Below are 71,272 nucleotides of genomic sequence, written 5' to 3' on the forward strand. Positions count from 1 at the left end.
AAATCATTTGCTTATGTCCTTTATGAATGTTTTGCTTTTATTGAAAAGGTCCATATCCGATTCTGTCGCGGCTGTTAGTTTTGAATTGACATTTTCCGCTTTGCTGAGCTGCTCATCCCCGGTTTTCTCCTTAATTTGCAAACTACAGAGGACACTGGTTATCCAGCTCAGACTAATGCATGAGAAATAGGTGATAAAAACAAAACATTGCAAAGAGAAGTCCACTTGGGGCATTTTATTTGTCCAGTTTCTTCTTTTTTTAATCGCACAAAAGCAGAAACAAAATGTGTTTGCCCTCTGTGCGGCTAACACACGCACCCATTTTAAAACAAAACAGAAAATAATTTATTCATCCTTTTATTAAAATCATGTCTACAAAAATAAAATCAAATACAAGGACTAAGGCTTTACAGAAAAAAAAACATAAAACAAGTGGGTTGGATTTCTCTATATTACACATGACTGAGACCAAATAAAAAGACAATGAGATGAAAATCAAATATGTATTTATGCATACAGTAGCTTGCACTGTGCAGGGAAATGTATTTGTGCAACATACATTTATTTTTTAATGTTATCAGTTTGAGCTGTTTTTAATTCAGCCAGTTAGGGTCAAAACATTGATGTCAATGTACAAGTTAATGCAAGAAAAGAAAGATACAACAAAGTGCAGAGGTAGAAACAGGAAATACAACCACTGTAGTGAAGTGGAAGAGAAGGAGAGGATTAGAGAAGAGATAGAAGGAGAGAGATTTATATAGAAACAGATCCTTGTTCTGCTGATTCAGACCAGTGAGGATCATGTTTTTTGTGCTGAGTTTTCCAAATGGATGACTAAAGACATCACTCTGCTGGTCTGTGGTGCTGGAAAAATCAGCAGCCAACATGGTAAATAAAACAAAAAAAAGTGTTCCCTTCAACGCCTCACTTTAGTAGATCACTTTCCAACTTTACGATTCCTTTTGCAAGTTTATTCAGGATCAGCTGCAGTAAAAGTCAGTCTTTTTTTAGCTGTATTTCATAAATTTGTACATATGCTACTGTCTTCCTGTTCCTCCTTCAGAGAGTGTAAACAACGCTTTAGTATTTTTGTTTTTTAACCCAGACAGGAAACAGTTTTCTAACAGCACAGGGAGAGACAGATGTAAATCACTTCCAATGAAAAAAAAAAAAATAGCCCAGAATAAATCCCTCCTGTGTGTTTCGGATAAGATTCTGTGAGAAATGAAGTAACTTAAAAAGAAATATAGATTAGTACAAAAAACCCTATTTGCTGAGTTCAGATTGATGGAACACACATTTTTCATTTTATGCCAGAACTACAAAGATCAAGGTCAAATTTAAGCTAGCTCACGACAAAAAACCATTAACTTGACTCTACATCCTATGCTAACATGGGACCTGGATTACTTGACCTTTGGTGACTCAAAAGAAGCCCAGAGGTCACTGCAGTAACCGATACATACATTTTGGCTCATCATTTTGCCTCTTCGCCACTTCGTTCTTTTGCGCTCTACTGTTTTGGAACCATTTTGTACAGACTGTATCAATTGGTACCTTCTTCAAGAACCGATTCTTTACAGCTATTTTCTGCAATCCACTCATAATCTACTGTAAGAAAATTGGGTTATATGACTCCAGGCCTGGCAGGAGGTCCCTCAGGTGTTTTGGTTCGATCAGGGAGTCAACTGGTCCAAATAGACATCAGAACCAAAGTTAATGGAAATAGGGTGGAAATAATATACTTTTACTTGAAAATATATTAGATTTGAGCATCTTATTATTTATAAATAAACTAATAATTTTAATTGTATGCATATAAAATGGTTTCTTTAGAGGCGTGAAATGGAAGTAGGAGAGATTTGAATGAGTACAAAATGGGGTTATGAATTGGCGAAGGCGCAAACTGACTTGGAGCCGATATTTGGAAATGCTAACGAGACATGACTTTTACAAAGTTTATTGGCATAATGCCAAACCTTGATCAAACGTTGGTTACACAGCCGCAAACAAAAAATAAAAAGGATAGCTGGGGATCTTCACTGCTTTTGACATTTATGACTGCATACGTCGATGACGCAGAGGAGTTGGTCCGCTAACAATGATGTTCCATCCGAAGCGTTTCTGTTTTAACCATGTGTTACTGACAACTCCAGAGAAACATTACTACAAATAATCAAGCTTTAATAAAAAAGAATGGAACGGGTTCTGCAGAATTTTGACTTTCTGGGTTGTGATCTGTATAAATAGGTGAGTTTGATGAGGAGCTTGTGGGTGATTTCATTATTTTTTACATGTGACTTGTTCCAGTTTTATGCTAAGCTAACAGGCTAACATGCTTGTATTTGTATTTACCAAAGATAAAAAGAACTTTATCCAAATATAATTTTTCTCCCAAATCTTTTCTGAACTTCTTCCTGAAACTTTAAGCTTGACTCTGTCGGCACAAAATGAACAGCTCACAGTATTCATCTTCTAGTTCTCTACACATTTATACCAAACACTGGATGAGGGCTGAGGGTTGTAGGATCTGTTGGTGCCAACGTTTGGTTGTGACTTGTGAATCTAAACCTCCCATGTGACCAAACCTCACATGATCTGAGCAGCTGTGTAGATCTGCACAGATCCCTCCACACCACGGAAGCAGAAAATAAAACCTACCTGCTTTTTCAGTAGTAAACAGAGCAGTAGTGTTTCATAAAGCATAGCCTTGGTAATGTTGATGAACAGCCTTCCTGTAGCTTCAATGAAAGAGAGTTTTCCACAGTGATTTAGTGAGTTTAGTGGTGCTTGTGTTCGTGTGATGATGGTTTCCTTACGCAGTGCAAATGACCTGAAATAATCAGACACAGTCCTTCGGCCGAGGTGGAAGTTAAACGTCGTGTCCTTTTCTCCCTGGTCGGTCCGAACACGACGTGAGAGAGATGCATTGTGGGTAAAGTGCTGGGGCGGCGGGTCCCTAGGAAATTTTCCTTAACATTTCAACACTTCTCTGCTCCGTTCCTTCAAAAAGCTCTACAGAACCAAACAAACAAGTTCATTTGTCTTTTTTTTTTTTTCCTTCACAAGAATCCAACTTGGTCATTTTGTTCCCCAACTTCAGTTCTTCAAACCCCCTTCCTTCTCTTTACCAGCAAACGTCTCTTCATTTCTTCCTTGTTTTTCCTAGCTCTCTCCAAACTTCCATTCCTTCTCCTTAAAAACAAAAATCAATCACCATCATGCTATCTCCCATGAATTCTGGACTAGGGGCACATGGATGTGCATTTTTAGATCCCCCAGACGTATTAGTGTTCAACTTATATGCATGTGGAGATTAGCTGACAAAATCACAAAATGACAAATCAACTCAGAATCCAGTTGACAGGATTTTGGGCTCTGCTGTGTTTCCCACTTTTCCTGTTGGGAGTTCAAAAATAACCAGAAAATTGTATGTTTAACATCCAAAAACTGAAACTTTACAGGGGTCAATATTCCAAATACAGTGTTTACAAACCATCTCCTGAGCTGCGATCCATAGAGGGCGTCCTGGAGACGGCCGCGGAGCAACACGGTTGGTCCTCTGATTCCTGACTGAAGGAGGGATCTCTGAGAGATTCTAGCAGCTTGTGATGGGCCTTCTCAATTTCCTGCAAAGGCATCAAACGTCAACACTCAACGTAGAACTGTTCTAAATGTCCCTCTGACAATGAATCCAAAACCTGAAGTGGATTTAAAAAGCGCTTTTTCAGTCATATTGATCACTCAAAGAGCTTTCCACTGGAGCCACATTCACCCAGACACACTCACATTCACACACCGATACACAGAGCAGTAGGCAACTTGAAGTTAACTGCCTTGCCCAGGGGCACATTGACATGTGGCAGGAGGAAGCTGGAATTCAACCCACAGCTTTTAGATTGCATGACAAGTAATGTACGTGTAATAAAGCAACATTTAAAAAATATTTCAAGTAAATTTTGAACTTAACTGTTATGTGTTACTGGTATTTATTAGAAATAAATTATTTTATTGCTGAGATCTGGGTCAATAGTTTGGGCAAATACTTTTATTATAAACAACAACTGAATTTACGTGGAGATTTATTTAACTGTTGACATTATGAGCCCAAGGTTTTCCATCTATTATTTTGCCGACTAAAATCCTCCCGGGGTCGTTAGCGTTTCACTGAGGCCATTACTTTGAGCCTGATCACAACCGAAGAGGAAAGGTGGTAAAAGATTATGACTGTACGTCCTTTAAAAGCACAGGTCCAGTTTAAAACTCTGATCTAAGAGGTTTTAGAAGCATAAAGCAGGAAAATGTTCATTTTTGATTTCTGAATGAGCATGAATTATCAACAAGTGGACAAAAAAACTCAAGTTATGTGACAAAACACAAGTAAAGTATTTAATCTGAACAGAAATGAACAAAAAAGCAGAAAAGCTCATTTTTATCTTTCAAGTCTGGAAACTCAAAAATGTTTGCCTCAAGTTTCTTTTGCTCCTGCATTAATCCAGCATAGGAACCTGGTTACTTGCTTGTCATTTACTTATTTTTATTTCCATCATCATTTCCATCTATCTGGTCCCACCCACATCTTCTTAAACATTTCATGTCAACCTAAAATTTAGGATGTAAAAGAATTCATGAATGACAAAGATGAGACAAAACATGAAATATGTCAGGTTCATATTGTCTGCAACAACATTTAACACAAACTAAATGTGAGAAAAGTTCAGTTATTTTTCTAGATACTGTAGTACTACTGTACTAAAAACATTATATATTGTTTCTGGGATTACAGAGTGTCCTGAAATCCTGGACATCATACTTCATAGCCCTCTAACTTTTCTACATTTTTTTGCAAGTTCCAACCATAAACGTCAAATAATTTTATAGGGTTTTTTGAAAGGCTGATGCGGTAGAGGCAGAAAAACGCTTGTTTCACAAATAAAAGTATAAATGCATTCAACCCTTTTACTGGGGAAATAAAATCCACTCCAACAACTGAATTCTTAATGTTTTGGTTGTAAACTGACAAGAAGTGAAAAATGTAAACAGGTATGAATGTTTTTGCAGGGCACTGCTCCTCAAGGGACACGCTTGTAAAAAAAAAAATAAAACAAAAAAAACTCACCTTCAACTTGTGCAACTTGCTTATCAAACCCTCGATGGTGAGAAATATCTCATCCACGTTTTTGATCATGTGACTTTGTTGTGCAGCTTGTGCTGGGCCCATTTCTTCTTCTTCTACATCTACTTCCATTTGCATAGTTTCTGTCTCTGATTGGCTGAACTCTGGGCAGCAGTCTGCTGCCTCCTCCTCTGGCTGAGTCTGTGCTGACGCCACTTCCTCTAGAGGCTGAGGGAAGTGGCTGGCGGTGGGTGTAGGAGGGTCACGGAGGTCATCAGTGGCGCTCTCTCCCTGCTCTGAGGGCAACACCAGGTAGAACATGTTCCCTAGAGACCACAATTATGACTTTAGTTTAACATGATCGTCCAAATTGTAGGTTATATTTGTTTACCTGAGTAATTCAGTTTGTGTTTGTCTTCTAAAACTGAAGCAGGCAACTTATTTAGTCTCCATTACCCTGCATGTTGGCCTCGCCTCTAGACTGGGACGACAGATCGGAGGGGAGGCTAACATCATCAGTGATGCCATCAGGGGCAGAAGAAGAAGGAGGAGCACCCGCAACCACAGCTACGCATAGAGGATAGGTGTGTGTGAAGAAAAGTAGGTGAACGAAGGTGGAGGGGCGAAGAACAAAGCATGTTTTGTGTTTTTGTGCAGGCAAATTAAATAAAAAGAGAAAAATATAATCACAGGTTGAAAAGAAACATGCAACGACACCCAGAATTCAAAGACAAATCATAGCAAGATGTCACCTTTAATTCAGTCATCAAACAAGTGAGGATTAATAGAATAACACTAAGAACTGAGGAGACTAAAGTTCATCTTCCCTGCAATCCGTTACCTTTCCTCACAACCTTAACGCTGGGCAGTCTGCCCTCTGGGGGCGGAGCCTCCAGCTGCTCGGGCTCCAGTTCATTAATGCAGAGGTGGAGAACGGTCTCCGAGGACTTCTGTTGTTGTCTCTTAGTGTTTCTGTTGCTCATGGTGTTGGTGGGTGTATCGTCTGTATCGTGGCTCCACCTGTCCTCCTCCACATCTGGTAATAAGAGGTTCCGTAGTGTTTCGACTGAGGAGGAACAAAGCAGAAGAAAACAAGGTTTTTAAAACTCGAACATGTGCAATCATCCAAAACTTTGCTTTTGAGTGGTTCTGCGGTAGGTTCTGATTTCTTCTCACCGTCGTGTAGAGCGGCTTCGGCCACACAGACCGCCTGGTCCTCATCACAGCTATCAGTTTCAGGTCGGTCGGTGGGAAGGTGGTCAACGTTGGAGGGATGGCTCTCCATGACATCTGCATGTTCCTCCGCAGGGTTGACTGGTGGATTTAAAATAAATAAAAACATTCTAACATTTGCCGACTGCTGCTGTGTTTCAGATGTAAGAAATCAAAGGTTTTATTCATCAAGCCATAATAAAGTTCTCAATGGTGGGAAAACAATCCTTACATTAACAGCACATTATAAGAACTGAAAAATGAAGTAAAGCAAAATGCAGAATCAGCGTGTAAAACAAAAACGAGGTGTGCATTTAGTGCTTCTTTTTTAAACACCCCCAAAATGTAATTTCTATTTGATCAGAATATTTAAGACTCAAATAGTTTTACAAATCTGAGATGTGTAAAGTGAAAAAAAAAAAAAAAAAACGTGAATATATACTTTTCAAACGTTTTTGGTTATTACAGAGAAAATGATCGGATTTTAAAAGACCTGTTAAGGGTTAAATAAGAAGCCCAGGAGCAGCCAGATGCTGCTGATTAAAAACAAAAGAAATAATCAGCAAATGTGAACACCTCTACAAAATCATGGGTTAAAGCCGTAATCTGATCTGGAGCAAACATGTGGGCGTTAACACGAAGCTAACAGGGAAAGAGATGCAAAGACCTTGATCCAGCAGCCATTCAATGGGAAATGGGTCAGAAAAAAGGCTACTTGAGACTGTACAAGAATCACTTAGTGGTTGTATGTTACTTATGACATGTCCCTCGTTTTCTGTAGAGTCTGAGCATTGAGATAAAGGTTATAAAATGTACATAGTCCTCCAAGGTCAGGTCTTGGTAACATTTGCTGTGGTGTCACCATTTATTTAACCCCTTCATACTTAATGATCAACTGCCCATCTTGGATCTCAGTGACCCCAGAAAATAGGTCAGACCGTCCTCCTGTTGCAGCTTAGTTTTTAATAAATCAACAGTGACACTGCAGTATTTTATGTGCTGTAGTTTATCTGGGCTTTTATAGATCGTAAGAAACTCTATTTTTATAGTTTCTTTTTTCTCGACCAAGACAGAACAGGGTTTTTACCTTCAGTTAAGACTGGCGAAGTGCTGCGTCGACTGGGAGAACTGGAAAAATCCAAGCAACACAATGAATGAATACATACATATGTGCTTTAACTATGCTACTATCACAAAAATAAGTGCATACCAGGTACATGCAGGTATTTAAGGCTGTTGTTTTCAATGAATGCAAACTTTTGTTTCTTATTCTACACATGATATATACTCACGACACAGGAAGTGATCTGTGATTGCGCATTGGAGATGAAGCTGCGGTGTTCTTTTCAAGTAAATCTATCCAGCTGTGAAGCAAATATCAAACAGTCAACTAACCTTCCAGACAAAATACATTTCTAAAGCCTGTTTATGGTGTCTTAAATAGGCTTACGTGTCTTTCTCAGATGGCGAGCCCGCCACCAGCTCATAAATCTGTGTCTCCGTGGTGCTGATGATGTACAGCGCTTTCTTGTCTGGAAAAAAAACAAAAAAGGTGGCATTTAATTCAAAACTGAAAAACACACACACACATTCAAACGGTAGTTAGCACTTCCTGAATGACTTATGTGCACCTGTAGCTACGGAGCGGACAAGCAAGGAGTCCAGCTTCACCAGAGGGCTGAAGGTGGTCTTGTTGTCTACGCTGACCCCTCCTCCTCCTCCCAACCAGCGGGATGGATAACGCAGCTGCAGCCGATCGTCGGGGCCTTTCTGCAGAAGGACCAGGCAGTCTGACAGCAGCAGCGCTTGGATTTCTGAAGGAGGAGCACAGACACAACATGAAACGGGTATGAGACCAAACATGGGAAGCTGTGTTGACCACCGTCAGGAAAACCGACCTATCTGCTTGTCTTTGTTAACCTTCCAGATGAGAGGACCTTCGTGAATCATTCTCTTTGTGGTGAGGTCCAGACTCTGTGAGGCAGAGGAGAAAAAAGGACTTTTTAAAATATTTGATGAAAAAAAACAAGATGTTACCAGACTGGTAAATTTAACCGTTCCGTCCCACCTTGAACTGAGGTGCAGCATCCAGCCTGCGCTGGTACTGACTGAGGCGTTGCCGGTGTTCTGTTTCCCTCACATCCTCGTTGACCGCCTTGAGGATCCCTCGGCAACAAGCTTGGGCGCAATGAAGCGACGGGAGGTCCGATGACCCGTCTATAGAAAAACAGCGACAGGTTTCTTTTTAATGTCACAGATCGTTTTCATTTAAACTGTATTGTTTAGACTCCTGCTTCCTCACCCTCTGTGTATTTGATGATCTTGTCGAGTAGCAGAGGGTACTTGGTGAGTCTCTGCATCTCAGACACCAGCAGATCCTTGAGCTGCAGCCTCCGACACTGAGGACTCGCCTCACACTCCTGAGGCAGAGACAGGCAGGGTCAGTGGGTCAACAAACCCGAAGCTTTGTATTTTCCATGTTTTTAATATCAACTCATAAGATGTTCAGGTAGTAATAGTAATTTGTTCATTTTTGATTGAAGACAGGTTTAATAAAAGAATATGTGTAAAACATAAAGAACTGCAGCAACACGTACAGTGAAATAAAAAATATAAAGATACTGAGTTAATTATTCAGTTTTTTATTAAGAAACGTTCTCGTAAAGACGTCTAACCCTGGTCTTATTCATCTCTGGAAAAGAAAGGATTTAAATCCAGTTAAACCACAAAGACATCAGCAGAAACGGGCTTTCTAGCTGCTAAAGGATTTGGACACCCTACCCCCGTATTGTTTCCCCCTTCAGTTAAAAAAGTCGTCAGTAAGACAGTTCTAACAGCCATCTACCTGAGATTGATTTAACAAAAGTTGGCCCAACTTCTCACTTTCAGCTCTGAGATGTTTGAGGGGTTTCTGGCTTGTTCAGCCTGTTTTGAGTCACCCGACAGCACCCATCAGGGCTTTGGTCCGGGATATTCCATTTTACGTTTTTCATCCAGTTCTTAATGCAGTTACACATTGGATCATTGTCATGTTGGTCCAGCTCTGCTTCTGCTTTAACAGTTTGACAGATTTTACTCAAACATCCCCTGATACACTGTAAAGTGATTCGTGGATTCACTGCTTACAGTGAACATGTCCCTCTGTTCTGGAGCCCAAATAATTACATTTTAGAATCCAGAACATGGATTGAATCCTGGTCTTCAACCATGTTCTTTCTTCGAGAGGAAGGGTTTCCTACTTGCACACCGGCCATGAAGGTTAGACTTGTGCAGTCTCTTTCTAAATGTACAGACCAGAGCCTCCTGTAGGTCCTTCTAACATGCTGAGTAAGGATGTTCTAATCATGTGCACCTGTGTGACGTCAGCCATTTTTTAAGTATGAATAAAAGGGGTGTCTAAATGTATTTCTCAACAGGAATAATATTTTAAACTGCAATTTATAGAAAGGTTATTTTTTCAGTTTTAATATATTAGTTACATGACTTAAATCTGTTCATTAAACATCAATATGTTCAAATATGTCATAAAGACCGTCATAAAGTATTATTTTTTCCCATGACTCTAGTTGTGTTCTGTCGGCACTGACTTTGTGAGTGTGCTGACCTGGATAATCTGGGCGAAGCGGGGATCTTTCCGTTTTTTGTTCTTGATGAGCTCCAGGGCCTGAGTCTGCTGACAGCACAGCTGCGACGCCTGCTCCTGAAACTCGTTTCCAGCTGCACCTTCAAACTGAAAACAAAACACACCACACAGTCCCGTCAACATCTGTTGTCACTTTTAGTAAAGAGGGGTAAAAGTTTTGTTTATTATTTCCTCGCATATTAAAGAGTTCATGATGGCTGAAAGCCTAAAAAAGAGAAAAAGGCCCAATGAATCATTTATCACCCACTGTACCTAACAGTAAGCATGAGGTGCTTTTCCACATAATCATCCTTTGTTGCACGCTAAACCTACCTGGAGCGTTCAATCTTAGTCCTGTTTAGTAAACACAACAAGAGTGGCTCACCTTGGCCAGCATGACGTCTCCGATGTTTTGAACGATGGGACTTTCTCTTTGCTTCTTCATCTCCTCACAAAGACTTGCTACAAAGAAGAAGAAATAACATCAGGGCGGAAATACAATGAATTCGGACGAATGAACAGCATAGAAACGTTCACAGTGAAAGACAAACGAATGGCTGTTGCAGTTCCCTGTCAGTCGGTGCAATGTGACCTCCTCTGTGTGATGTGCTCAGATCTCCACAGACATCTCTAGGTGTAGTGAAGAGCAGATGAAACACTAGTAATTAAATCTTACACGACGTTCACTGGAAACGGAATAATTATCAATGAGTCATATTAAAACAGAAAGTAGACATGCTGATGTTAGCCTAGCACTGAAAACTCTGTCAGAAGAAGCAAAATGTGAGTTAACTGCAGACTGTTGCTGTATATGTGTAACTTTCATTATTTAACCCCGTGTTGGAGCAGCTGATTATAGCCCTGCAGAAACGGTCTGGAAAAACGCTTAATACTGCAGCACCTGGACATCCTGGACAAAACAATAGGTGTATCGCTGATGAAACATAATGTGCTTTTTAACTTCACTTCCTAGCGGTCTAATTTTCAAACATGTACTTGGCATTGATTTGTAAACTTTAATCTAGTCTGAAACTCTGTGTTGGTAAATTCTTACACGGCTTTGATCGGTACCGCGGACATCCCTCGTTTTATCCCTTAACCAGCTGCAGCTGCCACTTTTTCCACAGCATTTAAGACGAGATTTACTTTGCAAAATCATGCAGTTATAAAACTGTGACAGTATGAGAGCCTCAGTGATAGTTCTCAACTAACGTACAGTAAACCCCTCTATGAAAGGCATCTACCAAACTCTAACCTTTCAGTTTGACCCTGAGTGACATAACAACACGCTAACAGCCAGACTGACCGTGGAGTTCGTAGACCTGCGGCAGGTTTGGGAAGATGCAGGCCAGCTCCTCGGAGTTCAGCACAGATCTCATCTTCCGGTAAAAAACCTTGTCCAGGACCCGTAAGGTCCGCAGGTGGGAAACCTCGGTGGTGAAGAGCTCTGAATGAAACAGAGGGAGGTCATCAATGACAGTGCAAGACAAAAGAAATGCCTCATGGTATATCTTTGGTCTTAAATCTCAGTAAAGGCGAACCATATACCGTATATGACAGCTTGACGCTCCACCTCCTTAGAGCTGAGAGTGGCCAGGAGCTCAGGAGAAACCGTGTCCCGCCAGTTCTGACTGTCACACACCTCGTCCTCCAGCACCGCAGCGTCTGGCAGCAGGGCTAGCTGTGAGTCCACACTCCTGTATGATAATGAAGAAGACGGAGGTGGAACCCAAGAAGGGGGAGACGTAAACAAGACAGTGGTGGAAAAACAAGAAAAGAAGCAGGGATGAAAAGAAGAACAGGAAAAAAAACAACAAATTATTCATATTTTCAGATCCAGTTTAAACCGATTTGACATAAACAAAACAAATGTTCTGGGGAGCTTTAACATTTGAAGCTGCTCAAATATAAAACATTTAAATAAATTCTCCATTTCAGCCTCTTGGCTCCTATTCCCTTCAGCCTCTTCCTTCATTCCTAGTGATCTTTCATTTTTCCTGTGTTGGGACGAGAGGGCGACTCACCTGCGTCTGGACCGGGGGGTGTATGGGGGTGTAGGGTTCTCAAGAGACCTGAGTGTGGGAGAGTGCAAATAGAGATGGCGTGAGGAGAGAACCTACCCTGATCAGAGTAATGTGAGCGGCTGTAAAGCTGCTTTAACTGATGTGGGACGAGAATTGAACTGTTCACAGAAAATAAAACCCTAGGAGTCCGACTCTGAAACTTTTTACCGAGCAGAGCTGCTGGACGCGGATGACGAGGCACTGTGCTGGAGCTGCCGGAGGCCTGGTGGCTCCCTCTCGTCGCAGTCTTCCATGTCCACGTCGCTTCGAGAGCGGGGCACGGAGTCCCCACTGGGGATGGTGCCCCGCCGGCGATCCTCCCCCTGAGCCTTCAACGACCCACTGCGTCCCAGAGCCACCGAGACCGTCGGACTGTGAGAGAAAAGCAAGAAACGTTAATGTTCTGCTTGAGGGATAGAAAGGGCATGACTGCAGTGCGGGATTCACCTGTCCATGCCTTCTTCTCCAAAGCTGCTCAAGGAGAGCGTCTGGGGGTCCGCAACATCCCCCTCCTCCTCTCCTGGAAGTTCTGTGTGATTCTCAAACTGCTGAATGATGTTCTGCACGTTGCCAGGACGCACTGCAACCACATCTTAGTTCAGCAGGATAGCAACAACAATAACACGGTAAACTAAATATAGAAAGGAGGACGGGACTAGAAAGTGTCGACCTACAATTAACTGCTGCAAAATTTAAATAGAAGGAAAATAATAATGTACCTTCTGTGGGTGACAACGCAACGTGGAATGCTATAAAACCAAAAACGAGCCAAAAAAAACAAAACAAATAAGTGACAAGACAAGAAAAAAAAAAAATCAATAATAAATCAATAATTGTTAATAAAACCTAGAAAACAACAAAATGGCAAACAAAATCCAAAATGAAATGAATATGATTGACACGTAGTGACAGGGAGAGTTTCAGGGTGTATCTACTGGACCGTTAGGCTAACCAGCATTAAGGTACAACAAGTTTTTACTTAGTTGCAATTTTAAACAATCTCACAACTTAATGCAACACCGATCAACTCAGTGCTACCCAGTATAGACCTGTGACTGCACACTGCCAGGTGAGCTGGCTGAAAGAAGGCTACTGCACTTTGTCCTCGCTCACAAGAAAGGATTATGTGAAACATTTTTATCCAATGTTTTGTTGCAAATACAGTGAAACTGTGGACTTTTTACTCATGAGAATCTCATACCAGCTCATGTCTGTCTGCAGCTAAAGGCCACAGACAGGATCTCGCTTGTATCTGTATACTGCTGATGTTCATTTCTGTTTGATTCTCTGTGTGTGTGTGTGTGTGTGTCTTTACTAGACTGAGATGTGCTCCGGGGTTTGCCGATGTACTTCAGGATGGGGTTTCTCCTTTTATCTTCTCCATCTTTCTCTTTCTTTACACTGCTTGGCTGTGGAGCGACAAAGCATAAATAAACTTTTCTTTAGACTGTAAAATATAATTTGGTTTTAAATTTGTTAGCCTTGATCATCTCCTTTAAACATGTCTTTCAATTCCAGAAACTCCGGTTTTAGATTTGTTTTTTCCCTTTCTTGAGCAAAAAAAAACAAAACACCATTATAATACTGGAAAAACATTACAAGTCTAGATCCCATTTCACCCTTCGTCCCACAGACTAGCCCTTCCCAGCTGTGTCTGTGAATTTTCAAGGACACATGAGGAAATGAATGGTTGGTTTTGCTTGCAACGTCACTCACATTTCTGTCAGGTAACATTTTTACTGGCACGACAACCACTTTAGTTTAAAGTAGTCACATTTATTATGCTTCGAATGAGAGTTAATTGCTGTTAATAAGCATAAAATTGGCAGAAACAACACGCCTCCAATGGGATTCTACCGAACATGGAGAAAAGCATCTTCTTGAGCTTTTAACCTCCGTGTTATGGAACATGCTGGATTTTGAAAATCTCCGAATCAAAGTCAGTGTCTGTCTGAGGAATTGATGCTTATCGTTAATAATGCTAATCTGTGCTAATCACTAATATAAGAATTCAATTCAAAAATACTTTATTTATTCCAAAGAGAAATTAAGCTGGAGAGAATTTAAAACACCAACTTAGTAAACAGTTTGTCTTTATTTTAATAAAATGGTAAAACCTTGCTTCACAGTGACTCCCTTTCTTACACACAGTGTGATGTCATCTCTTCTCTTCAATCAAATAATCTCCGCTCACGGCAGGAGGAAACTATTTTCTGGCAGCTCTTTATTTTATTTTTTAAACAGAAATCAAAAGCTAAGGTCAGAGCCTCACAAACCCAGATATCGAACATCAGTCACAAGACTCTGATGGGTGCATCTCTGGTTCCACTCTCTGGTGTTTAGACATGCTCCTCCATTATGTGCTTACTGAATAACTCACCTTTGTAGCTAACTATATTGTATCCATCTGTAGCTGGGCTGTGACAGCTTCACGTTTCAGACGTTAAAAACAGCCTGCTGACTGAGGGCAGAGTTCAACTCTCACTGAAGCCTAAACAGCTTGGAGTTGAACAGCACAAGTTGATTGAGAAGGTTTCAAATTAAAACATCTCCTTAGGTTATGGGCGGATCTTGTTTATCAGATATTACATGTGGTAAAAAAGAAAAGCGCTCATGCTCTGCGGTTAAAGATGAACAAATATGTGCAGCAGTGACTACTTTTCTGCAAGCACATGTTTGCTTTGATTTTTAGGAGCACAGAGACAAGTTGCCATCTTTACCTTTTTAGATTTTAAAAAAGCGAGCCACTTCTCCTTCTCTGTGCTCAGACCGGGGAAGACCTTGGAGTCTCTGAGCTTGATGCCGGAGTGACGCAGGTACAGGACGACAGCTGAGGCCAGAGGAGAACTGCAGCGAAGAGGAGGAGACAGAAGCAGAACGGTAAGGAGACAAGACGGCAAACAAGGTAAGGAAGTACAAAGTCAGCAAACAGCTCCGACAACTTCTGATGTTAAAGTCAAATGTACTTTTACCTTCTGTCCTCTTCGTGCTTTGATCTGGAACAGAGAAAGAAACACAGAGAAGTTTGCTGACTATCTGCAGCAGTTTTAGTTACATCCACAAGTGTAAGAAAGAAGCCCTGCTGTCTCTGTCATGTGAATAGCGTGTAAAAAGCCAAGAGTAAATGTCACATGGTTTTCAGGCTTTACATCTGGAGCAACGACCTTTGTTATGATCGCTTTGGTGAGCTCCTTCTGCTGCTTTCTAATTAACTCTTTTATTGGACTCTAAAGACCAGAGCAGGTGGGGATACTGCAGTCAGAAAATCAGTTTCAGTTTCTCAGAGAAAAACCCGTCTCTCCTTAAAGGAAAGATTCTTCCCTGATTTATCCTCTTTAACTTCCAGGTGAGCCCAAAACAAGGAATACAAGGAACTATTGATTAGAATTTTAGTTCATAAAAGGTAGAAAAAACACCAAGAACAGCTTTTTCCCAAGTGACTCACAGTATCTCCCAGAGAGCGGTGACCTGTCTGTCCACCACCTGCCTCTCCTTCAGGGGGTCTCCGTCCAGCTGCTGCAGGTCTCCTTCCCCAAACAGAGAGCCCAGACCCATCATCTGCTTGATCCTGTTAGGAAACATGAACCCAAACTCAACAGGCTACTTTAAACAAGGGGTTTCATTATCAGGAAATAGAAAACAGCACCCATGTAAAAGTTTAACAACATAGAAGAAATGAACATCACATACAACCTTTGAGACCCTATCACAAAAACAACAGGATCATCTACAGAGTAGTTACTTCATGCTCTCCTCCCTGAGCTACGTAGTTTCAGAGTATCTCCATTTTTGAGAATCACACAAAGAACAGCTCCTACCCCACAGCCTCTGGAAGAGACCGTCGAGATGGTTGAGATGAACCACCAGATGATCTCCACCAGTTCTTAATCTCAACCTGCCCTACGAGATTATTCAGGAAATAATATCTCTCAACATATATGAACAGCTTTGAAATGACATGTTACAGCAGCAGAGGGCCACATCACATCATGTGTGAGAGGAGCATATATTATGTTACAATTTAACATGTTACTTTTACTTGACAGATGTTAAAAGCTCAAAAAAGAAAAAAAAAAAAAATATCGACGAAGGCTAACTTCTCTCAGCGACAGATAGATCAGTGTGACCTGGCAGTGCTAAGTATGAAGCATTTACTGATCAAAAAAGGGCGATACAGTTGAGTTTCTAACCAGCCGGTCAAGAACCGACTGAGCTGAAAATCAGCCAATTCCAGTCCTTAGCAGGTTTCTCAGTGCGTTTCTAACTGGAAGAGACATTTTTCTTAACACACTTTAAGGTCTAAATCGTTCTGCTCCTGGTGGTCGTTGGTTTGACACTGAATGCTGCACAGCGTCTTAAATGTTGGACAGATCCAATCGAGCACTGCACAATACCTTCAGCTTTCATGTGTTCTGCACTTTCCTAAACCCTGAAATACATCTAAAATATGTTCAGTTGATTAGAAACTTGCTATAAAATCTCCTAAAGCATCTTCCTTTCTAGAACAATTGTATCAACCTTTTTTTTTTTAAATAAGGAAACTACAGAGAGTTTCATATTTTAAGACAAGTTTTCTCTGTGTTTGAATGTAACAAAATCTTTAGAAAGACTAGATGGAGATCCAAAGCACATTTGCACATACCTGCCTGCAGGCTTTAAACAAATGTAGTCAGATTAGCTAAAGAGCTTTCAGTGGTTTTTGGATTGACTGTGTGAGAGATGAAAGCTTCTATGAAGGGTCAAGACAAACATTTAGTAAAGTTCAAACTCTGTTAGAGCAGACGTTTTGGATGGAAAATCAGCAGGATTTTGTAAGGCAAGTCTAGCACTAACGCACCTGTAGTCTTGTATCTGCTCCTGGATGTCTGGTAGCACCTGCTGCTGCAGCTCAGACAGAGGCCCCCTGATGTCCTCCTGGGCGTGAAGGCGATTCTCTGATGGTACAATGGCAGGATATTAATAATAGAACAGAAAAGTATGAACAAAAACAACCGGTGATAGACCAGATTAGTTAAGAAGCTTTCAGGAGTCCTACCGATTTCTGTTAGATATTCCTCTCGCGCTTTGATTTTCAAAGGCTGTAAGACAAAAGTTTTAATGAACTGACATGCTGAAACACTAACACTACAGCGACATTTTCATCCTTTAATAACATGACACTATTCGTACTTTTTTTTTTTTTTTACCATTTGAGGAAAAAATGTATGTCACTGACTGGTGTCAATTTCTGCAAACCACATTTGCCTGTTATTACTAAACAAACATCAGTTTATCCAGCAGAGTAGAAGTGGGTACATACAGCATCTGGGTCCAGGAAATGGGAGCAGATCTGAGGTGCAAGTGCACGGGCGTCTTTAGAGCTGGAGCCTAAATAAGCTTCTACAGACAGATAAAACAGCTGTGGGGGGAGGAGAGAAAACAGGGACATAAGAAATCATATCGGAGTTTATCCACGGAGATCTAGCTGTGGCTCAAAGTGTCAATGCATATAAATATACCATCCCAACTTTATTTATAAAGTGCGTTAAAACACAGCATACTATAGCCAGACATTAAACATGTATAAAAATATGAGAACAATAAAAAATTAAAACACCATAAAACCAATTAAAGCAAATAAGGTCAAGCTAATAAACATAAAAAATACGCAGTAGGGACATAGTTGGAATGGATCTGCTTTGCTCGAGAAAACGTTAAGAAAAAATAACGCACAATATGAGAGGAGGTCCTGAAGACGTCTGGAACAATCCAGTGTTTCTCAGTCAATGAGAATTTTAAAGTGTTTTTTCTGAGTTTGGAGCAAACATGAGTATCATGACCATCTGAACGATGACTCAGTGTACAGATCAGTACAGCTGTAGCATGAAGCCAAACTAAACAGAAAATCGATTTCTTTTGTTTGTTTCTTTTTACAAAAATAACTTTCTAATGGGACTCTGTTCGAGTGGGGATCCATGATGTTTCTTAGGTAGGAAAAGGCCCTGTTTAATGTTTTAAAGTGTTCTTTACATGAATTACCTGAAGCCGTACGTTGTTTTTCCCCAGTGTCTGATCCAAAGGATCGACAGATTGCATATCAGCATTTAGACTTTGGCTCCAACCACTACATGTGTAGCATTAGCTTCAATGGACCATTTCATTACAAACAACAGAAGAAAGCCAACTACAGACACACATACAGTTTGTAGCCAAAGCTGGCCTTGAAATAACATTAGCTGCAGTCAAATGTAAATGAGGAATGAGCAGACTGACAGTAGAGAAAACTGACTGCTTGCTTTCGCCGTTTTACACAACCACTATAGAGACGGCGGATATAAAGCTGTCTGGTGACACAGCTGTATGAAGAAGAGGGGATGGGATGTTGACGCCTACGTGCATCAGAGGAATAATGTTGGACAGAAGCAGAGCAATAATTAGAATGTCTGCCTTTCTGCTTCCCCAACCAAAGGGGGCGCATTACCAATTTACCGCGGCGGGAGAGGAACTATACTGTTTGCAACTTATAGCGGAGGAACATGCCTCTTTAAGTCTTGATGCAGGGCAGCGCCGAGCAGACACACAAACACACAGGAGGAGCAGGGAGGAGGAGAACACGGAGAAACGTCAGTGCTCCCTTGGTAGTGGGTGGACCCCCCTTCCTCAGACAGTCACTTAAATTTTTTTTGTCTGTTTTCTAAATAATGCTGGAGAGCACAGAGTGGAGAGAAAGATGCCCTTGTATGGAAGCTCGCATGGACCAAAACTCTTAATTTACCTCCAGCTTTAGGTGTGTATGTTTTTTGCGCACACTTCAAATAAAGCACGTCTTTATTTGAATAAATAAAATGTATAAACGAGTCAGTCTTTTTATTGCTGACAGGGACGGAGGCAGAATTTCAAAATAAAATCCAGCTCCTTACCCTCTGTGTCATTTCCATGTTAAACACACACGCATCAGGAGAAAATGAACAACTCTAAATATCAGGAACTATAAAGAGCCTCAATGTTCAGACTTCACCCTTTATTTGCCTGCTGTGGTTCCCTATTCAGTTATTTAAACATCTGATTAACTATTAAACCATAATAAACGTGTACTTACTTTAGGATTTGGGAGTTAATGAGAATCTCGTTTGTTCAAATTGTTTGCAAACCAAATGTTATTACACTTCTGTTCATATAGAAGTTGACAAAACACAACTTTTGAATTCATACTGAATTTTGTATATAACGGTGCAATGAATCTTGATGAAGAGTTTTAATAGTTGCCCGACACTAATAGACATAGATGAAGCAGATAAATAAATGAAGCTAGACAGATGGAGTTGAACAAATAGACGAGGACAGATGGAGATAAAGAGATAAAAATGGAAAGATAAAGATGAATATATAGACAGACAGATATACACACGGTACACACCCCCCCCATCTCGAGGCCAAATCCTAGTGGGTACACTGAGGTCTATCAGGTCTCTTAAGAAGCATTTCTTCTGCTTTCCTCACAGAACAAATTAACACATAATATTATCATATCATGAGCTCCCCGACTAAAAAGGAAAAATACATTTTATTACAGTTTGTGTCCAAAATAAAAACAATATAAATATATAACAGAAGCATAATATATATTCCTGACTCAAACCTGAATGATTTTATAACAAAAAATAAAATATGTATAAATTCCACAGAACAGCAAGAAAGACGGACAGAAAGGCTCAGAAACATATTTTATTTCAACAAATCTCTTTAAATGTCAACTGACCAGAGGGTTGGGGTCCAGCAGTTGGGCGAAGACGTATCTCATGAACACCGTCATGTGTGCCGGTCGTGACTTCAACAACTCAATGTCCTGGAAGGGACCGTCCATCTATGAAACAGAGGGGATGATGACATGCAGCGATGAGATCGGATGGAAATTTAAATATGGCAAAAGAAAGAAGTGATAAAAAAAAAACAACACCTCATTGAATGCATAGCCATCATCATCTTCATCTAGGTCCTCAGGGCAGATGATCTGAGAACTTACACCCTATGATAGAAACAGATTGAAAAACAATTCATTTAATTGGCTGAATGCTGAAACATGACGACTTGTCTTTATTTATTGCAGCACAAAAAAAACGAATGACACAAAAAAATGAATGAGAACGAAGAATGGAGCCAAATGTGTGTCCGTCTCACCATGTCAGACAGGGTGTGTGTGTCCGAGTTCTGGCGTCGGTCATAGTGGGTCCTGAAGGGTAATGAGGGGGAGGAGTTGGGACTCTCTAAGGCCTGAAGGAACGGGGACTGGGGGAGGAGTAGAGGGAGCGAGGATGAGGGCAACGGGATGAGCGGACGGTCACATGCACCAACACACACGAACAAGCGCAGCCTGTTCTGACAGGACAGCGAAGCTTACCTCCAAGTCTCCTTCACTGGAGTCCATCGACAGGCGTCCTGTGAAAGAACAGGAAGCTTTGTAAGAACCTCTTGAAAAAAAACCCACTTGAACATGAGTTGGATCAGCAACTAAACAGTGCTTTGCAAAAGCAGTCACACCCCTTAAACATTTTCAGATTACAACCATAAACTAATTTATTCTACTCAGATTTTAAAGAGATTCACCAACACATTATGGTGCTTTGACATGGAAGTAAAAAGACACATGGTTTCCAAAATCATCTACAAATACAAATATGAAAAATGTTGCATGAATCTGCATCCAGTCCTTTTAACCTGACACCACTAAATAATATCCGATGCAACCAACTACCTTCAGATTGGCTGATGAGTGTGTAATCTAATCTCAGTATAACATCAGGTGCTCCCTGAAGGCCTCAAAGGTTTGTTAGGGAACATCAGAGAACCAACAGCAGCATGAAGACCAAGGAACACAGCAGACAGGTCAGGGAGAAGGCAGTGGAGAAGTTCAGGTTATAAAACAATATCCCAAGCTTTAAACATCTCCTTTAGCTCCGTTCAATCCACCATCTGAAAGGGCTGCAGGCCCACCAAACACGGCCGTGTAGCTAAACATGAATCAGAGATGGTAGCTCTACAGGAGACCCAGAGCTCAGGTGAGACTGAGAATCTGCTGACAGGAAAACTATTAGTTCTGCACTCTGACCAAGAATGGTAAGATGGATCGCTTTTAAAAAACAAAAACGATAAGAAGTCCTGTTTGTCTGCTAGAAGACACGTTGAGGGAAAAGGAAATATGTGCGAGGCGGTTCTTTGGTCGGATGAGACCAAAATTGAAGTTTTTGACCAACATGCAAATCTCTGTTTGAAGAACTTCTGAACATACTATCTGCACCGTGAAACATGGTGATGGGGGCATCATGCTGGGGGGGCAGGGGGCAGCAAACACAAATGCATGGCACACTTTTTTTTTAAAAGCATCCTTTTACTTCCATTTCACAGTTATGCACTACTTGGCGCTGGCCAATCACATTAAACTGGGAGGAGGATCAAGGGATATGAAGACTTTCAAAGTGAAAATGCACCTAAAACAGTTTGTTTTTTTAAGCTTTACATAAACAGAAAGAAAACAAACCTTCTCCTGCTTGGATGTAGCTTGTGACAGATTCTGACTGCGTTCCCTCCTGAGAGGGCACAAGGAAACAGTCACCACTAATTATATCAGCCAGTAGTCATCAGATGTCAATGGAGATTTAAGAACCAATGATGCACAAGCAAATAAAAGAAAAACAAGTAATGGTAAATAAACCCTGAATTAGACAAAACATGGAGATAATGGAAGCTGTGGTAAGAGAGAATCACACTGCCTCCAACTGTTACATTTCTAGTTAAAAGTCTAGGATCATTCGAGCTCTCAAACTCCTCCACCACGTAAAGGTGGCGTTTCAAGGAGGGGTAAACCCTGAACTTCTGAACTTTAACAGATGGAGACAATGTGATTCTCTCTTGCTACAGTTTCCATTTTCTCCCTGTTTTGTCGAATTTAAATACTTTCTTGTCTTTTTAATCACAAACTATAACAACAAGGGAAAGAGATCCATCTGCTCACCTGATTCTGAATCTTGACCCTGACTTGGTGAGCTCTCCTCTTGGCGCTTTCAATCCGCTCCTCCAGCGATGGTGACGGTTTTCTCAACCGCTCGTCCATCAAGTCCTGCAGAAGAGTAAAGTTCAAGCACAATAATGAAACAAAGTTTGTGAACTCTGAACAATTAGTGCCATTTTTTTTTTTAGAAATCCTACCTGGAGTTCAGCCTCTTCCTGCTCCAGCATTTTCCTGAGTATCTGACTTGCATGTTTTTGCACTTCTGGATCCTATATAAACATATTGTCATTTTAATGGTTTTCTTCTTGTTTTATTTAGCCACAAGCGTGCTTCATCTAGGGCTTTAAAGGTCTTTATGCTCTTCCACTCACCTGTAGCGGCTTGGGTCCAGTGATTCTTTGGGATGGGGTACTGCCTGGTCCAGACGGTAAGGGCGGAGGTGGAGGGGGCTGACCCTCCCCAGCCAGAGAAGATCTCTGATTGGGTGCAGGGTCTGTAAGGAGGGGCTCCAACGGCACAGAGGTGGCTGATGGGGGCTGCCCTTGTAGTGTCAGTGCGACATACGGTCCAGCTGCAGGACAATAGCACAGACTCAATAAAATGAAGAAAAAAAAAACAGTTAACGGTTCAAAACACGACCCCAGTCGACGTTTTTTCAAACTCACATTTTATGAGCTTTACCACCTCCTGGTGGGTCATGGAGGACACCAGAGAGCCGTTCACCTGAGAGGCACAGAAGGACACAAAAACACTCAAAACAAAAGGAAAACACCAACTTCCAGTTAGAAAACTGTATCAAAGGGAGCAGTGCAGACCTTAATGATCCGGTCGCCTTCCTGAACCCCAGCTTTGACTGCAGCGCCACCTGGGAGGAAGATTAGGCATCAATCGAGCAATGAATAAAAACTACTGGAGGCTGTACATCATATGATGGATGACTGAGACAATAAAATTATAAAGCCCAAATATTTAAAGAACTAAATGCCAAGTTTGAAGTTCTTCACATGTACGTTATTTTTTGTGTCCTTTCCAGGCGGGTTAGACAAACAGTCAGGTAAGTCTGGTTGCCTTGCAGTTTAAAGTCAGATTTACTTTACAATAGGGGGGAGAGTGCGAATATCCTATTTTTTATTTGACCTCATTGACTGAAGGTGCTTTACTGACTTGATGTTGACAACAGGACAGTCCAGGGGAATCTCTGCGATTAATTTGCTTTGGTTGACTTTCACACTGAGGTTTTGAAAGGGAACCAAACCTTGTGGAAAACATCCTGCAGTTACAACAGCTGCTGTAACAACACAATACGAGCAGCTAGCCAGGCGGTGACCTATCTAACACTCTGTTCGGTTTAGATGCAGTAGTAACCAAAAAAATATGTAGAGCTGAGCTTATACAGAGGCGTTGTCAGGATTTGAACAGTTTCAGATCACATTTATGAGGCGTCACTTCCTCTCTTTGGTTTCAGTGAACATTTATGTGCTTTATTTTGCATTGTAGGCCGACTGCAGCAGGGTTCATTTACAAGTGAACCAAAACTGAGGTTTGCAGGAAGACCGAAGCCTGTTTGGTCAACACCATGGTCCATTTAAAGCGGCTCTGGCATGAAAATGCCCTTGCTGTGAAATAATTTAGTTTAGCTTTAGTGTTTCTCCAGCTTCCATTTTTGCTCGACCTAGGTGGGTGAAATTCCCAATAATATAAAAATTAAATAGCTTTCTTGGGTTTTTTTGTTTTTTTTTACAAATAGACTACCTGGTTCACAAACTGGGTTTTAAAGAATCTAAGTAAAGAAGAATTAAGTTTCTTTTTGACCTGTCAAGTATTTCAGATCATGAACTGGAGCCAATCAAAGAACAGGAAAAGAAAAGTTCCAATTCTTTCTTCATGGGTCATTTTATTTTACTGTTAAATTAGAGATGAAGAGAAAATAACAGCTATGTCGAGTTGAGAGGCTGTTGTTTCAGGTTATAAATGTTTTGAAATAGGTGCAGCTTCGACATGATCTTAATACAATTCTGGCGATAAATAAGGAAGTTGTGGTCAATGCGAGGATGTTCTGTCCTGCTTTCTCCAGCCTCCACCAGAAGGGGGCAGTGGAGCTTAGAGCTGAAATTAAAATCCCAACCAGTGGACTTGGAGGCCGTCCAAACTTTGTGTGAAAGCCAGCAGGATGATAACAGGGGAGAAAGGTGGCGTGAAACTTGTTATTGGATTTCCTTGTTGACTACTCTGCTTCTCTGAATCAAGCTGCACTAATTGAACAAAACTGAAAGCACAAGACCGATGAACACCAGAGTGCATCAAAGTGAAACTTATAAAGGATCACCGTTTTAAATAGGCTAGCTTTCTTTTTGATCTCGGTATATAGTTTGATCCGTCACATTTAATAACATTATCGGTGAAACACAACATCCAATCACAGATTATTTTGGCACTTAAATCAACAGCATGTCAAGTTACACTAATAAAGAGAAATCTTAACTTTAGTGGTGTTTTTTTACTCGGTCCTACAGTTCAAGTAGAACCGCAAACTTCAATGAATTTTCAGGGATTTTATGTGACAGACCAACACACAGCAAAGACCACAAACTTCTTCCAAAAAGCTCTGGGTGTATCTCGCTACCAGCTTTGTACAGCTAGAGACAACAGATTTTGTCAGTTCTTCTTTCCAAAATAGCTCAAGATCGGTCAGATTGGGGAGAGTGTGAATGAACGGCAGTTTTCAATTCATGCCACAGATTTTCATCTGCCTTTAAATCTGGCAAATCTAACACATGAAAATGCTTCAGTCTATTAGACAAAATGTTTCAAACTATTCCATTGTATATTTAGGGTCACTATCGTGACCGGAAGGTCAATCTCCGCCCCAGTCTCAAGTGTTTTGTATTCTTTGACAGTTTGTCTCCTGGGACTGCCCTGTATGTAGCTCCACCCTTCTTCCCATCAACTCTCACCAGCTACACTGTCCCTACTGAAGAGAAGCATCCCAGGAGCAGCATGTGTGGTGTGGTAGTAAAGCAGATATATGACGGCAGATCTTTAAGGAACCCTTCTGGGGTCCGAATCCCAGCTTATTGACCTTTACTGCATGCCATTCCCTCTTCTCTATCTGGCCGTTTTCTGTCTTATAACTGTGAGTAAAAGGCCACTGAGACGCCACAAAATCTTACAAAAAAAGGAATCACCTCCCCGCAGCATGAGCCTGCCAATACCATGTTTCACTTCAGAGTTGGTTTGCTCAAGGTGATGTGCAATGTTACTTTTTTTCTCCACATAGTTTTGCACATAGTCCAACAGGTTCCATGTTAATCTGATCTGACCAGAGAACCTTCTTCCAGATGCAAACAAGCATTCTTACGGATTTCTTTCAACAACAGCTTTCTTCCTGCTGCTCCTCCATTAAGGCTAGGCTAGTTCACTACTCAGGTGACTGCTAAAGGCAACTGGTTGCACTGGATTTTATGTATGGGTATCAGAGTAAAGGGGGCTGAATAGATATGCATGCAAAACGTTTACATTCTCACCTGGTCGGACATTCTGCACAAGCTTGATTCTCTCTCCGCACACAGTGAAGCCGAAACCAAGTTGGTCCTTTTGCACCACCACACACCTCTGGACCAGACCAGGACCTAGCCAGAAGAGAAAAATACCGGTTCAGTTTGACACACACAGATAACTACGGTACTACAACCGTAAGGAGTAGGGAAGCCGTAGTTACTTGCACTCTCGTCTGCCGTCAGCTCTCTCTGTTGGCTTGCAGGAGCTCTGCGCTCCGAATCCCCGATTGTCAGACTGCTGAGCCTGAGTTTCAATGAATGAGAGACAAAAGAGCAACTAAGCATAAAATTATATCAATTTAGAATAAGAGAAAAAGGTCTGAAGGCTATGTTTGAAGACAATGCGACCCAATAAAAACAAGAGAAAAATGAGAAGCGATTGGAACAGAACCTTATAATGAGAAGCAGAACATAAAGGAAGAGATACAATACAAGGGAGATAGGATCTTATATGGGATGAGAAGATGAGTGCTGGACACCACCAAGAAAACAGTGGACAGGAAAACTCACCAAGCAGCAAAGGGGCTGAAAGCGAAGCATGGCAGAAGAGAAGGAAACAGATAAACAGAGGACAGAGAAAAGAGATTCAGAATCACAAGCATGGAGAATTAAACGGGCCAACAGAGGGAAAGCCCGTTCAAACCATCGTCAGCTCCTTTCTCTTCTCTGACGCACAAGAGAAGAGTTTTAATTTAAAAGGTGTTCGATGAATGAACAGAATAAACACAACCTACTGGTGAAAAGCATGAGAACAGTCTGGTTTAAGGGTCAAGGTCCAAAGAACGTATTTCAAACAGAAAACCGGGCTGCAGGCTGTGTGCATTTCTCCTCATATTGTAAATGTTTTTCGAGACAGGCCCACTTAATGTTTAATGACTGAGGCGAGGTTCAGGGAGATTCCAGTGTTTGTTTTCCGATACAAGACAGTAGGAAGCAGCTGCAACTGAGCAGAGTCCAATAAGGTAATCAGCGGGAAAACGAATGAAACGTCTCGACTGCATGCGATAAACGGCAGCAGCAGGAGGTAATAACTCTGGAGGAGAGGCTAGTAAAATCTGATTTATCAGAAATAAAAACTATTAAAAAAAGACCTTAAAATACAAAGAACCTTAGGGGGAATTGTAACAATTAAAAAAGCGACAATAACCTGGTTGCAGAAGTATCCAAACACTTGGACAAATACTTTGTTTTATGCACCTTTTGATCCAGTCTTCTTGGGTACACGATCTGATGAACCTGAAATTTATGTAGGATTTTCCTGACATTTGCACCCTGTATCTAAAGCCATAGAGTGGTTATAAGGGATCAAAATGATCTTATTATAATAAAGGTATCAGTCAGGAGAAGGGCAGTGGAGACCCCCTCCCCCCATATGATAGAGTCAAATGATACAAAAACAAAGTGTTGGATCCTGATAGACCCCTACCAAAGAAGACTGAATGCTATTTTTAAATCAAAAGCTGCTTTAACAAAGCATTAACTGTTTTAACTGTGCTTACTTATGCAACAGGGTTATTACAGCCTTTTGATTTTTCCTCCAACACGTGTGGTTTTCATTTGACTTGAACAAGATAGATGTCACTATGAAGGTGGAAAAAGTTTTCTTTCACGTTTTCATTACTTTTGTTCATTAAGACTAGGCATTAGAAAAATAATCTCTGAAGTTCCACTAATTTTACACCATCTAATAGGAAACTATTTTCAGATTTGATTTTTTTTCCCCACTTAACTCGGACCAGTGAGTCATTCAAGCAACTAAATGAAAATGTTGCATGTAGGATGTGATCATTTGAGCACATTAAGCACATATGACATACGTGTGACAATATGCTACCATGGAAATGAGTGAAGAAGCAGCACAAGTCCAAAGAAAGACCTTGAAAGAACTCCAGAGCAGCTGGGAAACCTCATCAGCATCACTTTAAAAGGTGACAAGAAGCTCTTGCTCACTAATGAGTCTCCAGTCAGAAGGTTTATCCTTGTCTTTCCCAAGACAATCAGATATTATGAAAAGAAATAAAAACATATGTCTTATAAACAAAACTTGGTTCCCTTTTGAGTTTTTGTTTGTTTGCTCAAATTAAATGATCAAATTAATCCCATTTTAGGTTAAATCTATTTAACCAACCTGTGCCTAGAGGACGACATTCAGATAAGAGTTACAAATCGACTGGACAGATGTTTGATAAGTTACAAAGTGAAGCTGCGTCTCCAATTAATAATGTGTCTAAGGTTTAAATTGACACTGCCATGACCCGAGTCGGTTAGGTACAGACATCTGTCGATAAAAGGTCCCAGATGGATTCATTATATAAATGAATGCTACATATTGGCCCGAAGGCTCAGCAGTTAACTCCAAACACTCATTTTACAGAGCTGAGGAACACGCTGTTCATTAAGCTTTTGTCTTCACATCAGAAACTGGAGCTGCACTTAGATAGGAAATGAGCTAAGGCTGCACGATATTAGAAAGCCTTGCCATGGTGAAATTATTGATCAAAAATATGATAACGATATCAGTTGCGGCGAATGTATTTTCCTCACTTGGACACTCAGTTTTATCAGGTGTGGAATCCAACAGGCTAAACATTACCTGGCACTTGAAATCCAAGTTCATAACAAGATTTATCAACCAACAGTTATTGCAGTCCAAACAGCCCTTTGCGACATTCCCGCTGCTCACACTGATTTCACGATGAAGATATTTTTGCGATATGTTATGCAGTCCTATTAAAAGAAGAATGGCCAGTGAGTCCTATCAAAACAGAGGATACAAATACTAGTGCTAGCCTAACACTTCAGCCAACCGGAGCAGAATGTCAATCTACAAAAAAATAAATAAATAAATAAAAAGTACCTTCATTTGTTGACAAAATATATGTCACTTTCCAGAAAAGCAGATACTGCGATGCCTAGAATGCTGCTGGTTAGCGGGTTAGTTAAGGTAAGGTAAGGTCCAAGGATTTAACCTCTTCTTTTGTTCATATTTAAATAATCTCTGAGGAAATTCAGATTCAGATGGACACATCTGTTTCAGAAGGATTTTGTCAACTTAGAAGCGCAAACAGATCAGATGATGACATCCCCAGTCTTTCAAATGATCTAAACCAGGAGTCTCCAACTCCAGTCTTTCAGAGCTACTGTCCAACAACTTCCAGAGGCATCCCTGTTCCAACACACCTATATCAAATGATTACCAGGCCTTAGCCGAATTTGACGGCCTGCTAAAGATGTAATTCAGCCATTTTCAGGAGTGTTGGCGCCTGGATGCATCTAAAAGTTGCAGGACAGTAGCTCTCGGGCATTGGAGACCCCTGATGTGGACTAGAAGAACAGTCAAACTAGAGTTAACTGTGACTGACCTTTCACTCGCATATGTAAACATCATATTATTAAATGATGTTGGAGATGGTCGATAACAGAAACCCAAATGTTCTACATGGACACATCTGACCTGCTGGATGGGTTAACTTATGTGTTTTGTTTCACAGCAGTCGAGTTCATGGTGCAATCTTTTGGCACCACTATCATCCCCACACACTCAGACATGAGCACTCATTCGGCAGTAGTCCTACCTGAACAGGTGGGTGTTTGTTACTGGCCACCTTGCTGTCACATGACACACAAAGACACTGTAGCGGGAAGCATTGGACGAAAGCATGAGAACGCACCAGGAAAAACAGTGAACAGTGGGAGAGACAGGGGCGGCACATGATAAAGACAGAGGTGATCACATACACAGTGTGGGTGATGGAAAAACATCAAGTAGAGCACAGAAGGTGGAAAGGTAAACGCAGCAAACAATCAGAATGATCCTGAAACATCTCTTCCAGGTAAAGTCTACATAATGTGCCCTCTCTTCTTCCAGATGGCAGTTTTACCATCCCTAAAGTTAACCTGTTTGACCTGTTCTTCCCACAGCCAAACCGGACCTCGGTCTGTTAAAAAACGTCCACCACATTTTTATGGAAGGCACTGAGATAAGATGCTAACATCAGAACTCGTGTAGACGCAGAGGATCGCAGGCTCATACCTGTCCAGGGTGGATGTGGGCTGGCGGAGGCTCATGTCTGCACTCCTCTTCTTCCTGGTGTTGGGATCAAACACGGTCACTGGGCCTCTCTTATCTTCATCACCACGTCTTTCCCCTTTTAGTTAGTAGTCCACACAATGGGGCTCTGTGTTGTGCTTTGATCAGTCCTTGAAGCTACTTGGATGCTGGTTCAGATCAAACAGACAGTCCCTCATGTTCCCATACACTGTAGGATTTCCCGTGAGGTCAGCCGTACATAAAGTGCTGTTAAAACTAACCAAAAAAAAGCTGTCAGTATTTACCCGATAATGACAAAAGCAGGAAATATTAGTGGCTTAATGTTGTGGTTTCGCTGTAGTGAAAATGGAAATAAGACAGTCTGCTTTCTAAAGGGTCATTAAGCATGGATGAATGGCTGAAATGTCTGACAGTACAGTAGATCAGCATCCGTGACTTCTGAGCCCATTACTTAAGTCAACGGAGTCACTTAGACCTTAACTTTAACACCTAGCACTGCTGTTACAGATAACAACAAAGGATTAACTTGAATATTTAGTGCTAACCTGCAACCAGAGACTCTGACCCGCACACTGTCAGGCTTGTTTACATGTGGAGCTTCTAGCAGATGCTCCAATCTAACTAATCCTCTCCATATATTTTGTTTTCAATTGTGTCGCATGGCTACGTTCAAACTGAAGCACAAATACAACTGTGACAAACCGAATAAGTACAATTTGCGGCGGCCTGCTACATCCAGCCAACGTTAGCTAAATTGAACTGCCACTACCAGTAGGCCTCTTTCGACCAGCGGCATGGCGTTAGAAGGCACGCCGACCTTTAACGCCACGTCCTCGGCTTGCAGCCGCACCAACGAGCCGACGAGCTAGCGAGCTAACCAGGCAGCTCTGCTAAACGAAAGCACCACATAACTTCGGCTACATTAAGATACGTGGATGTTAAAGGCGCTAGACTCCTCGGTATGTGTAAATCCAGTTAGATATATCCAGGAGTCCAGGTTTGTTGCAATTTCAGACGCAGAGTTGCATGTCAGCGAGGATAGCTGGACGCTATTCCAGTGGACTTCCAAATCACAAGCAGGTCCTCTTTCCAAAAAACAAATGTAATCAGGGTTTGTTACCCTGTCAGGGTGATAAAGCGAAAAATCAAAATGTAGTTATGATCTCCGTCGCTTTCGCTACATTCCCAGATCTTAAAATAATGATATCTACTGTTGTGTTATCTTGCTCTCCTGACTGCTGATCAACCAGCACATCTTCAAAGATAACTACTACAAAAACAGTTGAAACAGCGACACCCTATGGAGAAATATGAAACTTGCAGCCGATGCGGTTTGGTCTAGGAACATCAGGCCGGAGGTCAGTGCATGTTGGTGGCGCGTTTGGATTCATATTCATATATTTAAAAAATACTGTATTAATCCCACAGGAAAATTAGTAGTTGGACAAGCTCTCGTTATCCAAATATCTTCAAAGACTGAGATGGTGAAGGCTATTTCAGGACTCAGGACATTTGCTGTCTTGTGAAAAGGATGATCAGGGTCTTCAACAAGTTAAATTTTATAAAGCATCCTCCTTAAAACTCTAGAAGCTCCCGATCAGTCCCCAGAACAGAGCCATAGAGGATCTGTAACATCTTATGGCGAACATAGAAGCTTCCTTTAGATTTGTCTTGGAGGCTGGAGCTCGGACCTGGCAGTGACATCACACCCAAGTAGAGAAGAAGACCACATTCCAAAAGAAAGTCACAAAACCAGTGGGATAATTGTTGTGGTCTTAAGTACAACATGAGAAAATTCAATACAAAACAAAAACAATGTATTTCTCTCTATTTTATGCAATCAGACTCAAGAGGGAGTGGTGTAGTAATGATGTGTCGTTTGTGTGATCAGCCTGATGTAGGGTTTACAGCCTTAAGTAAGACTAAGAGTAAGAAGGTATATAAGATATATCATTTAGATTTGAAGGATTTGATTGGCATTACCACACAAAGTTTGTCTGCAATTATTGCTTTAAAAAGAACAGTAGGGTAGAGACTTCTTTATGCAGATTTTATTTGTATTGCTAATGTTATTGTCACATAAGTCCTATAAAATCATTTTTGTAAACTCACAGCTTTGAGGGATAACATCATCTCCTCTTATTTATAAATGACCATTGGGAACTCAGAGGCTCCAGATTTATGGCAAAAAGGTTTTGTGAAAGAGGGTCTTGTGTTTTGAATTAGACTGTCAGGTTTATTTTTTCCATCTTCATCAGATCCTGTCTTCATATCCTCCTGTGGTTTCACCTTGTCATCTTTTTTAGCCTGTTTGTTATCAGCATCAGAGATCCCTCATTTGCCCTTGGGTATCCTCCACACTTGTAAATGATTATTTTCCTTTGCCCATTCTCCTGTCTCCGCCTGGGTCTACCTCCACCACAGATCATAACACCAGTTGGGTTTTTATACATTGTGCTGTTTAGCTACTTGTTGCAATTCAAGAGAATAATGTATTTAGCCACATTTTAAGCACTCAACCTCTCAAGAAATACATTCAGATTACTATGGCTAATACCGGTTTCATGAAATAAACTATCACAGGGGATAATATTTACTTTATAGCTGCAACTTTCACTGTGGCATCTCTTTTGTACATTAAATATTGAATATTGGAGACATTTAAATTCGGACTTCAGGGGATGTTCTTGTTGTATTTTTAGTATCTTTAAACCCACAGTAAATATCTACAAGCTTTAAATTAAAAAACTTAAATTTTAATTAAAAGTTGAAAGTTCTGAGTTCCTAGTCGGAAATACAAAAACAGTGCTCCCTGAAGTCCCACTGGGGCAGTTCAGGTACAAAATTATGCTGCCTGCAGTGGGATCTTCGTACCAACCGTGCATTAACTATATCTTCAAGGGATACATTGAGTATTTCTCTACATGCTCATAGTCTACTGTAAGGTAATGAAGTTATTTATACAAATCCTGCTGGTATTTATACAAATTATCAATACCAGCAAGAGATTAGGGGTTGGAATCAAACTTGCCATAGAGTGTAATACATAGTTTCCAAATTATACATTGAACTAAAATAAGTATCGGATATAAGCTTTTTAATAGAAATGTGTCCATAGAATTCATGAACACAAACAACAAAAAATTGTGATTTGTAAGGTGGAAAGAAATACGTGAATGGTTTGCATTGCTAGTTTGCATCAAAACAATTAGCAAATCCCACTTGCTTTCAGACTAGCAACTAGTACGCCCTTTAATTGAGTGTGACATCATTTCCAGTTTTGTCTTCCAAGATAAATCGTATAATCCTAACAAGTATATTAACTCAACTTCCTTACTGTTTGTTAGTTACTCACGAACATATTCTCTTTATTATCTATAACATCAATAATAAAGTATCTGATAAAGGAACATGGAAAATCCACCAAGTCATCAATATCTTCCCAGGAGCAAAGAAATATCAGAACATCAGAATCAGCTTTATTGCCAAGTTCGTACATACAAACAAGGAATTTGACTCCGGTACACTTTGCTCTTTGGTTTTGTTTTTGCATTACAGAATATACATATTTACAATATACAAATATACACATATCTAATAAAAAAAGGTGCATTTGCAACATCAGTATGCTGTTGTTTTGTACTCAATTGAATGTTCATCAGAGAAACAGCCTGGGGGAAGAAACTGTCTTTGTGGCGGCTGGTTTTAGTGAACAGTGCTCTGTAGCGGCGGCCTGAAGGTAAAACTCTAAACAGTTTATGTGCAGGGTGTGTGGGGTCTGCAGAGATTTTAGCAGCTCTTTTCTTGACCCTAGACCTGTATAAGTCCTGGATGGAGGGAAGGTCAGCTCTGATTATTCTCTCTGCAGTCCTGATTATTCGTTGCAGTCTGGACCTGTCCTGTTTTGTGGATGAGCCAAACCACACTGAGATGGATGAAGACAGGACAGACTGAATGATGGCAGTGTAGAAGATGACTAGCAGCTCCTGTGGAAAGTTGAAGTTCTTGAGTTGCCTCAGGAAGTACAGTCTCTGCTGGGCCTTCTTTCGAACAGTGTCTATGTGTGAAGACCATCTCAGTTCCTCAGAGATGGTGGTTCCTAAGAACCTGAAGTGGTCCACGGCCGATACAGTGTTGTTGAGGATGGTGAGGGGGGTGTATGGGGGTGGTGTTCTCCGAAAGTCCACCACCATTTCCACAGTCTTGAGTGGGATAACATAACATAACATAACTTGGCTTTGCCACGCAGGCAAATGTGTTCTTGACTGTGTGTGCAATGGGCTGGAGGAGGTCTGTCCAGTTAGATAAAAAGGTGTAAAATGTAATGGAAAAACAAATGGGTTAAATGATCAAATAGAAATCTGTGTTATATAATAAAACAGAAGGAATTGCCATCCTGTTACAAGTTGTCCTCCAGGTGACTACTTTGTCCCCCCATAGAAATGCAAAGACATGTTTATTTGCCGTTGTGTTTACTAACACAGTGAAGGAATTCCAAAAATCGAATCATTAAATAATGTGGCACGTGAAGTCAATATGTTAACTTAGTTTGGGGAGCAGGGCCACGCTTCAACCACACCTCTAATTACCCAGATGTCTAAACCCACTTCACCCATCCTTCACAGTCTGTCACATTCTTTCAACCCCACCCTCCTGCACCTTCAATCTCACCTCATCTCTTGCTCTCCTCTTCATGCCATCACCCTTATCCCTTTTCCAATTTCCTAGTCTCAATCTTGATCTCTCTCCACTCCTCTTGGTTCCAGGTTCCATCTGGTGGGTCCTAAGTGGGCTTGGGAAAAACCATTTCCTGAAAACTGTACCCTCACACTGAGTCTCCTCCTCCCAAGCCTTCATCATAAAGTCTCCCCAGATGACCCTTCCTCACACCTAATCCATCCATCTTCTATCCCGTTTATTGAATTACTCATATATTTGTGGCATAGACGTTGCTAGTTCCACTGTACTTTTTTTTTTCCAAAAGAAATGTGTTGAAACTATATTTAGCCTAAAATCAGTACATGTTTTTCTTCAATATAATAATTTTTCATTGATTTATTCTTAAAAAATATCATTATTGAGCAGATAAGGGACATTTTAAATAAACTTTCCTCCATTACCGAGGCTTAATGGGCCAGAATAGATCTAAGGAAGTGCCTCCTCCTCAGGGAGAAACGTTTGATTTTATGATGAGAAAGAAATATGGACGGAAAGGCACCGACTTTATTAATGAATGACTAAAATATTAAATTATTAGAGAGAAAATTTTAGATTCCAAGACCTCAGGCACTTTCGGTAATGTTTAGTAGAATGTCTCATGGTAGGATGGACATTTAGAGTGAATTAATAAAATTAAATATCATGAGCTAGACAGAGTTCAGTAACCACTTCTTTAGATGAAATTATTTGATGATGGATTTTTTTTACCTAATATTGTGAAATTCAACCCCTTTCTCCCCAAAAAATATGCTTCGAAAGCTCTGAAAAGAAACTAGAACGAGAAATAAAATGTTTTTTTCCGGTGTAAGTTTATTGAGAAGAGTAAGGTTTTGCAATTATAATAATATCTGTGCTTTAATATGTATTAATACTTTTTCATACAACGGTTGGGGATATTTAGGCTCGGTTTTTGTTTTTGTAAATATAACCTTTGGTTTAGGATTAAAAGCCTGTTGCTACTCAGCGCATCAACTCTGACAAAGCAACATTTAAAACAGCAGCTGTTGACTTATATGTGTCTTTGTCTCCGGACTGCAGTTTTGTGGGGTTTTTTTTAACTGAGGTATGAACACTGGAGAAGGGAAGTGACCTAATAATGATGCCTGGAGACACACTTTACCAAATATAGCCACTGCGGGGCGTGGGATACATTCTGCTGTGATGCTGCTGCGCCGTCGAGATCTGACGGAACTTCCAGGTTTACAGCGAGAACAATTAGCTGAAACTCCGGATCAACAAATTGGTAAGCTCAGCCTCCAGTCAAGACGACATTTTTTATAAAAAGATTTTTTTGGGGGAAGTTTGATGATCGCTTCGTTTCTGCTGTATTTCTGGACCAGATGTGATTAGAGTTGGAATGGGCGCGGCATGCCCGCTACGTGGGACGGCCAGGAAACCTCCATTATACTCCAAAAATGCCCGCTAGCAGAAAATAGCCTTAATCATTAAGTATTATGTTGTTTTTACTTGCATAACTTATCAGGGTAAAGAATGCAACAAGTAAGATGTTTTGGAAGTTCGGTTGAACAGAATTGTTACTCCTTCATGTCAGAGTCCATGATGATATTTAAAGATCTGTACAATCTTTAGTCATAATGAAACAAAATGTTCGTAAACAGGGCCGCCCTGGGTTGGTAATTAAACCTAGATATCAAACCAAAAGTTGGTTTCCTGCCAGCAACATAGAGGCCACCATCTCCACCACAGGGTTCTTCATTTGCTGGAGCAGCTGAACCAACACACATCTCTAAGCTCTGAAACTGGGTGGTGGTGGTGAGCAGGTCTGTGGGTTACAGTTTGCACATTTAACCCCAGAAACTCAAAGAATGTGTGACTGAAAAACAAACGAGGAAGTAAAGAGCTCTAAACCTGCAAACTGTGGGCTTGATTCCCCTCACGTTTCTAGAGTAAAATAAAGTGTGGTTTTGGCTTGTGTTGCTTCCTGGAGATGCAATTAGACCCCATACAGCAACTTCCTGTTTGTAAGTCATATCAGGAAGCGAGCTAACGGATTTGATGGCTGATGAAGTTATCAATGTTCAGGCAAAGCAACTGAAGATATCTCCAAGCATCAGGGGCACGCCTCCTTCCAGTAACCAGCTGAAGGGGATCACAGGGATCCTGCTCAAACTTGGAAAGCTTAGAAAAGTATACAATCTGATTTTTCCAATTTTCCAAATCTGGACAAAAGTAAAAAACTTTTCCAGAATTGTTTCCCTAATCCAATCATCTAAATGGTAGAGATGAATGTCTAAAACTGGTTTCCTGCGCAGTCTGGCAAAGTGTTAGTTTATACATGTCTGTTGTATCCTTCACTTGTTTCCTCCTCCTTTTTAAAATTTAAAAAGAACCAAATTTAGGTTTGGAAAATCTTTAAAAGTGCAACATTTTGACTTTAAAACTGTACAAGAAGCCTGTAAAAATGAAGGCTTTTTAATACATTGATTTAGTGATATCATGTCTTTTAGCAATGATTTGCCAAGTCACAAAGTAAGAGGTTTTCTTCCAACTCATTTATTGTACTAGTTTTTGAATTATAAACAGAAAAAACAAAAAATCTGTTCACATTCAAAAAGGCTTTAACAGTGTGCCATTTTACAAATTTTAGGCTGAAAGATGGATTTAAAACTGGGTTTTACACAAATTTTGTGATGCTTCAGCTGTAGTTTAGATGCCAAACTAAAGATGACATGATGATTTACAGATTTAAAAAAAAGATATCACATGGGAAATTAGTCTTTAAAGAACCTATGTTTACTATAAGATAATACTGTCCACGTTTTACAAGTCTAAGTGTTATGGATGATAGAATTCAGTTGATCCAAATGGGTCCAGGTGCCAATAAAAAAGCAACAAAAAAACAGTGAAATATCACTTTACCACACTAATAATCAAAAGCATTGTGTTGTTTTATCATTTGTAAAATTTTAGGCAAATGTTTTGATCTCAAATGTCCAAAACATTTTAAAGACTTTTGGAAATAAATAGAAATTTGATTTTGCAAAAGTATGGAAAATTGGAAATGGAGAATGTCGAAACCATGAGCTGAAATTAAATGATAAATACTGTGAGATGCCACCCAAACATCTATTGGGACCAAATCCCAGTACAGTGGAACCCATAAACTGGTTGTCTTTGGTGTCTGACCTGATGATTGCAATTTTCTGAGTATTATAACACATATGTATTAAAAGGAGATTTGTTGTGATTTAATAATGAAATGTAACAAACATTGACCATAGAAGAAGAAAGCATGTGCTTCATGTTTCCTGATTGAGATATTAGTTTGAATAAAACAAAGTGAACAGATTACAATATGATCCACATTTATGCATCATAGAACAGGCTGTTTGTTGATGGTTTTAGAGGCTGAATTTCTAAGCAGGAAAACGACAAATTTATTTGTTTTCTGCAAATGGGTTAGAACCAATTAAGATCGTTTATACAGTTAAAAACACATACTTTAATCAATTTAATGCAACATAAATTTAAAATGGAAATTTTAACCTGAACAAAAAGATTTAGATGTATGTACTGCTTGGTCAATTGATCTACAGTGAGGAAAATAAATATTTGAACACCCTGCGACTTTACAAGTTCTCCCACTAAGAAATCATGGAGGGGTCTGAAATTTTCATCTTAGGTACATGTCCACTGTGAGACATAATCTAAAAAAAAAAAATCTGGAAATAACTATGATTTTTAAAAATTATTTTCTTTGTGTGTTACTGCTGCAAATAAGTATTTGAACACCTGTGAAAATTATTCTTAATATTTGGTACAGTAGCCTTTGTTTGCAGTTAGAGGTTAAATTTGTCCTGTACTTTTTCACCAGATTTGTAGCAGGGATTTAGATTTTTCCTCCACACAGATCTTCTCCAGATCAGCCAAAGTTCTGGGCTGTTGCTCAGAGAAACTGAGTTTGAGCTCCCTCCAAAGATCTTCTATATAGTTTAGGTCTGGAGACCGGCTAGGCCACTGCATAACCTTGATATGCTTCTTCCAGAGCCACTCCTTGGATATCCTGGCTGTCTGCTTTGGGTCATTGTCATGTTGGAAGACTCAGCCACGACCCATCTTCAATGCTCTAACTGAGGGAAGGAGGTTGTTCCCGAAAATCTCTCAACACATGGCCCCGGTCATTCTCTCCTTAATACAGTGCAGTCGTCCTGTCCCATGTGCAGAAAAACACCCCCAAAGCATGATGCTTCACCCCCATGCTTCACAGTAGGGATGGTGTTTTTGGGATGGTACTCATCATTCTTCATCCTCCAAACACGGCGAGTGGAATTAAGACCAAAAAGTTCTATTTTGGTCTCATCTGACCACAGAACCTTCTCCCATGACTCCTCTGGATCATCCAAATGGTCATGGGCACACTTAAGACGGGTCTGGACGCGAGCTGATTTAAGAAGGGGAATCTTCTGTGCTATGCATGACTTTAAACTATAAAGTCTTAGTGTATTACCCTCAGTAACCTTGGAAACAGTGGTGCCAGCTCTCTTCAGGTCATTGACCAGCTCCTCCCATGTAGTTCTGGGCTGAATCCTCACCTTTCTTAAGATCATTGATACGCCGCGAGGTGAGATCTTGCATGGAACCCCAGTCCGAGGGAGATTGACAGTCATGTTTAGCTTCTTCCATTTTCTAAAAATTGCTCCAACAGTTGATCTTTCTTCATCAAGCTACTTGGCAATTGCTCCGTAGCCCTTTCCAGCCTTGTGGAGGTCTACAATTTTGTCTCTGGTGTCTTAGGACAGCTCTTTGGTCTTAGCCATATTAGTAGTTAGAGTCTTGCTGATTGCTTGGGGTGGACAGGTATCTTTCTGCAGCTAACGACCTCAAACAGATGCTTCTAATTTAGAATAATAAGTGGAGTGGAGGTGGACTTTTTAGAGGTGGACTAACAGGTCTTTGAAAGCCAGAATTTTTGCTGATTGGCAGGTGTTCAAATACTCATTTGCAGCAGTAACACACAAATAAATTATTTAAAAAATCATACATTGTGATTTCCGGATTTTGTTTTTTTGATTATGTCTCTCACAGTGGACATGCACCTAAGATGAAAATTTCAGGCCCCTCAATGATTTCTAAGTGGGAGAATTTGCAAAGTCACAGAGTGTTCAAATACTTATTTTCCTCACTATTAATCGGAGAGGCTTCCCTTAGTCACACAAATCTGAAGGTTGTTTCCCTTTGTTACCATGAAAATGAAAATTGATTGATGGATTTAAAGGCCTGGATGCCTATTTTAGATTCATTTAACAAAGCTTTCCCTCTGCACTCAGGTTTGAAATAAATAATAAAAAAAGAAAGTACAATGATTTCTTCAACACGTAGCTTCTTATTCAATATGATGATGTGTGCTACTGCCCTCTTGTGCCTTCTGTCTAAAGGACACAGGAGGGCAGTAGCACCAAACCTAAGAAGCTTCACTGCTCCCATGTTTGGGTTAATCTGTGGGATTTTTTTCAGGCACCAGCAGCCAAACCACAGCTTCCTGTGTGTGAACATGTCATTATTAACAGGAAACGTCACTTATTACTGCCTCCTTAACATGTCTAGGCTCAAACTGAAGCTGTGTAGTCAAGAGTTAACAACTTGGTAGTCAATACATTTGAAGTGCAAACTTAGGGGGTCTTTTATGATAAGAATTTACATAACATCTATAGTCTGTTGATCAAAAGGTCTGTGTTTCATTTCTTTGTCTCTGTTGTCCTGTTCAAGGTCACTGGGTGAGCTGCAGCCTGTCTAACAATCAACAGCAGAGAGGTGAGAACTACAATGTATTTTCATATATGTTAGACCAACACAGTCAGTCAGTCATTTTCTACCGCTTATTCCATAGTGGGTCGCAGGGAAGCTGGTGCCTATCTCCAGCAGTCTATGGGCGAGAGGCGGGGTACACCCTGGACAGGTCGCCAGTCCATCGCAGGGCAACACACAAACAACCATGAACACACTCATTCATACACCTAAGGGCAATTTAGAGAGACCAATTAACCTAACAGGCATGTCTTTGGACTGTGGGCGGAAGCCAGAGTACCCGGTGAGAACCCACGCATGCACGGGGAGAACATGCAAACTCCATGCAGAAAGACCCCCAGCCAGGAATTGAACCCAGGACCTTCTTGCTGCAGGGCAACAGTGCTACCAACTGCACCACCGTGCAGCCCAGTATTCACAAATAAAAATTCGAAACATATGGTGTGGCTTTATGTTCAACCCCCCTTACTCTGATATACCTAAATAAAATCCAGTGCCTTGACCCATCTGCCTTCAAAGTACACCAAAACCTGTATATTTTAATTGTAGTAGAAATCCAGCTGTTCTGTGGAGGCCTCAGTGGTTTGTTAGAGAACATTATTAAGCAAACAGCCACAATAATACAAAGGAACCTGGTTTAAAGCAGTGTTGGGTAATAAAGCAATATTCCATGATCATCTCACACACTACTGTTGAATCCATCTTCTTGAAATCGATAGACCCTAACACAAATATTCCCTTAAATCAAGGATTGTCCAATTCTGGACATGGAGGGCCAGTGTCCTACATGTTTGAGATGTTTTCCTGCGTAATCACAATTGGGAAACAGCAGGTTGCTGCAGAACTTAATGAGAGGCTAGAGAAGTACAGTTAATTAGGTTTGTTGGAGAAGGGATGTAACTTGAACATGTGGAATTGCCCACATTTCATCAACTGTCATGTTTGGAAAGGAGAGTTTCAGTTTATTTATATAGCGCCAATTCACAGCACATGTCATCTCAAGGCACTTCACAAAAGTCAGGTACATACATTCCAATGAATCCTAACCATTGAACAGTGCAGTCAGAGATAGTTATTTATTCAAATTGGTTAAGAAGTTTTTCTATATAAGGAAACCCAGCAGATTACATCCAGTCAGTGACTTGCAGCATTCACTCCTCCTGGATGAGCATGTAGAGACAGTGGACAGTGACTGGCGTTGACTTTGCAGCAATCCCTCATACTGAGCATGCATGTAGTGACAGTGGAGAGGAAAAACTTCCTTTTAACAGGAGAGAGGGCATTAATCCGGGAAGTAGCCAAGTGACCCAGGGTAACTCTGGAGGAGTTGTATATATCCACAGCTCAGGTGGGAGAATTGGTTGCCAGGATAACGTTTAGTTCTCCACTCTTAGTAGACAAAGCAATACCTGTGTAACAAGATACTCCGGTCATATGAGACCAAAATGGAATTTTCTGGCCTACATGAAAATAGCTTTTTGTGGAGAAAAACTAACCATGAACACACTATACCCACATTGAAACATAGTAATGGAAATACCATGCAACGGGGCAGCTAGTCGTAGTTGATGAGGAGGTCAGTGGAGCTATATACAGGGCATTCTTGAAAGAAATGCTGTGAAATGCAGCAACAGACTTGATACGGGGATAGAGGTTTGCCTTTCAACAGGAAAACAGGCCTAAACACAAAGAAGAAGCTTTGCTCTAAATCACTCCACTGTAGCTGTTTGAATGGCTGGGTCAAAATCCAAACCTCATGCCAACTGACATATTGTGAAAATTTGTGGTTGGGGAAAAAATGTGAAAAAGTACCATGGACAGCTGTGCCTTTAAACGGTTTTCTCATGACATACATGTTATTAGTTATTTAAGACGAGAGTTGGTGAAATTTGGTTTATTTTTTAATACTTAAGGAAACCATGCAACCAAGAGCTTCAATTTGTTCTGATTACATTTCTTTTCTGTATGCAGAGATTGGGACACACACCAACAGAGGAAGGGTGCCTAACCAAAACCCAACACAGAATCAATTCCAAGACTCATTGTGATCCTAGGCTCACAAATTCCCTCTTAGTTCCTGACCGACATCCCGCCATGCCACTGACCTGGTTCCCTGCCTCCCGGCTGCTGTGGGTGCGTGTTGCTGCGGTGCTGTTCACCTGCACAGCTTTCAGTGTGGCAGCACATGGCGCTGTGCTGCCCCATGGAGGCATGGCGGACTGGTGCATTTTCTGCTGGGCGTTCAGCTTCGCCTGCTCCCTGTTGGTTCTGCTGGTGGAGCAGTGCAGCCTCCAGCCCCGAATCCCTGTCTCTTGGTCCAACTTCCCTATCACAGTTGCCTGCTACGCGTCCCTCCTCTGCCTCTCAGCCTCAATTATCTTCCCAGTGTTTTTTCTAAAGAACCAGAATGCCTATGGTGAGGTTCGTGACCATCGGATCGCCTCCACGGTCTTCTCCTGTTTGGCAACAGTTGCCTACATGGTGGAGGTGAGCCTGTCCAAGGCCAGGCCAGGAGAGGTGGCGGGTTACATGGCAACAGCTCCAGGTCTGATGAAGGTGTGCCAGACTTTTGTGGCCTGCGTTATCTTCATCCTAGTGAGTGACCCTGTGTCTTATGACCACCATGCGGCCCTAAAGTGGTGCATGGCGGTGTACTGCATCTGCTTCATCCTCTCCATGGCCGTGGTGGTGCTCTGTGTGGGAGAGTGCACCGGCTGCCTCCCCATCCCCTTCTCCAAGTTCCTGTCAGCCTATGGGCTCCTGGCCGTCATCATGTACCTGACGGCCACCATCCTCTGGCCCGTGTTCCAGTTCGACAAGAAGTACGGGAGGAGAGGAGACTCAAAAGTGATTGCAGTGGCTGTGCTCACTGCTCTCAACTTCCTGCTGTACCTTGCTGATCTGGCCTATAGTGCCAGACTGGTGTTTGTCAGCGGCTAAGCAGAGGGGAGATGAAGGACACATGGGAGACAGATGAATTCCTCACAGAAAAGACACAACTTTTCTTTCTTATTCCTAATTTTAGATTATACAAAGAAAGTCCTAAATACATAAGTGTGTATGTATAGTAGGTGAATATGTTTGCATAATCACAATGCTGCCTTACAGTATTTGCTGCTTAATGTGAAGTGGCTTGTTTTAAATGTATATCTAAAACAAGTATTAAATGAAAGGGGAAAAAAATGAATGTGGGATTTTGTTCAACTGTGCAACAAGAAGAGGAGGAAAAATGGGTCAACACACTGGAACACAAAGGAATACCAACAGTGTTTGGACACTTATCCACCCAACACACAGTTTCTGCCTGTCATGTTTTTACTGCCTTTGATATATTCAATGTTTGAGATTATATTGCCTGATTAGAATAAATAAAGTGTCAAATTAAGTCATTAAATGGAAACTTTGGCATACCTTAAGGCTTGTGCCTTTTATTAACCAATTCTGTGGTTGAGAAATAGGACAGGATGGGGTTTGTCCAAGCTACCGCACCCTGCTGGCGGTCAGACGCCTCGGAGCTCCTCCGGTCCTTTGTCCCCAGAAGCGATCACACTCTATATAACACTTACTCTTATAGGAACGACTCTCAAATAGTATCCAACTTTTAGCACATTTAATCTAAATTAAGGCAGAGGAATGATTACAGAGATCAGCACTGAGGCTCCTGTCTCGAACCGTCGCCGTATGTAGAAGGATGACGAAGAGCCCTGAAAGAAGGTCACATGTAGATTTATATCTGGCACTCCAATGCAATGGATGTTCCTTCCCTCAGTGATTATCAGTAGACTATGTGTCACCATTGTGGTGTCTATCTGGTAGGTTGCGTAGTAGCGGGTGTCCATCCTTAATCTAAGTGTGCTGTGGCATTGTAATCAAACCAGTTACCGTCTGTCCAATATCAAACCCAGTGCCCTAAGCCACAGGTCATTCACGACAAACCTTGGGCCATTTATCCTTGTGATATGTGTCGATGAGCATTCACATTCTACTCTAACAAAAAGGAAACATTAGAAGTTATGCTTTGTTTTATTATAGTATATGTGGGAGAAACAGCTATGAGTCATATTAGTAAAGCTTATCCTTACAGGCTGCAGAAACCTCAGGGTTCTGGTAGGTAAAGCACTTTTTAATGGTTCCGGTTTGGAAGAGTGAAAAGTAAATAGCCTTGCTAGAGAAAAACGTTTTTTAGAATTGTTTTTGTTTGTTTTACATGAAAGAAGACAGATGCTTTTCTAATTTTTTAGCTCTTAATGTAGTCATAAACATGCTAGACATTTTAACTGTTAAACAGTAGAGAAGATTAACAGCTTTTTATGTTACAGTGTTATAATCTTAACAGTATAACCTGTCACAGTATAATAAATAATTTACTACAGAACCGGAATTTCAAAATAATTGATGTGCTCTCCAAACCCAGGAGATGCAACTTTGAATAACTCAAGACTTGTCAAGGCACCAATGATCAGTGTATAGTTAGAAATATTTTTTTTCCATTCAAACTAAATGGGATAAAATCAAATGGCTTCAATGAGACCTCTTTTCAAATTAAGTTTTAGCAGTTATTGTTTTTATGTTAAAGGAACTATGAATAGTACTACCTGTGTGACAGCCGTACATAGGATGTAACAATTCAGGAAATGAAACTGATGCCAGTTAGAATACAGGAAACTAACAGACCTATTCTTGCTGGTTCTTCAGTCCTCAGCTTCTCTCTAATAATGAACGGTAAGTCACTATTTTCTGTAAAAGGCTGTAGTTTTGAGGAGGTCAAAAAAATAAGTAAGCTTAAGTATATCACACAATATAAAAGCGATTACTTGATTTTTTTTTTATTTGTCGATCTCAGGTTCTGGATTGTTTTTATTTGCTGACGCAGCAACCATCTTGGCCAAAGTTATTTTTCTTTTACCATCAGTCAGTTGAAATCTTTTAATTTAGTTCAAGTAAGAAAGAACTGGCAATAAACCGAGTGAAATGGGAGAATGTTTGACTGGAGGCTTCTCTCACCACTGCATAGGAAGTCTTCAAGAAAATGGCAGCATATTTGACGGCTGTTTTCGGGTCTTTAACCTGAAAAGTGGAAACCTCAGATTTTCTCATCCACATTGATTTTCCTCTTAATCCTCTGTTAAACTACCATACATTTCCTTATCCTAAACCTTCAGATCAGTTTTGTTTAGCAGTGTTGATTTTTAAGCCATTATAGTTGTCAGTAGTTTCAGTCTTTTATGTTTGCACTGTAAGAAGTAAGACTGAGAACCCGGAAAATGCAACCATACAGGAGTATACATTAGAAAAAAATAAGTTTATTGAAACAAAGCTAGGATTATTGCTCAGAACACGGATTACTACTCGTAGCTCTGTGAGCAGATACAGTGAAGAGGACGGGAAAGCTGAGATCCAAGGGGGACAGCATGATCCCAGGGAGGAAAAGTGTTTAGATGGAGGATTTTTTCAACGCTCCTCTTCAGTCTGTGCTTGGTTTCTTCAGGGTCGTCATAAATCCTGAAAAACTCCACAATTAAAGCCACAGTCCAAATTGTGGTCAGTAAACAGGCAATGGTCATCTACAGGAAGGCAGATGTTGGTACGCTTAACAGCGGTTTAAGGTGAGAATCGATTGTCAGAAATCTGAGCAGGGGTCAGAGTCCAGATATCAGAAAGGCAATAGATATTTGTCATGGGCAAGGATGGAAGGAAGAATCCAGTTACATTAACTTGGTCGGTAACTAAGAACCTAAAGAGAGCAGGGAGAGACCACTGAAAGTCTACTGGAATAAGGCTGTTAATCTAGCAAAGACTGGAAAAAGCTTAAAAATTGCTAAGCACAGATAGACAAGGAGATAATTAGGCATGGCTCAGGTGGGCTGAATAAGGCTGGTTAGAGCAAAGAGCAGCAAGAATAACAAGGTGACATGAACAAATAAAGCACAGGCATGTCACAATTGTGAATCATACCATGCAGACTAGTGTTTTTGAACAGTTTTCTTAAGATCCCATCACAATAGTTCAATCCCTTTAAGATATGGACTTGAATCCATTATTTAGCAATCATAAGGTTATAGGTTATTTGGTGGGCTACAAATAATTTTTCAATTGATGAGCCAGTTTGGGCCAGACTTCAATTGTCAAGATAACCTTGCACTTGACTCCAATGTTCCTTATTGTACAAGCGGTTCCTCCAGTGCAAGTTCTTGAATGAATGTCACCCTGGGCCACCCTGCCCCCCTCACCCCCAGTACAACAACAGATACTGTCCCGGTTTGGGAAAACATAATTTCTTTAGTTTTCCCTATTGCGCGTAGCTAATCACAACACTCACAGACTCCAACTAAAAGAAGCAAAGACTGCGCATGCACTAAATAGGTAGAGAAAAATTGATAAATAAGTTATACTCTGATATGGTGCTTGTGCCTAACTCCACCCTGGACAATAGTCCATAAGGCTAATTTAAAACAACACCACTATGCTTGACAATCTGTATGAGTTGTTTGGACTTGTTTTAATGTTTTGTCTAATAAAGTGATGTGTAATATGGCCAAATGTCTCAAGGATATTGTCCCAATGGTCTGGTGGAACATTATAGTGCAACTATGTAGAGCTAAATTTTAATGGCAACCCTTCCAAACAAGTAACACTGGTTCAGTATCACTTTAATTGTTCATTTAACATTCAACATGCTGACTTTGGCATATGGAATCTGACATGGAGGAATTTAATGCCTCTGAGCATTGCACGGTCTGATCCAGAGGTAAATTTGAATGTATGTCCACTCCTAGAAAGGTTGGCAACACTTTTGAATGGTTTCAACTTGTGAGTAATCTTTCTTATTGTTGAAGATACCAGTATTCAGATTGTTTGGAAATTGCTGCTTAACTCTTCCCAGACTGATATGTGTAAAAATTTTAAAAGTTTGTCAAGAAATCATGAATAGACATAATATTGAAATATGAAGACATACATTTTACATGTAGAGTATACAGGAAAGAAAATATAATTAAAGTAATCAACATTATTGTCTTTTGGTTACAGAATCAATTAGAATGGTCCTCCTTGGAAAAACTGGAGCTGGGAAAAGCAGCTTGGGCAACACTATATGCGGAGATCAACTGTTCACGGTCAGCCACTCAGTGAACTCTGAAACGAGCAAGTGCAAAGCCATAACCAGGTCTGTCAGTGGGAGAAACCTTATGGTCATTGACACCCCGGGTTTCTTTGACACCGATCAGTCTGAGGAGGACCTGAAGCCTGAGATAATCAGGTGTATCACAGAGTGTGCTCCTGGGCCTCATGTGTTTCTAATTGTGCTCAAAGTGGAGAAATTCACAGAACACGAGCAGGCTGTTATTAAGAAAATCTACACATACTTCTCTGAGGATGTTTTTAAATATGCTGTGGTGGTCTTCACTCATGGCGACCAACTGCCTGATGGGATGCAGATTGAGGAGTTTGCTGGTCAGAATAAGCTTGTGAGTGAATTGGTGAAGAAGTGTGGCGACCGCTGCCATGTCTTTGACCACAAATACTGGAACAATGACCAAAAGGAGGAATACAGGAACAACCAGTTCCAGATGGAGAGGCTGCTTCAAACCATTGATATAATGGTGAGGGCAAACAAGGGCAGCTGCTACACCAATGATTTCCTGAAGGCAGTGAAGAAAGAAATACAAGAAGAGGAGGAGAACATTCGACTGCTTCCAGGAAGCCTGTCAGAGGCAGAGATCAGAGAGAGGGCCAAAACAAGTGTTCTTGAAAAACTCTTGATCAGATTGTCAGCCATTGCAGTAGGTTTTCTGTTAGGAGCAGTTTTTGGTGTGGTTGTCTTTGTTGGAGGAGCCTTAACCATTTTAAAGGGAGCTCCAAAGCCAGTACCGCTGAAGGAAGCAATGGGTGAAACAGTTGCAGCTGCCGCAGGGACAGTACTTGGAACAGGTGTAGCAGCAGTGGCAGGAGGTTCAGCAGCAGCAGTGGTGGGCCTTCCGGGAACAGTTGTTTCAGGATTTGCTGCAACAGGAGCAGTTAAAGGTGCTTTAATTGGATACGATGTGGCTGAGGGAGCACAGACTCCAGAGGAAGCTGCACAGAAAACAGCAGAGGCAGTGAAGAACGAAGCACAGGTCTACTTGGATAAAGCCCACCAGTTTTGGAACAAAGTTGTACAACCAAACAGTCAAGCATCAGAGGAGGAAGAGGAGAAGTCTTTGCTTGGTGACACACTTAACTGAAACTTTATCAACTGAGCTGATTATGTAGAATCAAAATCAATTTTCTTGGCCAAGTTTGAGTGCACAAACAAGGAATTTGACTTTGTTTTCCATCACTCTCATCCGATTTACCTAAAAAAAATCATCTGGGCAATTGGAGAGTAGTGCTTATTTGCCATTCATGGAATCTGATTGGAATACACATTATAAAAAGATGAGATTGTTAAACCTGTGTTATTGTGTTAGTTTATGCCCCTGTCTGAACATCTATCTTTCTAATAATGGTCATTGTTCCCTGTAATCATATCAAAGCTAAAAAGTATCTTTCTGGTTGAAAAGTCACACAGTATTTTGGTGAAAGGAGATTATGAAATACGGAAATAAAAAAATTGCCTGTGTGTATACTTGGTCATTTGATACATACACTTAGGTTCACAGTATCCATGATCCTGGGCAGATGTAGATTTGCATTGGGATCTATAACAATACTTCATCATCTGCATAATGTTAAGGATTCGAAAGAAAAGAATTACATTAGAGCTGAGAGCACTGAAAGAAATGCTAAAGGAACAAATACTGTACTCTGATAAAACTATTGCTGAATTTAAAATGCATCTATCTATCATCACAGCATTAAGGAGATTCATTCAGTTTTCTTGTGTGGAATTTATTTATTTGAAGAGAGGTTGTGTAATTTCATAAGGAGTAGTAGAGACAAGTAGAGAGTAAATTAAAACACACGTACATTCCTTGCTTTCTAAGTGCAAATACAGTATGTTTAAGAATCTGATGGTTGTCTTCTATAAATGTCTGAATGGCCACAAGAAGGGGCAACAGTGTCTTTCACAGGTTGGTTGATAAAAGGTGGTTCCACAAATTTTTGACTCAGAGTGGCTGAATACTTTTGCATACCACACTTTTTAGTTTTTTATTTGTAAAAAAAAAAGAAATCATGTATAATTTTCTTTCCATTCAGAATTGTAAACCACTTTGTTTTGGTCTTTCACATAAAATTCCGATAAAATATATTTATGATTGTGGTTGTAATGTGACACTGTGGAAAAGTTTAAGGGGTATGAATACTTTTACAAGCCACTGTATCTATCAGTAGTTTTGAAGTGGAAAACAAAGTAGCTAATGTGTTTTAAATAAAGGTAAAGAATACTTTTTGTAAGCTGAACACCTTCTCAAATATAGAACAAAATTTCACAATATACTTTTTAGTATTATCAAGTGTGCAATAGTATTGTGACTGTTCTACTTAATCCACTCTCCAGTAGTTATTTTGAGGGACACTTTGTTTTTTCCACTATTTGTCTTTTTTGATTTTCCCATGGCAGCACATGAAAAAAAAAACTGTTGCAAAAGAAACAACAAAAGCGAAATTGTAGCACAATTGGTCCCCTGTTCTTAACGATGTATCAAGAGCGCTTCCTCTCCCTTTCAGTGTCTTCTGGCACCACACACTTTGGTGGAATTTTTCCAAATTTGTTCGAGGTTATGCTTTTACATCGGGTTTAGTTCCACTTTGAACATACTAGCTAATTGAGTAAACTACATATCTTTCTTAGTGACTGGCAGAAACCCTGTTCAGCCATTTTGTTTTAATTTACTCCCCGCTGCACAACCTTGTAAAAGTATTTTCAGAAAACCACCGTGTTCTTTATAAACACTTGTTGACTGCTGATTTTATATCTTCTAGTATGAGTTGGTTCAATATCTTATGAAGAGTGATGTACAAAGGTCCAAAACACACACATAAAACAACCAAGTGTCAAAAAAACTCTTTCTTAAAATAACATAGAAATGTCCTTTACAGTCTGTCAGTAGGAAAATTCAGATGTACCAGCAACAACGTGACAGGCAAGTTGAAGCATGCAGATTCAAACAAAGGTAAACATAAAAACAGAAAGTAAGAATAAGAAGCTATGCAGGAAGGGCCACTTTACAGCATAAGAAAAAAAAAATACTGTGCAGTTATTAAAAACTAATCAGATTTCAAGAAATGTACAACTGAGTAGGATAATTAAAAAATGTACACATGTGCATGTACTGTATATTTGTGCATAAAAAGCAACATCAGCCTGGCATCATCCACCGTGATGCCAGGCTAGTAGGTGAACTGCAACAGATCCAATGAAGACCTCACCAGGTAGCAAAGATAGTTGAGGATCAACTTTTATGATAGTCTTTGCAACTGACTGACAAGAAATGCCCCACAGATTTGTTTCACTTCTGTGTTAACCTATTTGTTACTGAAACACCAGGAATCTCAACTCAGATCTGGGTGTTTTTACTATTCACTAACAAGTCCTAACAGAACATTCTGCATTTGCCCTGTGCTACTTCATTTTACATATTCCAAATGGCATAAAGTCATTGAATTACATTATGTATGAATGTTTTCAACAGCTGAAAACTAATCTAAATAACACATTGACATTTTCTGTCACTTACTCCTTTTTAACTGTACACTTTTGGATTTCTGTAAGGATCTGTTTATTTGATGTTTACATCTGCAGTGTTTTTTCTTCCTTCTGCAGAGTGGCAGTGCTCTTCTTTCAGAAGCTTTGGATACACCTATCTATGCTAAACTACTGCACTTTAGGTAGATGTATCTGTACACATTGTGTCACATCATTGTAACAGTGATCAGAAGTTTTTAATACCAAAATTAAAAACAACTATTTTTTAAGGGTGCATTTTATGTATCAAACTTCTTAAAACAGCAAAACCATTGATGAAGAATCATGTTTTATGAAGTAAACACATAGGATAAAGGTAAATCCTTTTGGTTTAGTTTGCAAAGATCTTTACCATGAAAATGAAAGCCAGGTGGCGTTGTTGCCATAATGGTGTGTTCATAGCCACTATCATGACAAGAAAAGCAGATAAGCATTTCCCAACATTTAAAAGGAATTAGGAAATTCTAGCAAAATGCTATTTATTTTAGGTTATTCATGAAATGTGTTTTGGGGTATAGTTTTTCCTAGAAGGCACATATAAAAGCAAAAGGGTGTCCAACATGGAAGTTGTAGCAATGGGTGTAGGTTTCATTTTTTCAATCATTACACATGAAATAGGGTGTCTGTCTTTCAAATTTCAGTCTAATTTGAAAATATTTTGATCTGAAAACAGGGCTACAGGAAATTATTTAAAATGGGTTGGACCAGTCACGACTGACTGTGTTGTGTCCAGCCAAGGTGCCCATTCAAGACAAATCTGAAATTTTATATAGAAATGTTTGTATATGTTCACTAACAGTTTTTGTACTTAACTGTCATTAATTAAATATTACAGTTTCTGTCTGTTAGTAATACTGTACCTCATGTTCATCAACCTGTTAAAGTAAGACCAACAACAAGTGAAACAAGTGGAAAGCAGAAGGGCGTCAAATGTCTTTTGTCATCATGGAAAAACCCAGAAGAGTGTGTTTATAGTTAGCAGCAGGACAATGGGTGCGGCCAAGAATTTGAAAACTGGATAAGCAACTATTCCATTTAATATACCGCTGAGGTTTCGATTCAGATGTTAAGAGTTCCCATGATGATGGAGGACAACTACAAGTACCTGGTTTTCATCGAGTGTAACAACCTTCTTTCAGTGGAAAAAAAGAAGAAAGTAGAAATATATTTTCAGGTTCGGCGAAAATCAGGAGGAGGAGAATGTGGACCTTTGAAACATGTTGCTGACAATATCTACAGTGTAGCATTAAAAAATGAAGAAGGTACAGTAAAAGTTTGTAAATTATAATTCCAGCTGTATTTTGTTTGTTTCTACTAAAATCTAATAATCCGTCTAACGTAAATCTCAAAACATTTATGAGCACAAATATTTTTTAGCTATCCTAAATGTTTGTCTATCTATCTATCTATCTATCTATCTATCTATCTATCTATCTATCTATCTATCTATCTATCTATCTATCTATCTATCTATCTATCTATCTATCTATCTATCTATCTATCTATCTATCTATCTATCTATCTATCTATCTATCTATCTATCTATCTATCTATCTATCTATCTATCTATCTATCTATCTATCTATCTATCTATCTATCTATCTATCTATCTATCTATCTATCTATCTATCTATCTATCTATCTATCTATCTATCTATCTATCTATCTATCTATCTATCTATCTATCTATGCATGCCAATTTTGCAGGTTTTCCCACTTGCAAAGCATGTAGAAGTCTTTAATTTTTTCAACTGTGAGTGACAGAAAATTACATTTATTTTTAAGCAATTAATTTGAATTTTATTGCACAACATAAGTATTTGATCACCTAACAACCAGGCTCTCACAGGCCTGTTAGTTCTGCTTTAAGAAGCCCTCCTGTTCTCCACTGATTATCTGTATTAACTACACCTGTATGAACTCATTATCTGTATAAAAGACACCTGTCCACACACTCAATCAAACACACTCCAACCTCTCCACAATGGCCAAGACCAGAGAGCTGTGTGAGGACATCAGAGATAAAATAGTAGACCTGCACAAGGCTGGGATGGGCTACAGGAAAATTGCCAAACAGCTTGGTGAGAAGGCAACAACTGTTTCCACAATTATAAAAATATGGAAGAAGTTCAACATAATGGTCAATCTCCCTTGTTGTGGGGCTCCATGCAAGATCTCACCTTGTGGGGCATCAATGATCACGAGGAAGGTGAGGGAAAAGCCCGGAACTACACAACAGGACCTAGTCAATGACCTGAAGAGAGCTGGGAACACAATCTCAAAGAAGCGCACGAAAGGTCCCCCTGCTCAAGCCAGCATGTCCCGGCCCATCTGAAGTTTGCCAATGACCATCTGGAGTTGTAAATTATATATTGGCCATCTGAGAATTAAAATTGTCACATTAGCACACTAAATATATATGTATGTATGTATATATATATATATATATATATATATATATATATATATTTATATATATATATTTATAAGCCTATATTTTTCATTAAAATCTTAACCCAGCAGTCTGTCAGAAACTCCTGGGCCACATTTTCTCCCCAGTTCACCCCTGCTGACACATGAAGTATTGCAATGATTATTTACTATACAGTATCTCTGCCTATATTGTAATATTGTAATTGTGTCATGTATTTCTTGTCAAAGCTTTAAATAACTATTTTGATACATTTTGTTGTAGACCAACAGGAAGTGCTAAGGAGATGCCAGCACACAGTAGAGCTGCCGGATGGTCCTCTGGTGTTTATTGTCACAGAAAATCCACTGACTCCTTATTCTTCTAACAATAGCATCTTCACAGCTCCAGTAGAGGTTGGTGGTTCGCTGAAGATTGATAATTATGCTGTAAAGATTTCTAGTTATTGATCATAATTATTTATCAAAATTAACAACCATAATTCAGAAGTAATAAATTCTAAACAAAAATAATTTCTTACCAACAAATACCAGAGATACACTCTGGTGTTTTGATTATTTGGCTCACAGTACGTAATAATTACAATTAGTTAATTGGCAGTAATTGAGAATTATTAACCAAAACCACGTTAAATGTCACTGTTATCAACTGTTTTACTGAATTGTGTGGAACACTAACCTTAGTTGACAGATAATCACTTTTACACAAAAGAAATACAAACACTGTCTCTTTATCTATGTGAAAATCCATTAAACAAATAGTTCCCTCTTACACCCACTGTTCATGTCCAACAACTTTCACCTAACTAAAATATGCACTATTCTAAAGAAAATGGGTAGATTAATAATCAAAAATAGGAATGTGCACTGAGTATAAATGGAGATCAAACCAGCAGTTTATGGAGTGAGTGGGAATAGATCAAAGCTTTGGATTGACTTTGGAAAATAGAACAAAATGAATAAAACGGTGAAGCTTCCTCTTGTATGGTGATGCAGGGTGAAGCTTCCTCTTGTACGGTGATGCAGGCCAGATCAGATGCGGTGCGGTCCACTGGGAAACCAATGGATAAACACAGGGCCATAGAACTCTGAGACAATGGGATAGATTGGGGGGTCTTTAAGCTTTCAGGTATGGTTTATGATTGGTAAATAGTAAAATCATATTTTGGTACGACCCGCTCCAGCTATTGTGGTCCTTAATATTATTGTAGTTGCTCTGAAGTTATATTAACTTTTCCGTCTTAGAAAACCTTCTCATTTCTCCTGGTCCCAATGGCGACTCAGTGAACAACACGTTACATGTAGTCCCGACTCAGCCCCGGTTGTACCTGCTCAGGGGCAGGGACAAAAAATAATAGGTACTGGTATGGAAAAAACAGTAATGGAAATGCTCGCAAAGCGAGCCAAGTGGAGTCAAGTAGGGCTAAATCAACCCAGTGGAAAAGAGGCATAGGTCTCCTACAGTCTCAAAGTTTTGTTTGTGACCTGAAATTGACTCCAGGCTCTTCCAGACTCCACTTATGTTGTTCTGTTTCAGAAGTTCCTCAATCTTCCTTCTCTAGCTGTTTTCCCATCCCTGATATTTTTCCTCAGTTCCTTCTGCACAGCTCTGAGCTCCTCCCTGTTTCACTTTTCTCTTCTCCTTGAGTAGAGCCTCAGGGTTTCAGGGTTCATCCAGGGCTCGTTATTGGCGATACACTGTACATTCATTAGGGGCACATTGTTATCTACACAGAAGACAATGTACTCTATGATGCAGTTTTTGATGCTGTCAATGTCCTCTCTATAAGGAGCACAGAGCTGATGAGCTGTATGTCTCCTTGCTATTGACATACAATAAGTCCAGTGATTTAAAGGTGGGGAGAGTTGAGGACAGGAAGACATGAAGTCCCCAGATATCAGTAACAGGTCCTGGGGATACTGTGTTTGAAGTTTGCTTATGGTGGTGTGGATAGCGTCACAGGCTGCTTCCGCATTGGCAGAGGAGGGAACATATAAAGTTATCGCGATAACGTGTGAATTCCTGTAGGAGGTGATATGGCCTCATAATAGCGGCTATCAGCTCAATGTCCTTGATGCAATTTGTCTCTTTTAAAGTTGCATGCCAAGAGTTGCACCATCTATCATACACAAACACAGCCAGACCCCCTCTGCTCTTCATGCAATAAAAGATAACAGTTACATAAAAACTTTATGTTCTTTCTGAATGACGTTCATTAGTCATTAACATCTCTCCTGTGAAGAGCCTTAACCTTAACTTTATCTTAAGGCTGAGATAACAAGTTGTGAGCATTTTGGCCAGTACAAATGCAAAGCCTCACTTTGCACCTCTGGCACATGGTTGAGTTATGACCTTTCTGGCACATCCTGGCTCAGTTCTTTACTGACAGGACAGGGAGGTGGCCGATCATATCGCATATAAGCAGGGGCCTAAAGACTTTAGGGTGTTTGATGGCTCTTGGTGGATATTCAGATCCTGTGTAGGGGTGTTCACTTTTCCTCCTCGCAAGATAGATGAGTCTTCTGGCCAAACCTAACCCAACATTTTTTAACTTAGTGCTGCTGCATCACAGCAGTGGAGAAGCCATCCCTTATGACAGCAATCTAACCTATCTGCCATAGTATGGTCAGGTACCAGCACTGTGACTTTGCTGGAATGTGATGCAGCGCAATTATCATGTCAACCAAATCCATTTCTCCCATGTGAGTGTTGTACACTGACACAGTCTGGGGGCATCACTGTGAGACTTTTTTTACTCTTTAGAAAAATACTGTACTGAACATAGGAGCTCTCCAGGGTGATTGTTTTCTTTGACAAAAGTAAGCCCTGCTCTTTGTTGTTTGAGAAGAACTTTATCATCTTCCAATTTGCAACTCATCACCCTGTTCTTTATAATAATCACCTAATTTTGGAGGCCCATGGACACTTGTAGATGACTAATCAACTTCAGTGATGTGAAAAAATTGTCAGAGCAGACAACGCAATTGGAAAGGCTTCTGGTGATTCTGCACAGCTGCGGAAAGTGAATCATTCTTGGAGCACTGATGATGAAATACCTAAATTCCTTGTAATTGTATGTTCACAAATGTTGCTCTTAAACTGTTGGACTTTTTGCTCATGCAGTTGTTCACAAATGGTGAATCTCTCCCCATCCTTGCCTGTATTTGACCAAGGCTTTCGGGGATACTCCTTTTATACCCAATCATCACACTTACCAATCAACCTGTTCATCTGTGGAATGTTCCAAACAGATGTTTTTTGAGCATTCCTCAAGTTTCCCTGTCTTTTTCTCCTGTTCCAACTTTTTTGGAACGTGTTGCAGGCATCAAATTCAAAATTAGCAAATATTTGACAAGGTCACAAAAAAGAATCCAATATACAAACTTGGTCTTTATTACTGGAGAATAGAGTCCGTATTAATAGTCCATGATTCAGAAAGGGTGGTCAGAATATGAGACCAAGGTAAGAAATTCCAAGGTTCAAGACAAGACAAAAAAACGCTGGAATGCTGACAGAAGTCGAAGCAAACTAGCAAAGATAGGAGGAAACCTTGATGCTTAAATAGGGGACAGTTAATTACAAAACCAGTTGAAATACATCATGGCAGGGTCAGGGAGATACCTGAAGGGGAATCAAGTGAAATCATAATTACAGCAACCAAAACACAGTAACAGGCATGACAGCATCGTCTGCTCAATGGCTGGCATGACAATATTTGCAAAAAAATAACTTTGTTTATCAGTTTGCACATTAAATATCTTGACTTTGTAGGGTATTCAATTACATATAGATTGAACAAGATTTGCAAATCATTGCCTTCTGTTTATTTATGTTTTAGACAATAGCCCCCTTTTCCACCGAAAGCCTCAGGATTTTTTTTACCTGGGTATTACCAGGGAATCTTGTACTTTCTTCTTCCATTGCCACGGTCCATTTATTTAATGAGCCTAATGACGTATGGGGAAGTTGTAAAAATTAACTGCTGTTGTGATTATGAATCTGAGAATATTATTTAATATTTAATATTAATATTTTATCAAATAATATTTCGGTCTGTTAAGGGTTGTCCTGTGAATACCAGCCCAGTAAGGCGATGGTATTAGGACAAAATAGAAAGGTGTGAGTCGAGCTCTGACATTATTGAATAGCATAAACTCTGCACACAAATGGAATGAATTCACACAATTTGTTAAAGTACAAGAATTTATTAACAAAAATAAGTCAACTCAAAGTCAAACATATTTCAATCAACAAACTCTTTACTATGCTAAAACAATCCAACTGAACTACCAAGCAGAATTGAAGAATAATGAAGACTAATAGGCTATGTACAATATAAACAAGTTGATTAAAGATGATTGGAAATTATGACCAAAAGAGTGATGCAATGTTACCATGCAATGTTTATGTTTGAGAACCAAGGATTATCTTGAAGAATCTGGAAATGAAGTTAAATTAGTCTTGGAACCAACTTAGACAATAATCAGCAAACGTTTAGACAACCCTTCACAATGCAAGATCAGATAAAATATTATTTTAATAAAATAATGTTTTAAATAATGATCTGCTGAACAAAACCAATCTTCTGGATGACCATTTCTCAACGGTGTCTCATTAGCTGCCTTTAGTTATTGAAATAATATTTGAAGAAATATTATTAAGGGAGTATTTTGGAAAAGAGCCAAATCTTTCTGGAGAAATGGGGCTTAATGGTGTTTACTTAGTTATCAAATCTAGTAAATAATGTTTAGGGACTATTATTCACTAGCTTGAAAACTAACAACCTTTCTGTTAAATACTCTTTAGTAGCTTATTCCATAGTGGGTCGCAGGGGAGCTGGTGCCTATCTCCAGCAGTCTATGGGCGAGAGGCAGGGTACACCCTGGACAGGTCGCCAGTCCATCGCAGGGCAACACACAAACAACCATGCACACACTCATTCATACACCTAAGGGCAATTTAGAGTGACCAATTAACCTAACAGGCATGTCTTTGGACTGTGGGAGGAAGCCGGAGTACCCGGTGAAAACCCACGCATGCACGGGGAGAACATGCAAACTCCATGCAGAAAGACCCCCGGCCGGGAATCAAACCCAGGACCTTCTTGCTGCAAGGCAACAGTGCTACCAACTGCGCAGAGATTTTGTCTCTTCTTTTTGCGGATGACGTGGTCCTGCTGGCCCCCTCTAGCCAAGACCTACAGCATGCGCTGTGGCGGTTCGCAGCCGAGTGTGAAGCGGCTGGGATGAGGATCAGCTCCTCCAAGTCCGAGGCCATGGTACTCGACTGGAAAAGGGTGGCTTGTCCTCTTCAGGTTGGAGGGGAGTTCCTGCCTCAAGTGGAGGAGTTTAAGTATCTCGGGGTCTTGTTCACGAGTGAGGGAAGAATGGAGCGGGAGATTGACAGACGGATCGGTGCGGCTGCCACAGTAATGGGGGCGCTGTGCCGGTCCATTGTGGTGAAGAGAGAGCTGAGCCGAAAAGCAAAGCTCTCAATTTACTGGTCGGTCTACGTTCCTACCCTCACCTATGGCCATAAACTTTGGGTCATGACCGAAAGAACGAGATCCCGGATACAAGCGGCTGAAATGAGCTTCCTCCGTAGGGTGGCCGGGCACTCCCTTAGAGATAGGGTGAGGAGCTCGGCCATCCGGGAGGGGCTCGGAGTAGAGCCGCTGCTCCTCCACATCGAGAGGAGCCAGTTGAGGTGGCTCGGGCATCTATACCGGATGCCTCCTGGACGCCTTCCTCGGGAGGTGTTCCAGGTACGTCCCACCGAGAGGAGGCCCAGGGGACGGCCCAGGACACGCTGGAGGGACTATGTCTCTCGGCTGGCCTGGGAACGCCTTGGGCTCCCCCTGGAGGAACTGGAGGAGGTGTCTGGAGAGAAGGACGTCTGGGCGTCTCTGCTGAGTCTGCTGCCCCCGCGACCCGGTCCTGGATAAGCGGAAGACGACGAACGAACGAACAAACTCTTTAGTAGCAAGCACGTGTTCTTACCGGTTAGCAGTTGAGCTAACAAAATAAGCTAATAGCTTAGCACCAGAATCAACACATACCTTTAAAATACCAGGGTTAATAAAATTGTTAAAATGCATAAGCGCATAATCTTCTGTGTTTAAAATCACCCTTTTAAAGAAAGTTTGTTCATTACCATAAACACAGTGATGCGGGCCGTTGTCCTTCCTTCAGACTCGGCTTGTAGAAACAGCTTCTCTACTGGGGATTTCTCTGCGGCACAGTTTCGGCAGGCCTCGGAGAGACAGTAAGCAATGCTTATACCTTAATTTCCCCTCTTTATGAATGAAATCACCGGGTACACAAACAGTGCTTCACTCATACTTAAGTTGTGCATATGATCGCGTGATCTTAAGACACTCTTGGATCCAGTTTGAAGAGTTTATGTCTTTTTGCCAGCAAAAGACATTAGCGCGCTTGTGTCCCCTATCCGGTCCCTTTCAAAGGCCGTGTGGAAGAGGGCGGATGTAGCAACAGCTGTGCTTTTCTTTGGGTTGTGGCATCACAGGAAATCCGCAGTTATCCTGTTTCCTGGCTGTGCCGGAAGAAGGTTAATGCACTTTATTTTGAAAAGTTCCAGAATAGTTCGTACCGGAGTGTAATGTTGAAATCCATGGCTGGGTCCCAACACTGCAATACATCTTTATTCCAGCAGAAGGAGTTACTCCTTTACTACGCTTAAAAACTGATAAATAATTTTTTTGTTTAACGGATAAATAAGAAATGATAAGCAGCTTAAGAGTTATATATTTGGTTAATTCTTTCCATTATTACTTAAGTTACACTGGATCTATGAGCAGGAAAAGTTTAAATCATTTTATATTTAATTTTTACCAACCTGCATCTGGCTTGTTGCCTCATCCAACTTGTTGCCTCTTTTATGTGCTGCTTCGACCCGCCCGATGAAGTGTTTACTTCATCTTCATCACTTGTTCCCTCTGAATATAATGAGCCATCAGTTGGCAAAACTACAGAAACTCTCTTTCTCAGACCATATAAACTACACACCAAATTTCCCTGAATACATATAGGATTCATGGTAAAGTTAATCAATAATGCACATTTTAGAGGAAAATAAATTTTCATTAATATTTTAATGTAGTATATCTATAGAAGAAAAGACTCAAAAAAGGAGAAAGTCTCAGAGTAACTGTTTTATACCCCTGTCTGGGCAACGTGTCTTCTAGGATACAAATATTTAGTGCGTTATTATCTAAGCTGTTTTAACGTAATTCATTTTTTCCCCACATACTGTACATATTTTATGACTCTTAAAGAACATTTTATAAAATACAAATTCTATCATATGAGTATGTATATGAAAAATAACTGTTGCATCACAATGTGATTCTTTGTTCCTGAAGTCTATTTTGCTGTCATAAGGTCACATGACTTCCGTGTTAGCTGTTTCATTGACTCATGAATCTTATTTCAAATCATTATCATCCAAACTTATTTCAAACTTAAAGTTTGATATTCTAAATCGGTCACGGATATAAAGATGAAATGTAATTTAGAGTTTAGAAAAAGGATGAGCGTATTACCTGGTGACACACAAAAAATAGTTTGGGGTTAAATTACTTTTTTTCGTTTTGATTAGATTTTTTAAGTAAACCTGGCCTGAAATCTGGCATTTTTACTGTTCTTTGAGAAACTAACTTAAGTGTCATTCAGACAACTTCAACTTTTCTCTTTTAGCTTCATTACAACCTCAACATCCTATTTGTTTTTATTGTAATAAACCAACACAACTAGTGCACAATTGTGAATTAGAAAAAACAACATTATTCAACTAGAAATCAAAAAATTGTAGCATCTATTTATATCTGGCCTCCTTAAGTTAATACATTATAGAGCCACTTTCTGCTGCAATTATGGCTGCCAATCCTATGGATTTTGTTTTTAATAGTTTTGCACACCTAGAATGAATATTTTGCGTATTCTTCTTTGTAAAATAAATCAAACGCAGTTAGATTAGGTCTATGGTGTATTTGAACCTTAATGGGTGATGTTTTGACAGAGTCCACAGTTTGTTTCCGACTTATTTGCTTCATTAAGTGGACAACATCAACTAGACCCTGACAAACATGTGTCTTCTGAGCTCGAAGAACATACAGATCCCGAAGAAGAACAATCGAAAGAGCTCAATTCTGCTCAACTTCACCTGGAGGATGGGACTGGTACAGTCAGCCGAAGGCCTCCATCTGATCCTGTACCTGAACCTAGTAACTGCATGGCTGTTGGAGACGATTACTTTGATGGCGACCACTGTGAAGATAATCTACTAACCCTTGAAACACAGCAGACCACAGAAAGGGTGAGAGCTAACAGAACAGAACAGAAAGGTGTGAGGATGGGGAAGGGATGACTGCCAGTCCTTTAAATTAAGTGTTAGAGGTAGAAAAAACAATTATTGGGTGAGAATAAACTATTTTTATTTTTGGCTGGAAAATACATAACAGATGTGTTTTATCAGTATTGTCCAATAACTTACATTAATACATTTTCTCAAATAAATCTGCCATTTTCTTATACAGCAGAGTTCTACGTCAGATGAAAACGATTTGATCGGGCCGAACACTGATAGTACAGAATCTTTTCTCAAATCTGTCCCTGATGGTAAGTCACGCTTATGTATTTTCTATCACTCTTTCCTGGTCAAAATATTTACAGTATTTAAAGACTTACCTTAGTGTTGGATAACCTTTCTATGAAGGCTAAGAAACTACGTTTTATGGTGCTAAATTTTCTTAAACATGATATTGGCACAACAGTAGAATGATGTGTTCCACAACATAGAAAAAAAGTTTGGATAAAGTGAAAAAACAGTTGAAAAATTTGAATGAAACTTTCAATAGATATTGCAATACATGTAGATTTAATATATGATGAGTTGAAGAAACATCATGATAGTTTAAATATGTGGAATAAAACTCAATCTGATATCATCAAGTGGGTTTTCCTTCTTGTGGATATTTGACAGTGTCTTAAACATTCCAACATTTTCTCTGCACTTTGGTTTGCATTCACAGATTCTATGCTTTTATATCTACTGCATAATGGTTACACCACTGAGAGACATCTAAATGTTTGACATTTGCTATTAACACTGGTATGGGTACATACAACGTTTACTTTTACTGAACCTATATAAGTACATAATAATTTGTCTAAATTCCTTAAGGTCATGATGACTGGATTGAGGAGTCACAGCATTATTTGGCAGTTTTTCTTTTGGAGGCTTAAATTACATAGATCAGTAAATATTATATGAGTATTTATGAAATTAACAAAATTATAAATAAAATAAAAAAATCCAAAGTCCCATATACTTAGGCTTTCCTGCAACAAAGCATGCATATGTCCTAATATGCGGAACAGCAGGTGGTGTGTTTTCCTTCATGAATATGCAAAACATATGATAATGACCCAAACACAAATTTATGGGAGGACGATGCAAGTGTAATTTCTTACCTCCCGCAATGCAATTTATCAAACCTGAAACTGATTGCGGTGCTGTTTTTGCATCTAGATTCAACATGTTTGAAATGCAGGCACTAACTGGGAAGCAAAAATGTCTGCTGTCACTGTGGTGAGAAGGAGGCATAGATAAAATGACAGACGATGGAGAGAGAATCTTCTGTACATGTGTCAACAGATTTGGATTGTCAAAAATAAAAATAATAAAAATAGATGAGAATAGAGGATTCTATGTAGAGGAAGATTTGTACAGTAAAATGATTTTGTGTCTCCAAAAAGCAATTTAAACAATCAAACACGATGTATACCGTTAAGGTATTGGCAAAACAAACAATACGAATTCAGTAAAATCATTGGAAAATAATTTTATTTTTACGCATGTTTTTATGTTGATTTAAATTTTTTGCAGGACAGTGATGTGACGTTATGTTTAAAATTAGCAAAGCCATAACATACAGATAGCCACCTCCTACAACAAACTATTTTTATGTTGCTAATATGATGTTCAGGCCCTAAATATTGTGGCTGTTTACTCCTCAAACATAGTGAGTTTGAGCGTGGGCTGCACGGTGGCAAAGTTGGTAGCACTGTTGCCTTGCATCAAGAAGGTCCTGGGTTCGACTCCTGGCCAGGGGTCTTTCTGCATGGGGTTTGCATGTTCTCCCTGTGCATGCATGGGTTCTTACCAGGTGCTCTGGTTTCCTCCCACCATCCAAAGACATGCCTGTTAGGTTAATTGGTCACTCTAAATTGCCCTTAGGTGTGTGAATGAGTGTGTGCATGGTTGTTTGTGTGTTGGACTGGTGACCTGTCCAGGATGTTGCCCATAGACTGCTGGAGATAGGCACCAGCTCCCCCACAACCCACTATGGAAGAAGTGGAATAGAATATGACTCACTGACTTTTACATTTTTAAATTATAAACATTATCAAAAAAATAACCATTTGCTTAAACTAGAGCCTTTTGGGGCTAAAAAACAAAAAATAGTTGCATTTTGGGGAAGGCTGATATAAAATGGAATGCTTAGAATATTGTGTTGTGGGGTCTCAGTACTGCAAAGGGTTGTAAGAGGAAAAACAGACCAGTAATAAGTCAACGATTCATTGCAGACTCAGTTCCGATTAGTATGAAGGGTCAAAGTAACAACAATTTACTTAAAATGAATTGAAGGTGTGAAATACTGAACATGGTAAATTGAGTCCCCTAAAAACCAACATGATTAATTTCGCCTCTGTAAAAATAAGAATTAAAAGGATAGCATGGTAAATATTAATGTTATAAATATTAAGGTTATCAAATTTAACATTGCCGGTTTTCATTCACTGCCTTCATTTTAGCGCCTCCATTTTTACTACTACTGTTTTATCATTTATCGCGTTCACAGTGTAATTTTTGTTGCTTCTGGTAGATCAGAATACGGCAGCAGCCCCGGCAAAACAGCGGAGTTGATTGATTCTTTCAGTTCTTCAAACACCTTTGTCTGATATCCAACTTTGATTACAATTAATATCATACTTCTAAAAATATATTTCTGTCTTTCAGATCCTGAAATGAGAAGAATTGTGATCCTGGGAAAAACTGGAGCTGGGAAAAGCAGTGTTGCAAACACTATTTTTGGAGACAACCTGTTCAACGTCTCCCATGGTTTCACCTCTGGTGAAAGTTCATGCACAGTAAAAACTAAATCCATCAATGGGAAAAACATCACTCTGATCGATACGCCTGGCTTCTTTGATACAAACATACCTGAAGAAATGCTGAAGTCTGAAATGTTGAAGTGTATAACAGAGTGTTCGCCCGGGCCACATGCTTTCCTTATTGTGCTTAAACTAGAAAGATTTACGGAGAAAGAAAATGAGATCCTCAAAAAGATATCCGAATATTTCTCTGAAGACATTTTTAGATTTGCAACAGTTGTTTTTACTCATGGTAATGATCTTCTTGAAGGACAGGAAATCGAACATTGTGTGAGAGAACAGGAAGATTTGAGAACATTTGTAAGGAAATGTGGTGGTCGGTGCCATGTCGTAGATAATACAAACTGGAACACAGGTTCAAATGACATATACAGGAGCAACACCTATCAGGTGACTAAGATACTTGAATCAATAGAAGAGATAGTGAATGCAAACAATGGAAACTTCTATACCAATGAGATGCTGCAAACAGTAGACAGAAGAATACAACAGGAAGTGCAGCACATTGCAAGGTCCTCAGCAAACATGTCAATAACAGAAATCTGGCAAGAAGCTAAAAGCAGAGTTTGGGAGTTTTTAAGAGAAGCAGGTTTTACAAGAAATGTACTGTGGAAGGCCTTTTTTGGTGTAGTGGCAGCTGGTATAATAGTTGCAGCTCACCTGTATGCGCCAACAGCAAGCCTAACAGATTTAGCAGGAGGAACAATAGTTGGAACTGGAGCAGCAGCAGCACTGTTAGCTTTGTCTCCAAGACATACACCTTCCAGTTAGCAATAACTGGTCTTAAGCTTTTTAAAGATGATGTTGTCATTAGGTAAGAATCAGTGTCTTTCTTTGCAGACACCTGATTCAATTAGAAGTGTGATAAAAACCGTTGTTTCTAGTTGTCTTGAGAATAGGCAGCCTAAAACGGTTATCTTATTACTATTTGTGGTTTGTAATGTTGTTATTGACCCATTCCCAAAATATACAGGGGATATTAAAAAAAAATAGCATATGTTGCTTTGTAATCAAGAAGTGCTTTCTTTGTTCCAGTTTTGTTGTTGTTGTTTATTATTATTATTAATTTTAACAATAGATGCCAAGCTAAAACCCAAAAAGCTCAAGCTGTTTCTCTAAACATCAAACAGGTCATCTGTGTTGTATTGGGGAAAGCCTGGATAAGGGGCCTCTGTCCTAATCAGTTGCTTCTGAGAAATCAGTGGATGATATATCGTTTGTTCTCTTAACTTCAGGGCCCCAATGCTGCATTTCAAAGTCACCGTAAAACTTGGATGGGTGATGACATCCTGCCGTGATTTCAAATCATTTTCTATACTTTGATGGTTTTAAATGTCAGTTGCAACACTAAAACCCATTTTTGTGCAGCAGTAAGGAGTTACAGCAGAGAGCTAACATCAAATGGTAAATGGCCTGCACTTTACCATTATTAAATCATTCCTTTTTCCCCAGGTGTGATCAAGACTATATGAAATGTAAGGGTAACTGTTCCAAATCCGACCTCCAGATCCTTTTGGAATACTGCATGAAACTCTTTTTAGTGCTTAAAACATGTAACTTTAAAACAAATGATGAATGTTTTCAACCCGTGTGTCAGAGCACAGACATCTAAAGAGTTAAATCTGCTAGAATGTGAATCACAAATGTCATGACCCTTGTTGAAAATTTATTTTTGGTTTAATCGTGGAATTTATCTTTCATTCAAATGATTTAGTTGTATTTTAGATTTACTACTAAATGCAGGAGAAATTGGTTAGGAATATCTGCCATGGTAAAGTTTAATAATACTCGATCTAGCCTTGGTTACTTGTCTCGCTTTATTGAATTTTATCACATTTTTAAGTAATCTTGAGATTAGTTTTTATGAGTTTATTGTGTTTTCTCTCCCAGGTTTCTTACTTATAATGAATATTAGCTGTATAATTTATGATTTTGTCTTATCTTGCAATTAATTTGCTCACTCAGATCTATTAAATCTATTATATTCATTGCAATAACTTCACATCCGGCTTCACCTTTTTATCTGTCCTGGTTGGAGGATTTGTGCTGTTCTGTAGGATTTGCTCATTATTTCCTGTCTTTTATTGACTGGTTTTAAACTGATAATAAACATTATTCATTTTATCACATAAATCATCTTGGCTTTTATTGTGTATATCTCAGTCAATCTATGTATTCAAGACAAAATTTACTGACTTCTTGCTCCCGTGAGTGCTACTACGTAAAGACAATCAGAGGATCTACATTAGTTCCTTCTATATCGCTTCCTGTTTGATTCCTACACACTAGTGTATCAAATAAAGACACATACTTCAACTACAGTGTTCACATCTCAGACTAAGGTCCTACAAAAATAAAATAAGATGGGAGGTAGGATTTAGATGATCTGATTATTTTAGGTTAGCTCTTTTAGTAGGTTTCCCTCAATGAAAATAAAACAGCAGCTTAACTATCCAGAAAAAAAACCCACATTACATAAGGCTTAAAAACAAATTAGCATTTCATTGAGTGATATCACTATTTATCCACAAGCAAAACATGACATCTGAACGTGGGCCCTTAAGGGCTGGATATCCTGCATATTTTAGATGTTTTCCAGCATGATCAATAATCTAGTCCTTCTTAAACTGGCCATGTACAGTATAATCTTCAAAACGTAGAGACTGAGAAAATATTTCATCTATTTTAATTTGGTTTGGTGGAGCAGGGACACATCTATAATATGAAGGACAGCTACTGTCAGAGCAGGATCTTCCCACTGTGATCTAAAATTTCCATAGCATATTTTAGGATGCATCGAAGATACAGGGTATATTTTCTGACAATCCCTTCTTCATCACTGTAATATTTAACCCTGACTCAGACTCTGGAAAGTCTGAAATTAGACTTTCATAAAAATATCACCTGGCAAAATAGATGTCACATTGTGCCGATGAGCAGGACCAAAGCTGCAACAGGACATCGGCAGGTGCATCGTGGATGGATGTACAACAATGAACACTTACTGACACGGAGGAAACACAGGAATCTGGGAGGGACTGAAAACAGGAACTTAAATACAACCTGAGGTGATAGGAACTACATGGAAACACGTCGGTACAATTAACAAAGCACAACCAGCTGCAGATCATGTCAGCAGGTCACCATTTTGACAAGTTAAAGTGTGTTTATAGTGTGTAAAGTGTAGAGAAGCATTTCTGCTTTTCGGTAAATTCTTCCTGTTAATTCCATTTTCTATTTTCTGCATCCTCAATTTCACCTGTTTGCACATTACAGTACGTTTTATTTACAGCGTGGGATTTTACATGTCTTTCACATAGACATCCTTTAAGATACAACAATACATTCTTGTTCTATCGGATTGACAATTTTAGCTCACTTAAAAAATAAATAAATACTCAACTCATTTAGTAAAGAACTGAATGTGTCTTTACTTTGGAAATAATACACAAACAATAATCTTAATATTCAATAAATTGTTTATCTTATAAATTTATCTTAGTTAACTTGCGAAGCATGTTAAATTATTAGATATTAGGTCTGTTGATCAGACACAATGACAATTAAAAATGATTTCAAAGTGCACTGAAGCATGAAAATAAAAATATATTAAGAGGTTCTTTCATTATAAACACATTCTGGAGCCTTTGCATGGCAAAAGGTCCAAAATTCACATTTCCAATGTACATGTGGCTCATATTTCAAATTTAAAGGTGCCATTACTGCCCCTACAGATCTTAGATTTCCTAACAGAATGTCTAATTGCATCGTGCTTGTCCACGCTGTCATGCATGGCTCCCAGTGGTCCAGGATGGAAACTCTGAAAAAAAATCAACAGTCATTCCACTGGCAGTCATCCGCCACATCAGGTCCAAAGGTGTTCGCCAGTAGTGAAATTATTATTAAAATTATTATGAGATTTTAGTTTTTGTAAAGATTCAGAACACCTATGTTTACATATTTAATGTAACTGTAACCACGTAAAACTACATATTAGAGAACTCTGAGTTTTTCCAGCATTTTATAGATTGTACCTTATTTGGATATATTGGAGAGATATTCATAGATTTGCCCTTCATATCATATGTCACCTTTTGGGGAAACTATGGTTTATAAGTCATTATGTTTAAGCATTGCTAAATAGATTGATTGATAAATCTCTCAATATTCTCAATATTATTTAGTATGTTTGGTTTCAACAGTAAGCCCTGTTCCGCCCATTTTAGTTAAATATTGCTGAAAATACTTGTTCAGGAGAAGTAGGTTTGAGCAGCAAACAAAATGGTGTATGTATAAGGGAGGAAGGAGTACATGATGATTCCTCTTTGCTGAACTGCAAAGATTAGCTGGTTTATTATGACCTTAATGCTCAGTGTTGCCAACAGTCAGTAATAACAAATAAGTTGCCGTTGGGCCAAATATATTACAGCAACAGAGGTTTAACTAATATAAATGCAAATATATGTAAGAAGATATTAATAAACATCCATCTGTGCATACACACACCATAACATGACATAATTTAAAATTATTTAAATATCACATTAGTTGCTCATGACACCAAAGAAAACACCTGGAATGTCATACTATGGAAAGAGAGTTTAAATCTCAAACTGTTACAGAAAGGACTTTGGCGTCATCGTGTGGCTAGATAAAATTACTACACTATTGTAGCAAATATGCATCCACTTGACTGAAAGTAATTAAAGTAATTAATGAGCAGGTTTCAATGTAAGCTAACAGAGCTCATTTATGTTCCAGGTACATAGTACGCCCTATAAACGCCACATCTCTTATCAGTTTGTGCTCATGCATCTATACAGATTCCCTTAACAAGGAACTTACTTTTAGTCATCAACTTACTACACGGAGCATCATCATTAAGGACTACATCACCCTCTAGCAATCAAGGACACCAAACTTATGCCTCAGTCACTTTCTATAAGAGCATTAAGAACAGAGTTACAGAAAAAAACTCAAAATGTCCAAACCTTTTATATAATACGGACAGGTACATCTAAAAAATTAGAAAATCATGAAAAAGTTCAATGTTATTTGTCACTCATTTTAGAGAGTTAAACTCATTATATAGATTCCTTATACATAGATTAAAATAACCTTTGTTTTTGTAATTTTGATGATTATGGCTTACAGACAATGAAAAGTCAAAATTCAGTGTCACATAAAAATTGTAACACCATAATCAGCTTATTAATTCAAAACACCTGCAAAGGTTTCCTGAGCCTCCAAATGGTCTCTCAGTCTGGGTCAGTAGGCTACACAAACATGGGGAAGGCTGCTGACATTAACATCCTCTATAAGGTGGCCACAAAAGCCACAAAATCATTTATAGAGAAGCTGTTCATAGGGTGCTGTAACCAACCATATTTATAGAAAATTGAGTGGAAGGAAAAAGTGTAGCAAGAAAAGGTGCACTAGCAACAGGGATAACCACAGCCTTGAGAGACTGTCAAGTAAAATCCATTCGAGAGTTTCACGAGGAATGGACTGAAACTGGAGTCAGTGCATCAAGAGCCACAGATGAATCCCACACATGAGCTACAAATATCACATTCCTCCATTCCACGCCACATTGATGCAGTAATTCATGCAAGAAGATGCCCAACCAAGTATTGAGTGCAAACAGATAAGAGTTTGCTATGTTTAATGGATCACACAAATTTCATTCAATACAAGTAACAGACTGCATAAAATTTAATTATTTACCACATTTTTTCTAACTGTAATTGTTATAGACATAAAAGTCTTTTAAAAGATGCCTCTTCAATATTTCTAACAATTACACAACTAGCTATTATATTTCCACCCCGACTATAGAACTATATAATATTTAGTATTTCAATCCTGTAGAGACTCACAATAAGAAACACAAAATGCGATTAGAGAAGTTACACAATGGATGTTTATTTGTTTGGCGCTCAGACCCCAGAGGAAGACATGAATGCTGATAATGCATGAACTGATGAACGTCTTAGGATTAGAATTAAAATTGTCTTCCCCTAGATCTGGTCCTGGTGATGGAGAGGAGGCCTGATGGTAATGGAACTGAGAGTCCGATGGAGGCGATGGGATGGAGGAGGGTTGAAGCTTGACTGACAGCTGGGAGATCCATGAATGGGAGACTTTAAATGCGGAGCCTTGAAAGATCATTGGCTGAGGATTACTGCAGACTTGAAGCTGATTGGTTGGCGCTGAGACGCACGGAGAAGCCATTGGGTGAAGCTGGACGAGGGGTGAGTCTCCCAGATTGAATTTTCGTCTTTACCTGTTCCTTCAAGAGTCTTTGGTCAGGGGTTTAAACACTGCGTTAACTAAATTTGACACACATTTCTGAGATGTCTCTATGGCAGTAAATCCTGAAGAACTCACAGCCTCAGCCGCCTTCTCTGCTGCTTCCCATGGCGTTTCAGCTTTCTCTGCTGCTTTATATCCTGTGTAACCCCCAAGCAATGCGCCTGCTACTGGAGCTGAACCCAGGAGGGACCTAACTGCTAGTCTTAAACCTGCTTTTCCTGTAACTGTTGCATCAGTTGTTTTTTCTGCTGTGTTTCCCTCTTCTTCTGTTCTCACTTTTTCTTCTGCTGGTGGTTTTCCTGCTGCTTCTGCTGCATCTGGTGCTGCTTTTGCTGCTTTGTCTAAAGCTGGATTTGTAGCCGTTCCAGTCAATGCTTTGACTGCCACTGTGAAGACACTTGCTAGCAGTGCCACAACAACTGAGACAGCTGTTGCTACACCAAAAACAGCTCCTAACAGAGCACCTGTAGTAATGCCTGCGGCTTTGTTTAAGACATCATCATACACCCTGTCTTTAGCAGTCTCTCTGATTTTTTCTTTTGGTATGTTTCTTGAGGTTTCTGCAATGTGCTGC

General features: G+C 39.7%; 4 protein-coding genes across 15 annotated transcripts in view; 2 read left to right on the plus strand and 2 right to left on the minus strand.

Annotated features, from left to right (window-relative positions):
* Positions 1–220: 220 nt before the first annotated feature.
* Positions 221–30,877, minus strand: arhgef11 (Rho guanine nucleotide exchange factor (GEF) 11). 7 transcript variants are annotated; one of them, XM_047385556.1, is made up of 42 exons: positions 29,589–30,877; positions 26,066–26,080; positions 25,717–25,799; positions 25,523–25,627; positions 22,814–22,863; positions 22,664–22,721; positions 22,370–22,569; positions 22,196–22,267; positions 22,002–22,106; positions 21,528–21,576; positions 20,391–20,428; positions 20,171–20,278; positions 19,950–20,018; positions 19,752–19,856; positions 17,313–17,411; positions 17,049–17,091; positions 16,851–16,947; positions 15,459–15,581; positions 14,986–15,009; positions 14,734–14,860; positions 13,329–13,422; positions 12,733–12,762; positions 12,461–12,593; positions 12,182–12,385; positions 11,975–12,022; positions 11,499–11,647; positions 11,257–11,397; positions 10,336–10,412; positions 9,933–10,058; positions 8,631–8,748; positions 8,397–8,545; positions 8,227–8,302; positions 7,960–8,142; positions 7,779–7,860; positions 7,621–7,692; positions 7,416–7,456; positions 6,293–6,430; positions 5,958–6,182; positions 5,573–5,683; positions 5,120–5,442; positions 3,497–3,629; positions 221–3,399 (listed from the first exon to the last, which is right to left on the minus strand). In XM_047385556.1, the coding sequence occupies exons 1-42, from the start codon at positions 29,621–29,623 to the stop codon at positions 3,350–3,352; spliced, it is 4,308 nt and encodes a 1,435-aa protein (XP_047241512.1). In that variant the 5' UTR covers positions 29,624–30,877; the 3' UTR covers positions 221–3,349. The 7 variants fall into 7 exon arrangements, with proteins under 7 accessions (XP_047241512.1, XP_047241513.1, XP_047241516.1 ...); XM_047385557.1 differs by lacking the exon at positions 26,066–26,080; XM_047385560.1 differs by lacking the exon at positions 20,171–20,278.
* A 4,552-nt stretch (positions 30,878–35,429) lies between these two features.
* Positions 35,430–48,690, plus strand: LOC124880955 (myeloid-associated differentiation marker homolog). 5 transcript variants are annotated; one of them, XM_047386413.1, is made up of 4 exons: positions 35,430–35,568; positions 35,666–35,774; positions 40,053–40,097; positions 47,121–48,690. In XM_047386413.1, the coding sequence occupies exon 4, from the start codon at positions 47,132–47,134 to the stop codon at positions 48,311–48,313; it is 1,182 nt and encodes a 393-aa protein (XP_047242369.1). In that variant the 5' UTR covers positions 35,430–35,568; positions 35,666–35,774; positions 40,053–40,097; positions 47,121–47,131; the 3' UTR covers positions 48,314–48,690. The 5 variants fall into 5 exon arrangements, with proteins under 5 accessions (XP_047242369.1, XP_047242371.1, XP_047242367.1 ...); XM_047386415.1 differs by lacking the exon at positions 47,121–48,690 and adding an exon at positions 42,063–43,507; XM_047386411.1 differs by lacking the exon at positions 35,666–35,774 and having other exon boundaries at positions 35,436–35,568.
* Positions 48,691–51,783: 3,093 nt separating this feature from the next.
* LOC124880235 lies at positions 51,784–66,516 on the plus strand. 2 transcript variants are annotated; one of them, XM_047385203.1, is made up of 5 exons: positions 51,784–52,019; positions 53,453–53,583; positions 61,226–61,522; positions 61,746–61,824; positions 64,229–66,516. In XM_047385203.1, exons 1-5 carry the CDS (start codon positions 51,821–51,823, stop codon positions 65,152–65,154), a joined length of 1,632 nt encoding a protein of 543 aa, XP_047241159.1. In that variant the 5' UTR covers positions 51,784–51,820; the 3' UTR covers positions 65,155–66,516. The 2 variants fall into 2 exon arrangements, with proteins under 2 accessions (XP_047241159.1, XP_047241158.1); XM_047385202.1 differs by having other exon boundaries at positions 51,785–52,019; positions 61,743–61,824.
* Positions 66,517–70,677: 4,161 nt separating this feature from the next.
* Positions 70,678–71,272, minus strand: part of LOC124880336 (GTPase IMAP family member 4-like) — a 6,780-nt gene continuing 6,185 nt past the window's right edge. Inside the window, exon 3 of the mRNA XM_047385379.1 lies at positions 70,678–71,272. This exon is cut by the window's right edge and continues 649 nt beyond it. Within this exon, the coding sequence (XP_047241335.1) occupies positions 70,678–71,272 (595 nt within the window).

The sequence above is a fragment of the Girardinichthys multiradiatus genome, chromosome 14 (genome assembly GCF_021462225.1).
Source record: "Girardinichthys multiradiatus isolate DD_20200921_A chromosome 14, DD_fGirMul_XY1, whole genome shotgun sequence".
Classification (NCBI taxonomy): domain Eukaryota; kingdom Metazoa; phylum Chordata; class Actinopteri; order Cyprinodontiformes; family Goodeidae; genus Girardinichthys; species Girardinichthys multiradiatus.

Excerpts from the sequence above, each read along its gene's own strand:
- arhgef11 (XM_047385556.1), bottom strand. The coding sequence starts at position 29,623 with ATGAGCCTCCGCCAGCCCACATCCACCCTGGACAG. Across the intron at positions 22,722-22,813 it reads AAGGCGACCGGATCATTAAG|GTGAACGGCTCTCTGGTGTC; the intron begins GTCTGCACTGCT and ends TGTGCCTCTCAG. Across the intron at positions 15,010-15,458 it reads ACCGCTCTCTGGGAGATACT|ATCAAAGCACGAAGAGGACA; the intron begins GTGAGTCACTTG and ends TCTCTGTTCCAG.
- LOC124880235 (XM_047385202.1), top strand. The coding sequence starts at position 51,821 with ATGTTAAGAGTTCCCATGATGATGGAGGACAACTACAAGTACCTGGTT. Across the intron at positions 52,020-53,452 it reads AGCATTAAAAAATGAAGAAG|ACCAACAGGAAGTGCTAAGG; the intron begins GTACAGTAAAAG and ends ATTTTGTTGTAG. Across the intron at positions 61,523-61,742 it reads CACAGCAGACCACAGAAAGG|CAGAGTTCTACGTCAGATGA; the intron begins GTGAGAGCTAAC and ends TTTCTTATACAG.
- LOC124880955 (XM_047386411.1), top strand. The coding sequence starts at position 35,487 with ATGCTGCTGCGCCGTCGAGATCTGACGGAACTTCCAGGTTTACAGCGA. Across the intron at positions 35,569-40,052 it reads AACTCCGGATCAACAAATTG|GTCACTGGGTGAGCTGCAGC; the intron begins GTAAGCTCAGCC and ends GTCCTGTTCAAG. Across the intron at positions 40,098-47,120 it reads TAACAATCAACAGCAGAGAG|AATCAATTAGAATGGTCCTC; the intron begins GTGAGAACTACA and ends TTTTGGTTACAG.